The 72,089-nt window shown below is 33.4% G+C and overlaps 3 protein-coding genes and 3 pseudogenes across 3 annotated transcripts; 3 read left to right on the top strand and 3 right to left on the bottom strand.

Annotated features, from left to right (window-relative positions):
• Positions 1-320: 320 nt before the first annotated feature.
• LOC143568749 (secreted RxLR effector protein 161 pseudogene) lies at positions 321-1,052 on the top strand (annotated as a pseudogene).
• A 1,043-nt stretch (positions 1,053-2,095) lies between these two features.
• On the bottom strand, positions 2,096-7,164 carry LOC143568745 (monooxygenase 2-like; annotated as a pseudogene).
• A 7,924-nt stretch (positions 7,165-15,088) lies between these two features.
• Positions 15,089-17,978, bottom strand: LOC143568740 (uncharacterized). The gene is made up of 8 exons (XM_077054815.1): positions 17,818-17,978; positions 17,092-17,172; positions 16,905-16,993; positions 16,738-16,812; positions 16,560-16,621; positions 15,969-16,049; positions 15,485-15,877; positions 15,089-15,409 (listed from the first exon to the last, which is right to left on the bottom strand). Exons 1-8 carry the CDS (start codon positions 17,938-17,940, stop codon positions 15,321-15,323), a joined length of 993 nt encoding a protein of 330 aa, XP_076910930.1. The 5' UTR covers positions 17,941-17,978; the 3' UTR covers positions 15,089-15,320.
• A 20,417-nt stretch (positions 17,979-38,395) lies between these two features.
• Positions 38,396-38,740, top strand: LOC143568748 (E3 ubiquitin-protein ligase ATL23 pseudogene; annotated as a pseudogene).
• A 25,199-nt stretch (positions 38,741-63,939) lies between these two features.
• On the top strand, positions 63,940-67,402 carry LOC143568739 (putative nucleoredoxin 2). Its single transcript, XM_077054814.1, has 3 exons — positions 63,940-64,165; positions 65,945-66,442; positions 66,609-67,402. Exons 1-3 carry the CDS (start codon positions 64,034-64,036, stop codon positions 67,239-67,241), a joined length of 1,263 nt encoding a protein of 420 aa, XP_076910929.1. The 5' UTR covers positions 63,940-64,033; the 3' UTR covers positions 67,242-67,402.
• Positions 67,403-70,158: 2,756 nt separating this feature from the next.
• LOC143568738 (NEP1-interacting protein 2-like) lies at positions 70,159-71,827 on the bottom strand. Its single transcript, XM_077054813.1, has 5 exons — positions 71,504-71,827; positions 71,242-71,426; positions 71,054-71,125; positions 70,791-70,895; positions 70,159-70,335 (listed from the first exon to the last, which is right to left on the bottom strand). The coding sequence occupies exons 1-5, from the start codon at positions 71,625-71,627 to the stop codon at positions 70,213-70,215; spliced, it is 609 nt and encodes a 202-aa protein (XP_076910928.1). The 5' UTR covers positions 71,628-71,827; the 3' UTR covers positions 70,159-70,212.
• Positions 71,828-72,089: the final 262 nt, after the last annotated feature.

The raw sequence follows: 72,089 nt of genomic DNA, 5'->3' as shown, positions 1-72,089 counted from the left end.
CCGCTTCTTTGCAAAGACTTGGTTTCAAACAATCAAAGGCGGACCACTCACTTTTTATGTTCAAGAAAGAAGGTGTTTTTGCTGCCGCTCTCATTTATGTGGATGATGTGGTCATCACTGGAAATGACATGAACAAAATAAAAGAGACCAAAGACTTTCTTGACAAGGAATTTAGCATTAAAGATCTCGGTCCTTTAAAATTCTTCCTTAGCATTTAAGTTGCTCGAACCAAAGATGGCATGGTTCTTAGCCAAAGAAAATACACGTTGGATATTTTGGAAGACACGGGTATGTTGGTCTGTCGGCCAAGTTTATTTCCCATGGAACAAAATTTAAAGTTGGACAAACGAGAGAGTGAAAGTCGGGTAGACGCTAACCAATATAGAAAACTTGTTGGAAGGCTCCTTTATCTACAAGCAACAAGACCCGACATCACTTATTCTGTCAATGTTTTAAGCCAATTTGTTAGCGACCCTAGAGAAAGTCACCTCAAAGCCGCTAATCGTGTCCTCCGGTACCTTAAAGCAACACCAGGACAAGGTATCCTTCTCACCAAAAATGGGGGAACGAACCTCACAGCCTATTGTGACTCTGATTGGCTTGGATGTCCCATTACAAGAAGGTCAAGAACAGGGTACTTATTGCTTCTAGGGGGAGCTCCTGTATCATGGAAGTCTAAGAAACAAGCAATTGTTTCACGGTCATCTGCAGAAGCTGAGTACCGGGCTATGGCATCCATAGTAAGTGAAATCTTGTGGATACGGTGGTTACTAAGTGAACTAGAGATACCATGTACGGGTCCTACTCAACTATTTTGTGACAACCAAGCCGCAAGACACATTGCTAACAATCCTGTTTTCCATGAAAGAACTAAACATGTAGAAATGGATTGTTGTTTTGTCCGAGAAAGGGTCGAATCAAAGGAAATTCAACCAATGGAAATTAGCACAAAGGCACAAGTTGCGGACGTTTTCACCAAACCGTTAGGGACACAACGCTTTCACAACCTACTCGACAAGTTGGGCATTATCAACCTTCATGCACCAACTTGAGAGGGAGTAATGGACCAGAATATATTGTGTCCTTATTTACAATATTTTCTTTTAATGTTCCCTGATTGTAGGCATTGATTTAGCCTTTCCTTTCTTTTTATCTTTGACCCTTTTATGTATATGAGGGTCTTATTTTCTATGTATAATTACCAGAAAATGAATAATACCAATTGTGTGCCAATAATATCAAAACTTTTTATTTTTAGATATTAATAGGTTTAGTCTTAGTCACTAAAATTATCAGAATCTGAGCCTAATCGACTGTATTCATTCCAACTATTATGGATCGATTGTTTATTGTTAATTTATATTTTCCATTTATTACCAATTGCAACCATAATCAAACAATCAAGTCACGTCTGATTGAAGACGATATGGTTTGAGTTAGTTATTTAGTTTTACTCTTCTTTTGAATTGTTTTTATGACTTTATCAAGTTATAATGGTTTATTATTTGATTATATCCGTTACGAGCAAAGAAGAATTTGTTGTTTTAATTTTAGCATTGAAGTTTTTTTTAAATATTTTTGTTTTTTGTTTCATTTTCTAGGATACTTGAAACTCGGTTATCCCAACCCGAAAAAACCCGAACCAGAATTACCCGAACCCGAAAAACCCGTGAGAGATTTGGGTTGGGTTTTGGGTTAAGATTTAAAACTTTGAAACCCGAAGAACCCGACCCCGAAAAACCCGAAACCCAAAGAACACCCCTAGAATTGACCATATAAAATTATAAATTATTTGTTGTTTTCCTGGCATTAAGATAATCAATACTCTTGATCGCACACATACAATACAGAAGAGAAGCACGATTACTAAAGTTCTCTCTGGTTATTCATCAAATGGAACAACCAAAATTCAATTCCATGTGCGGAAATTCTCTGTGTTATATGATAAATCGTTGTGCGTAACTCACAAATAGATTTCTCTGATAATGATTACACGATTCATAGAATAATCCATGTTACAATTTCCACCAAGATTTTGGAAAACACTTGAACATTTTTTTTAACCTTAAATTCATTCCTAACAAATTCCAATATATTTGAACAACTGATCTTACATTTTTGGCAAACACCCGAAGCATCGCATATCATTTCCCATTTTCCAATTCATCAAAAAAGATTACCACAATCAAAATTAGTCATCTTAAGGAAAGCAGTAGGAGTGTGGCTAGAAAACCATACTTTCCTCAAAAAACTCACCAGCCTTCCTTTGCTTTGTTGCATAAACCCTACACAATATGAAACACTAATAAGACTAAAACTCCTCCATCTCCTTTCTTTCCCATATTTCTCCAAACCCTTTTTAATCCTCGCGAATTCATCATCTTCTTCACTTGGTTTCTTTAAAAACGCCTCCCCGAGGCACCTACCGAGTACCACTGAGTCTTCTATTGCTGCACACCCGCCTTGACTGATGTCAGGCGTCATGGGATGAAGTGCGTCCCCGGCTACACAAACGTTATCTTTCACTGTGTTGCCAAATAATACATTCCATGGTTGTCTAAACTTCAATGGTGAATAGATTATGTTACTTAATGTTGTTCTTTCCACCACATCTTGTGCTTCTTGAGGCAACTTGTTGATACGGCTCAATACGAATTGCTTCATTTTTATTGGGTTTACTTTCCAATCTTCTTCATCTATAACAATCATAGCGTACGGATGTTAAATATTCAAACTCAATACTTTTGGTTATAAACGGTTCGGTTAGTATGTTATAGGAAAATTTAGATCTTAGTTGCCAAAAAATTATTACTAAACTTTTTTTTGCCAACAACACAGTATTTATAAAAAATAAAAAACCGTATTGGTTGTTTAATTCTCGATTTGGTTAATTCAGTTATGTATGCACGTATACCATAATAGAATCATAACAATTAGTTAAAACCAAACCATATGTTTCTTAATAGTTTTAGTTATTAGATTTAAATGGCTTACAAGATGGAACTTCAGACGGGATGAACGTGCAAAACCAATGAAAGGTCAAGTTAGTCGGAATGATACCAAAGCGCACACCGCCTCCAAAGTGAACATGGAACATTGGACCAAAATCCGAGCCATCAGGGAGCTCCACCAAACCCCGGATAGCCGATCTTCCAACACTTACAGGTGCCCCAAGACCCAACCATTTTGCCACCACTGAGATAACTCCATCACACCCTATCAACACCTACATTGATATAACATAATGTTTATTATAAAATATATACCCCAATGGTTTGAGAAACCGGAGCGTACCTTGGTTTTAAGAATGGACCCATTGGCTAGGTGCACTAGCTTAAAGTGGCCGAGTTCATCAATGGCTGCGGCCTTTGAAGAGTACCTAATGGTGCCCGGAGGCAGCTCATTCACTATTGTCTCTAGCAAATCCTTTCTAATAACACATCGGCTTTCGTAACCCTCACTAGAATCAAAATTTAGTTAATTTATTAACTACCACTGCTAAAAAAAATCAGTTCTTTTTACCGGCCGGCACTAGAAAAACCAGTTGCTACTTCTTTCACTAGTGAAGTTTGGAATTTGGATACTATCAAGGGTAAATATGAATGTATATTAAATTATTAATACTGGACTCACAATTTTTCATCTTTATCTAGTGCTTGCTCTGAAGTAAATAGACCAGTATCAAGAGAGGCAATCTTGAATCTGCAATCACAAAAAAAAACAAAAAAATTTCAAATTCTGATTTAAATTGGCAAAAAGCCATATTATTGTAGTATTGTACTATTGTCTTATTCTTTTATTAATTTGGTTTATTGGATTTTAATAATCCCTATTGACGAGTATTGGCCGATAATAATTCCTATTCATTTTATCACTACTAGCGGTCCCAAATTTAAAAAAGCTGGCCCCCAATGGTCCCTTGTTAAAAATGACTTAACGACGTTATATTTTTTTCCGAATTTCAAACTAATGTTTTAGGGATTTTAATCGGAAGGAGGATACGAGTCAATTGATGTAAAACTTAGCTCGAAACGGCGATCCAGACGACTTGATTTTTGTTAATTGTAAGTTCAAACACCCGAATTGAAGCATTGTTTTGTCGTTTTGGAGCACCATTTCGAACGAAGTTTTACATCAATCGACTCGTATTCTCCTTCCAATCAAAAGCCCTAACACATTAGTTTGAAATTCAGAAAAAAATATAACGCCGTTAAGTCATTTTTAACGGGGGACCATTGGGGGCCAACTTTTTTAAATTTGGGACCACCAGCGATGATAAAATGAATAGGGATTATTATCGGCCAATACCAGTCAACAGGGATTATTAAAATCCAATAAACCTATTAATTTAGATGACAACTTTACCCTTTTATTTGTGTGGATTTTTTTCTAAGGGTATTTCCAATTCCTACAACATCCAATGCCCTCCAAGCATTGGTCCATAGTAAAAGCGCAAATCCGGTAATCCGCAAACTTTCAGATGACTCCTAAACCAAACTCTTCAAACCTAACCTTCAAAATCAAAATTAAAACTAGGTTAATCCAAGAAGTAGCAACTGGATTGATGTAATATATGTGGCACTATATTATTTTCTTCAATAGTTTTTTACTTTGTTTTTTTTTTTTTACTTTTTTCGGGGGTAATTACCAAAATAGGCATAATGAATAAAAAGCTTATTAAAATAGACATGAAAATCAGTCTTTACCAAAATAGACATCCAAAACCAACCATTCAGACACAAGCTCGCTGGCTAAGAAGGCTAAGAATTAGCATGTTTATAAACACATCGCGTCTAATCAAATTAAGGGGAGGATTCAAATGAAAACCACCCCTAAACTTAAAAACTATGAAAACTCTTATTGGCCAATCACATTTTTTCTTTTTTTTTTAAAAAAATTTTTGTTGTAAGGGTATTTTAGTAACTAGTCATAAATGTATTTAAGGTAATTTATTTCATTTTAATGAAAATCCCTTATTTATCTCCCTAACCAGTTTCATACTTTGAATTATTCCCAAAAGAATTATATTGAGATTTGTTTTTGGAACCTTCCTCACTGCCCACGCTGAGAAGATTGAATACGAATCAGAAAAAACGGATGACATCGGTTTTTTTTTACAAGAAGAATGCATTGATTTCCTGATGGTAAAAACAGTGAATTTTGAGTTTTGACTTTTGAATATTGAAGCCAACGATTGTTTGCCAGAAGATTGGCTAGCTTACAGGTAACCCTATACAGTTACACCATGTTATTAAAAAGACTTTTTTTAATTTTCTTTTTTTTGCATTTTAGTTATCTTTTAATTATTATTTTTTTTTGGCAGAATGTATTGGTAGTCAAGTTTCAAACATAGGAGAACTGGAGCAGAAATCAGAAAACATGTCCAAACTTATATAAACAAAAGCATTCTTAAATTGTACTTCAATCACAAATGCAAAATTTACACTGAAAGACTTTAAAATATATGCAAGTATCCTAATAAAAGCAGCATGCAACTTTACATACAAATGGTTCTCTTCTTGATGGAATTTTTCTCTGGGCTACTGCTACTTTTGATTATGTTTTGTGATGTATAATGATTTGTTATTTTTTTACATATATTGTTAAAACATGTATCTTACTCATGTAATTTGAGTTAAATTATTCCTTTCAAAAAAAAATTGAGTTAAATTATTTAATGACATATGCGTATCTTAGCTCTTTTTCTCTATCTTTTTTGTTTATTTTGAAATTACATATATGTAGCTTAACCTAAAGATAGGGATACATATATGCACTCAACCAACTAATGCATTGATGCGTACATGTAAGAGTAAAATATTTTTGTATACATTTAAGCATAAGCACAATATACACATATGTAAGTTAAAGTTCTAGGCAAACGTACATATATGTATCCATTAAAAAAAACATACATATGTGTATGTTTAATTATTATAGGGGTTTATTTGGCTTTTACATATATGTTGGTATGGAAAAGTAGCTTTGATTAGAAAATATGCACCGATAAATATTACTTTGTGAGTATATGTAAGATATTGACATACACAGTTAAAGTGCTTGAAAAACTTACATATATGTATCTTCAATTATTATAAGGTATTACTTTGCTTTTATGTATCACAATACACATATACGTATACCTAATATATTGTGTTAGGTGAACTTGCTTAAATCTCCAAGTACACATATGTAACATACTGGCCACATATATCCACAATCCAAGTACATATATGTAACATAATGGCCACATAAATTACATGTCACGTATTTCGTTTATTTTACATAATTATTTCATGTTTATGTTGATGAGTGAGTTAATTAAGGATATTACAACACTTCTTTTTTAAGTCCCGTAAGAATAGACAATTGGATTATAAGAAATGAAAAAGAAACCAAAACTAGGAAAGAGAAGGTGAAGTATATAAGAGAGAGAGGAACGGAAATCAGGAATTTTTTTTTAGTTTAAGAGAAAGGAGAGAGAAACAAAAATTATGGAAAGTTACCAATTGCTTTTGCCTAAATTACCCTTTTGTATTAAAAAAATGTCTTATACAATTCACAATATTTACAATCATGCCACTATTAATATAAACCCTTGATTAAATGTGATTAATATGTTAGTTTTCATGGTTTTCAATTATAATGTGGTTTTCAATAGAACCCTCCCCATCAAATTAATACGCATGCATGTAAAGTGCCGGCTAAATTAGCTTTCACCAAAGATTTAGCCTATGCTTCTAGACACCGGTTAAGGATCAACCTTTGTTTCTAGACGTTAGCTAAGGCTTAGCCTCCACTTTGGACGTGTATTATTTAGATTGATTGTTTTCATGGACCCAATTGTACTTCTAGCCGTCAGCTAAGATTCAGCAGATGCTTTACAAATCAATTTGTCTATTTTGTTAAAGTAGCTCAGTCAACTTGTTTGATTTGATGATTTTCTTTTTCCTTTTTTTTTTTATCTTGTAAAGAAAACTAAAACACCCTATCAATTTCTTAGTAACAGCTAGTACTATGCAAGTAAGCAACTACTTGTACAGGGTACAAGTGTGAATAATAATAATAATAATAATAATACCTGTGAAGGGATAAAGCAGTAGTGAGACCAGCTAAACCAGCACCCACAATAAGTATATCCACATCTTCTTCTTCATGATTCATCTTCACTTCCATATGGGATTGTTTGTGGAAAGATTATGTGCTATGCCATTATCTTATATAGTATTAGAAATTTAGAATACTCATGGTGAAAGTAGAAGATTAGGTAAAAGACAGAGAGAAACAATAATGGTATTAGGTAGTAGATCCGAATTAAATAAGAAGTTTGATTTTCCAAAGAAAGCTAGGAAGAAGGGTATTTTAGTCTAATACTTTAATATCAAAACTCACCTACTTTAATCTCAAAACCCACTTAAATTAATTTCAAAAACCCACTTACATAAAACCCAATTACATCTTCACTCATCTCTTACAACCACCACCACTCCACCACCCACCGCCACCACAACCGTCACCCACCGCCACCACCTCGCCGGAAAAGTCCAAAAAACACTATGAAAAATACAATGGAAAAATACACTATAAAAAAAAACACAATAAAAAACACAATTGTATGACACAATGTAAATAACACAATGGAAAAAACATAATGAAAAATACTATTGTATAACACAATTTTGTAAAACACAATTCGGTAAAACACAATTTGTAAAAAATGCACTAATTTTTTTAAAAAATTTTATATTACAATATGGTACTCATATAAAAGATAAAAAGACACTCATTATTATGGTGAATTTGTTTTTCAATAAAAACGTCGTAAAAAAAAGTTATGGTCGTTTTAAAATGATGGTGGAATTTGGCATGTGCCTTGCATGTGGAGAGAGAAAGTCAACAAATGTATTATTCTTTTTATGCTTTTTACCTTGTGTTCTCACTTGATTTTTTCCTAAGCTAATCTCGATCCTTCATATTCAAAATCAATGGACAAGATTACTTCTGATCCTTCCTACAAAAACTATACTTGCTATTATAACCTAACCCATTCTTAATTCTTAAATCCTTTATTTAACTTTTAATTAATACTTTGTGTATTTGTAGTCTACATTCTAATTCAACGTCTTATAAATTTAAGTTGAATAAAAAAATTCTTTTGAACACTTAAAAAGTCGGTTTTGAAACGTTTATGAGGAGAATGGGTATGATGTGCCGTCATCTATTCTAGGATGGAGAAGTATATATTGAGTGGAATGTTTGTCTTATACAACAAAGGAGGATGTACCATGTGAGATACGAAGCTGGAACACCGCCCCCACCTTTGTTGTTGTATGTGCAATGTCATTTTCACTTCCTCTACCCTTGTGAGTGTGTCATCCGTATTTTTTTTATGAGCAAATTGCACGTAAGTGATTTACCTAGATATTATCCATACTCCCTGGTTCTTATGGTTTATAAATTACCCATATAGTTCACGTGTCAAATATTTTATTAGGCTATATGCTCAATCATAAGACCATTTGATGACTTAAATATCATACATGTTTTGAACGTTGAAATTTTATCGTCGCATTTAATTAATCGATTAGCTATGTCATGTAGTTATTAAGAAATTATATGAATTGTTGTCAACAATCAATATTGTTTTAACCCATAAGATTTTATGCATTTTTGTCACAATGTCATAGCTTTAAAGTAAACCACAACCCTAGTATATATTCAAACAAGGTAAACTAGCAATGTTATTTATAAAAGCAAATTAGACTATTGAAACGACACGTAATTTTATATATACGTGAACAAAATCCATAGTTTGGGTCAAATCACAGTCACTGATTGCAACCATGGTTTAAAAAAACGTTGTGACGCGGTGCCTCGAGGCGGTTGCAAAACGAATTTGAGGCGGCGCCTCAGGGGATAGAAATAAACATACGCCTCTTCATGGCCGAGGCAGAAACAAACGTCCAAGACGGAAAAAAACGTCCGAGGCGTTAAAGAGCCGGGAAACCTTAACTTTTTTGTGTGTTTTAATGTTTTAGACTTTTGGTGTCAGTTTCAAACTTATGTCTTCTATTATGGTTTAGACTTCGCGTGTTTCTCATGACTAGTGAATCTGATGATGAAATTATTTTGGAAGTTCTTTGTTTGATGTTAAATATATTTTTTAATAAGATATATAATTTTTATATTCATTTTTAAGTTCCGCCTCGAGCTTACGCCTCGATAGGCTATGGGAAAACGCCTCGAGGCGCGATTCCGTACTTTTAAACCTTGATTACAACCATCGTCCTTGACTCCTTGTTAGACCATGCGTAGTAGTAAGCACATAATGGTGTTTTCTGACACGCGGCGTCCCAACCAGCAATGGTTATTTTTGCAAAAAGTGGTGTGACAAAACTATCATGCAATCATTACTCAATTATTTTATATTTTCTTTTCTAGTTCTTATTAAAATAAAATAATATTTCACTAAATAAAAATTACAATAAAATTAAAAAACTACATTAAAATACTGAAAAAACATATAAGAGATGTGTTTAAGTTTTAAGAAGACAGAATTACAAATTTTGTACTTTAAAATAAGACGAATTACGGTTCGTGCCCTTTTTTTAGTTTCCTTGCAGGCTGTGTACTTTAAACTTTTTTTTTCTACAAGTTTTGTCCTTTACGCTAACTGGGTTAGAAAAAGTCAGTTAAATCCCCTCACGTGAGGTGCATGTGAGGGCATATTGGTCTTTTTGCCTACCCTGCAACTTCTTCTTCTTCATTTTGCAGATCTTTACCTTCCCCTCCTTTCTCTCTTATTTCTCTCTCTACGCCACTACCATCACCATACCACAACCACTCCGCCCATGGATATCCTCAAACACCATCACCACCGCCACCACAGCTCCAGCTCCGACCACTCCTATGACGCAGACGCCGCCACAGCTCTGCCACCAGCCACTCCGGCCATGAATTAAGATCTACGATTTCGATTTTTCAGATCTGCGACCACCAACCACAGCTCCGTACACCGCCGCCACCAACCACTCCGGCCACCACCACAGCTCCGCCACCACCGCTCCATCTCCGTCACTTCTTATTCGCCACCACCACAGCTCCGCCACCACCGCTCCAGCTCCGACCACTCCTATGATCAGTGAATCGGAGGTTGAAGAAGAATCAGCAGAGGTTGCTCAGGTGGCCGGAATTTCTGATGGTCACCTGAACCATCACCTCCGATTTCCCCAATTTTAAGCAAGCAACAACTGAACCCTAGCGTAACCGGCCGTAACCCACCCAAATCCGTAACCCTAATCGCCGCATCATAACCCCCTCCAGCCACCCACCAGCACCAAATTCGTAACCCACCCATCATAACCCTAATCTCCGGAATTTCTAATCGCCGCATCATAACCCACCCAAATTCGTAACCCTAATCCACCCAAATCCACCACCACTACCGTAACCCACAACCGTCGCCACCACACTCCACCAACACCACCATCCTCGCGACACTTTATCTGTTGAGGTTAGTAATTAAAGGGTTTTTTTTGTGATGGTGTGGCGTTGCGTCGGTGGTGCGATGGTAATGGTGTGGTGATGGTTGTTTAGAACTAAAAAGAAGAATGTGAGGGTGAAGTTGCAAAGTTGCAGACATTAGAATTATTATATATATATATATATATATATATATATATATATATATATATATATATATTCTTTTCTTTTTTTTAAATTTAAAGACATATTAGAATTACAATTATGCCCATCATATGTCTGGCACATGTCATACTTAACTGCGTTTTTCTAACCCAGTTAGCGTAAAGGATATAACGTGTAGAAAAAAAATGTTTAAAGTACACCGCCTGCAAAGAAAGTAAGAAAATGACACGAACCGTAATTTGGCTTTTTTTAAAGGACAAAATTTGTAATTCTGTCTTTTAAGAAATTGTTGTGTTTGTTGGTTTGAAAATTGGTCAAAACAAATTGAATAAATGCATAATGGTTGGGTTTTTATAAGGTCAGAAAGAATTGTTGTAGAGAACGAGAAAAAGTTGTGTTAAAGTTTTGAGAAATTATTGTGTTCAAATAAGGGTTTGGAAATGGTTTGAAATTTTTTTAAATACCTAGTCATTGATAGACGTGCATAAATCGTTTTTTTTTTAACTTGGAACCGGGTAAGAACCGGTTTTTTAAGAACCGGGTACAAAATGGAACCGGTTCCTGTCAGGAACCGGACCCGACCCGGTAGGCAAATATCAGGAACCAGTGGAACCGGGTAGGGTAGGAACCGGGTCTGGTCTATACCCGAAAACCGGTTCCAGCGGGTTTTCCTATTTTAAATCATTTTTGACCGTTAGAAACCGGTTCCAACGGCTATTTTACCGTTTTTAGACCGTTGGAACCGGTTTTGAATGTTTATACCCACCCCCACTTACTATATATAGACATACTAGGTTTAGAACTTGTTAACCAACTCTCCTAACTTGTTTAACACTTCAATTTCTTGTTAAACCACTTACCATTACCAATGGCAACCAACGACGAAGTTGTTATGGTTATCGATACCCCGAGATGCCCCGAGGTTTGGGTACACTATGACCTGTGTGTCATGACCGACACACAGGAGATGGCGCGATGCAAATACTGCGGAGAGTTTTTGAAGGCGGCATCAAATTCCACCCTTCGAAAGCATACCAATAAGTATTGCAAGGAAAAAAAGCATTTGGATGCCAAAAAAGGAGAAGCCGGGGAGTCGTCCGGCTCTACAAGTCAAGCCCCCGCCGCCGGTAACAAAACTTGATGGTCGTAGATGGCGGGACGAAAACAACGAACAATATTTGTTATTTTTAGTTTTATGTTTAATAATGTTTGTACTTAATCGTTTTGCAATAATGTTCGTTGTGTAATGTTCTATAATTATATATATATATATATGTTTAAAAGTTAGTTTAAGTGTTTAAGACAAGTTTTTTATTTAACAAAAACAAATAACACTTTAAAAAACTTGTTACATTAATTAATTGATTCGTGTTACATAATACATAAATGATTAGAACAAATACAAAAATGTTTAGAACAATTACAAAAAATACAAATTAAAATTAGTCGAGTTCTACGACTTCGTCTTCTTCACCCGAAGATTCTTCTTCCATCTCTTGAATTGGGCGTTCAAGTGGTATTTCGTCTTCAAAGTTTGCCTTGTCTTGTATACGATCCACCGCGTCCAAATGATCCTTTAGGCAAATGCACATCTCTAAGGACTCGGGAGTGAGTTTGGTTCTTCGCATTGATAATATCCTTCCACTAAGTGAAAAAACCGATTCCGAAACAACCGTTGAAGCTTGGACGCTTAGCAAGTCACGAGACATGGCGGAAAGAATAGGAAATTCGTTTTGCTTTCCTTTCCACCATGCCAAAATGTCAAGGTTGCGAACGTCCTCGACCGTTGCACCTTCTACATAGTTTTCTCAACTATATCGGCCAAGTTCACTAGTTGGTGTGTTACCCCTTTGCCGCTTAGCCGCCGACTCACGAACCGCATTCATCATGTTTATAAGCTTGTCCTTGCATGGCTTACTTGATGTTGTTTGCCTCACAAAAGTCAACTTTGAGCTTGGACCATATATTTTGAAGTAATGGTCATAGATTTCTTGAAGGGATTTGTTGAAAGAATCCTTTGCTTCCATCGACGTCATCGGATCGATCTCGTGCGCACCCATGTTGTCATATATTTCCTCGATCAATGCCTCAACCCCGGCAACATTTATGTAGGGGTTTAAAGCGGCGGCACAAGTAAACACGGGTGGTATTCCTTCAAAATATTTTAGGAACTTCTTCTTCATTGGGTCAACAATGTGCTCGAAAAGGTCATTTTTGTTTTCAAAGTCTTTGAAATTCAAAGAGATATTGTATAATTATTGCAAAACCCAACAACTAGTAGGATAGTAAACCCCCGACAATTTAGTTGTTGCGGTTTTAAAAACATCAAGATACTCCAAGAAGTAACCGATATTATCCCAAGCACCGTTTGGAAACATATCGGCTTCGCAACAATCCACAAGCGTTCTATGAAACGCTTGTATAGTTTTTTTTGGGAAAAAGCACAAGCGAGCATATTACAAGTCGAGTTCCAACGGGTTGAAATGTCACAGTACGGCCCCAAATATTTTCTATCCACCGACTTGCAATAGTTTTTGTATTCAAGATGTCTTCTTTTTCCACTTTTGAAAATATCTTGTAACATCAACCTAAATAATCTCAAACCGCCCTCCATGGTTTCGTTGTCAAAACCATCTTGAACAACCAAATTGATAATATGGGCAACACATCGAGTATGAAAAAACTTTCCGTGGCAAAGTGGTGTATATTTTATATATAACTTGTCTACCGCTTTTGTATTGTTAGATGCGTTATAAGACGACATTGAAAATTTTTTTTTCCTCAAGTTAAAAGTGGTTATTACCTCATCCAAAATTTCAAACAATTTTTCGGCGGTATGTGGAAACGGAAAGTTTTCAAATGCGATGGTGCGTTTCATCATTTGCCAAGATACCGGATCGATCCAATGCGCGGTCACACAAAGGTACAATTCCAGTAACCCATGGGGTGCCGACCGAACATCGCTAGTTAAGTTGACACCCGTTTGTAAAGTGTCAAAAAAATCAATCAAATCTTTTTTGGCACATTCCCACAACTTTAGACAATGACGTCGAAGAGTGGTACGACTTACATGGGTGTAGCGCGGTTGAAGAGTCTCTCTAATCAAGGCCGTCAATTGAGGGTTATCGAAGTGGTTAAACGGCAAACCTTGTTGAATCACGAACTTCGCCATCCTATCGTGAACCGCTTTCACATTGTAACGAAATATTGCCCCATCTTTACCCAATTCGGCTTGGACCGTGGCGGGAACTTCTTTCAACGCCTTGCAAAATTTCTTCTCGATGTGCTTCTTTAAAGTAGAGTTCGAATCATGCTTTAAATAAGTGCCACACAATTTGCAACGAGCCTTAATGTCTCCATTAAGCAACTCAACCAAATCCCAATTCCGCCATATTTCTTCGTTGCGGTTATGAGGGAGGATCTTTGCAACTCCGACGTCATCTTCGGCACGAACCGGGTCAATAAAAACGGAGTCGGTAGCCGCCGCCTTTCTTTTGCCCTTGTTTTGGCTTGCCATAACAACTAGTTATCGAGTGGTGGTGGAATGGAAGTGAAAAAAATTGGAGTGTAAAGTGTAAACCGATAAGTTTTCTTGATGTTTTTGAGTTGGAGTGGTAAAACAAGTGATCATCCAACCCTTTATATAGTTGTCTAGCTCAAAAACCGGTTCCATTGAGAATATAGCCGTTGAAACCGGTTCCAACGGCTATATTACTAACGGAACCGGTTACAACGGCTTTTTTTTAGGAAAAAACCCGGCGGACCCGGTTATTTCGGGTAGGAACCGATATCGGGTTGGAACCGGTTCCGGTTAGAAACCGGGTAGGAACCGATTTTTTGTCAAATACATGGGTCCGGATAGGATTATCCGGGTATTATAATACCCTAACCGGGTATGGGGTACACCGGGTACGAACTAGAACCGATTTCGGGTCGGTTCCACCGGTTCGGGTCCGGAACCGGTTTTGTTGTGCACGTCTACTCATTGACATTGACTATGTTTGAAAGCCGTGCCAAAAACAACCGTTGTCTATACATCGAACTGGGCCAAACCGAGAGGAAAATTAAAGGGGGGGGGGGGTTAGTGTGGCCCTTGCTTGAACTAGTCTAAATAATTATTTCAGGTTTTTTTTGTTGGTTAATGATTATCTCGCCCGTTAATGTAATGAATAGAAAACAAAGCAAACATCATGCCATAATTAAAGGATTGCCTAATTATAAAACAATTTAAAAACTCTGATAATTGTATCAGACATGTAAAGTTGAATGATATCGATGTATATCTATGTAGTCAAACTTTCATATTTCATAATCATTGAAAACATTTATGTCTAGTTCTAATATCATTACTGTTATTTTAATATAGCTAAAGCACAGAGCTCAAGTTAACAAAATCAATCACATGGCTTAAGGTTCTACAACACAACCTAACCTAAAAACAAAATTACAAATTATTCTTTTAAACAATAAAGTAACAATAGAAAAGAAAACAAAACTCAAAACTCACTACTTAAACTTAGTCTACACCTTTAGTACAAACTGATTATCCTAAGTCAATTATCTGAAACTGAAAAAATGAAACAAAACGTAGAGATGGTGCAACCAACAACCAAACATTCACGAAAAACATTTCAAACCAACATCAACACCAAGAGAACCGCTTAGTTTTGCGCTTAATCACCGCCTTCTGCCGCCTGATTTGGCCTGTTCGATCTGAACCCACCACGACCCCTTCCACGACCACCCCTCCCGCAACCACGGCCTACACATCAAACAGAAAAAGGTCAAACCTTTGATTTCCGTTTGTTAATCGATGCACATAAATAAAAATAAATACCTCGATATTCTTGATTGTAACCTCCGTCATCTTGTTGAGTATTATCATTATATGGTTCGTTATTATAACCGCCCCTGCCACGACCACGGAAATTACGACCCCTGCCCCTGGGAGACTCGTGATTGTAACCGCCAACGTCTTGCTGGTTATCCATATTGTATCCATTGTTGTAACCGCCCCTTCCACGGCCACGAAAGTTACGACCTCTGCCCCTAGGAGATTCTTGATTGTAACCACCAACATCTTGCTGATTATCTATATATGGGGCATTGTTGTAATTTCCCCTTCCACGCCCACGGAAGCTGCGGCCTCTTCCACGGCCCCTTCCCCGAGGATAACCACCATGGCCTTCCCAACCACCATCATCATACTCATCTTGTGCGTAACCGTTTCCTGTTATCATAACTGATTACAGTTACAAACATTTATAAATGAATTTAAAACTGAAATTTAGTTGACAATAATTACAATACAATAATAATACCTGGTGCAGGTCTAGACCTCCCCACCCCTCTTCCCCTTCCTCTTCCACCACGGCCTCTGCCCCTTGCGGTTGGTGATCCCTCTGCAAAATGATTAAAACATTTAAATAAAACTATCATAGAAATAATAAGCCTGCGAAGGAACCAAAACTTCAGTGAACCTTTCATTTGGTTCAGCGAGAAGATAGTATATTTCAAAAAAAGAAACATAAAACAAGTTTCTTATGTTCATTTATGCTCATGAACATTTGTTCAATAAAATTCGTTCATCAGCATTCATTCATGTTGATTACTTTACATTTGTTTAATTTTGATTTTTTATGCATTTCATATAGTCATTTAAATTTATTAGACCCATACAAATTTGTTTAGTTTTAATAACATTTTTAGCCCCAACACTTTGTTGTTCATGGTTGCTTTTAATTGGTTTTAGATCAGTTATGTTTGTTCGTTTACTTAACTAACAAGCACGAACAAAAAAAACCCATTCGTTTACTTCGTGCTTGATAGTTAGTACATACAAAATCAAATATCCATTCAATGAGTTATAATGGGTGGTGAAAATTAACGGTATTATGAGAATATGATTATACCTCCTTCATATTCAAATTCAGCGGATACCTTGACCTGGTCAGCTGGTATGGGTGGTTGATACCTGACAAGAAATTACAATTTTACCATAATGCATCAATGATTCAATGTTGACATCATAAGCCACATATTCTTTAAATGTTACACAAACTGAGCATATATAAAGAGAATGTAACTTACCCGATAGACGATGTATTTAGCTCCACTTTAGAGAGAGTAATAGTGATCATTGAAACATGCCTCGTTGTCTCCAAACTGAAACAAAATGGATACTTAAGTCTTAACAGCAACGAAATATACCAAATAAAGATTTTTTTTTTTAAGTAAGAGTATGAAGTTAATCTTACGGGAGTAAACCCTCCTCTAGGGGTTCCCAGGTGTCGGTTATGTCGGTTGATCCAATGGATGTATTTTGATGAAGACCGACAATTCGCCTCTGCAATCAAGATATACAGTATCTCCAAACTTGATCAAAAAGTATAGTGACAAAACTAAAGAACAAAAGCATTTGATAAAATGTAAATGATGATAAACCTTTATTAATTCCACAATTGTGACAGTCTTGTTGATAGCTCTACCCATAGCTTTAAACACAATCTCTGATGAGCCTTTTTCCTATAAAGCAATAAAATAGTAAGTAGTCAAATCAAATAGTACTATAGCAAGCACTTCAATCAAAGCAAGCATTAACGATCAACAATAAAGAACGCTTATAGTTTGATACAAATTGGCTAAAAAAATCAAATTAAGTGAATGAAGAAAGGTTTTGAGGAGAATATGTGCAATTGAAGAACTTAAAAGCTGATAATAGTGCTGACGTGTATATTTAACAAATTGGCTAAAAAAATCAAATTAAGTGAATGAAGAAAGGTTTTGAGGAGAATATGTGCAATTGAAGAACTTAAAAGCTGATAATAGTGCTGACGTGTATATTTAACACAGTATTACAAAAAAAGCGACAAACTTTTAGTTTTTTATTAAGAAAAGGGAGACAAAGCTTCAAATAAGTTACAGCACAACTAAAGAAACATCCTTATTAGGTGGCACATGTCTATTTCATTCCAATAAACATCACAGTGAACTAAAACCTGTGTTGCATAACAAGATTGTAACATAAAGAATCCAACCTAATATTTTCTTACATTCATAATACGACAAGTACAAACAGAACACAATTTATAACACTTGAGAAAATATATTAATTAACTACAAAGTGAGATTAACTCATCCATTGCTATAAATTAGTAGCAAAATATGAACCTGAAGCAAAGTCATGGCATATGTGATATAGCTTCTCATTCTCCCCTGGCTAGTGATGCGTATCTCGTTCTCATTGATGGGTTGCTCTGCTCTTGGCTTCTCAACTTTCTGGTACCGATCCATCTATCAAAGTTACAAAAAAGCAAGAAATTAGTCCAAGAAATAAAAACTTGTCTTCCAAATTAATAAGCAAATACAAACACATAGCACCATTGTAACTAACTCACTTTAAAGGAAAATTGCTAAAAGAAAACAAAATATAAAATCAGAAACATCAACAAAGAAAATCAACTTTCTGGTACCGATCCATCTATAAAATTATAAAAAAACAACAAATTAGTCCAAAGAATAAAAATTTGTCCTCCAAATCAACAGGCAAACACAAACACATAACAACATTGTAATTAACTCACTTTAAAAGAAAACTGCTAAAAAACAAAATATAAAATCAGACATGTCAACAAAGCGTATCAACTTTCCGATACCGATCCATCTATCAAAGTTAAAAAAAAAAACAAGAAAGCAGTCCCCAAAATAAAAACTTGTCTTCCAAAACAATATGCAAATACAAACAGATAACAACATTGTGAATAACTCTGTTTCAATAAATCCAAAAAAAGCATACATACATGAGATGATAAGAACACAAACATAACTTAAAAGCATCTCAAAACCACAATCTCTAGACAAACAATAAACAAACCTAGAGTTTCCTCAACAAACTAACAGCTTATTATACAATAACAGTGGTAGGTACAAGCTACAGTGCAAAAAATAAACATATATTAGTGCATGCATTTAGTAATTAGTAATAATAATAATATGTACCAATACAATCAATGCATTATAATAACACTAACACACTCCATTACTCACTTCATAACATTACTATCAAATCAACTCCTCAAAATTAGGGTTTTCACATCACAACAAACAATCAAAGCTCAAAATCAACAGCTTATTATCACATCATTACAACAAAACAAGGCCAGCAATATTACACAATGAATCTAATTAATTGAAGAAATAACGGTAATCGGCGTTCGTATAACGAATACTGAAGATTAGATACAATATAATAATGATGATGATGATAATAATAATATACCTTTGATTTGTTGGATGATTTGGATAAGACAGTACAGAACAGCAGCTCTTTGAGCCTTCTTCTTCTCTCCGGCTTCAATTATCTTCGTTTAAGCCCTAGAACTGTATGGCTATGGAGTTTGGGTATTTATACCACCTGTGCCCTAAACTCCTTATCCAAACTCTTGAACCGGGTTTCCTTGGGCTGGGCTTTCGTTGTGGTTTTGGACCGTGGTCCAGTTAGTGTAGGGTTTCAGGTTTTGTTGATGACGTGTAGTTTAGTAATTTAATTTATAACATGGAGTCCATTAAAGAGATGTTTAGTTAGGGTTGGGGTGTGGGTCCAAAGTCAAAACCAGACCGAATCGGGCCAGGGTCGAAACTGAAGCCGTGTAAAATAAAAGTCGACCTACACTTAGATAACTAGCGGGATTGAAGATGGACAAGCAGTATGTTGACTTGGGTCAGGTTGTGTCTATCATTGGTTCTTTCTCGGGTTAATCGGGTCGGCCTGATACGTGTTACCCCTACTTTTAGCATTTAAAATTGAATTTTTGTTTTTTTTTTTAATATTTTACTTCTATAGCAATGTTTATAAATTGGAAATACTCTTATTAAATATTTTGATATGATTAGGGATTTAAAACTTCGGTATGTCTAACAAAATTAGAAGTTGCAATATAAAATAGAGTTTTGAACACAAGTGTTTACCAAACAGGACGTTTAACTTTCTAAGAGCACTTCCTACGGATTCCTTATTTAAACCCCCTCTATATAGGTTAGGGGATTTTCAACACCCCAAAATTACAAAGAAAAAACGCTATAGAATGATAATCAAGTTTCAAATTTGTTTCAATAAAGTTCCTCGTATTTTTGTTTTGTCTTAATTAGGATACTCAAATTTCAGTTAGGCACGTACTTTCAATTTGTATTCTAAAGCGAGAGGGGGCAACTACTATATTATTATAAGTGATATATATATATTGATAAAAAATAAAAAAATGTTGGTTTTAGTGACGTTTTAGTAATTTTTGAACATAGAATATGAATGTAAAAAAGATAATATTATAACATTTATTAAAAATTGAGTGGCTTAATTAAGCTCAAAATGAAAATTGAGTGACCTAATCGAGACATTGAAAGTTGAGTGACCTAATTAAGACAAAATAAAATATGACTGACTTAATTGGAAAAAACTTGAAACTTGATTACTATTTTACAAAGTTGTCTCAATTACAAATGCTAGCTTTCATAGTTCCAACTAGGGGTGTAAACGAGCCGAGCCGAGCCGAGCCCGAGCTCGACTAGGCTCGAGCTTGGCTCGTTTAACTTGTACAGGGCTCGAGCTCGGCTCGTTTCGAGCTCTTTTTTCAAAGCTCGAGCTCGGGTTGTGAGTAGATTTTCAAGCTCGGCATGTGCTCGGCTCGTTTACTATATGTCAATTATTTTTTTATATAATTATAATAATTTTTATATGTTTTTTTTCTATTATAAATTTATGTATGAAACAATATGTATTATTTAGTTATTTTTAATTATTTTTCATAACATTATATATATTAATTAATAATTATTAAATATATATTTTAAAAAATTATATAATTGGCAAGCTCATTTAGGCTCGCAAGCCGACTCGAGCTCGATAAGTGAAGCTCGGGCTCGGGCTCATTTATTAAACGAGCTTACTTTTAATTAGGCTTGAGTTCGGGCTCAGGCTCGATTAAGCTCGGCTCGATTGAGCTTTTTAACGAGCCGATCTCGAGCAACTCGCGAAAAGCTCGGCTCGTTTGCACCCTTAGTTCCAACGTCGTGTCATTCTAGGTTTCTGGAACCTCACTTTGGATATCAATGGTTCATCACTCATCAATCATCCTCTCCTTCTCATCAGATTCCATCCACGAGTATTCTTTAAAATAAGAAAAAGAAAAAAGAAAAAAAAAAACCAATGTGAAGCTCTGATGACTGAAGTCCTCAATCTTCGAATCCTTTCCGGTCTCGTCTGAAAATCATTCACAATAACTTTTAAAAACAAACTGAACTGAAGTTCAAATCCGAACTGGAAATCAAATAACAAGTTTTACTTTAAAAAAAATAACAATAGTAATACATTTATTTAATATTAGATTTGGTTAGACTAAATTGGCCTGGTGTATTATTTGAATTACGCTAAAAGACAAAACTTAAATAACTACTATTTGACATCGACTTATTCAAATCACATCGAATTTAGAATTCTAAAACCAAACCCTCAATCAATTTCAACGAAAAACAAAATATGTAATTAGTCATTTTTAACGGTTTCATGTTAATTTATTATTAAGTTTAATTAATTTAAAGCCGAATTAAGAGGGTTAGCCCATATCTTCTCGACATCAATTCTTCTCCTCGCGTTTTTTTCTATCCTAGCAAATCAACACCCCAAAATTACAAATGTCAGCTTTCATAGTTCCACCATTGTCTCATTTTAGGTTCCCGAAACCTCACTTTGGAAGTCAATGGTTCATCACTCATCATCAATCATCCTCTCCTTCTCATCTGATTCCATCCAGGGGCGGACCCACATAGTGTGGATCGGGGTCCCGGGACACCAATGTTTTTTAAAAAATATATTAGAAGCGGTATATTAAATTTTTTGAGGACCCCATAAGATTTAATACTTGGAACCCATACTATTAATGTTGATGTGGTCTGGTGGAAAGTCCCTTGTTTTATCTTTGAAAGGTCATGGGTTCAAGTCTTACAAGGCTCAGTTTTTGGTTTTTTGTGTTAATTTTTAGTGTTAATCAATCATTTGATTGCTAATGTTGCAATGATAACTTTGGAAACATTCAAACACCTCTAAATACATATCATTGTTTTCAACTTTATGCATGATTTTCTTTAGAAACATTCAAACACTTTAAAATATCAGTTTTATTTTTCACTAGTTTAAGTTAATGGTTTTCAACACATGCTTATGAAAGGGTGGATCTAGGTTCTATCTCAAAAATGTTTAAGAAAGGGAAAACAAAGTGTTTATGTGTCAACCCGACCCATTTTGACCCGTTCAGGTAGTGATGATTGAAAAGAAAGTTTTATTATGATATTGTTTTTTATTATGTTCTTCGCCTCGACCCGACCTGAACAACGACCGACCCGAAAAATTTGAACACCGAAAATATGGGACCCCATTGGCAAAAAATCCTGGGTCCGCCACTGATTCCATCCACAAGCTTTAACAAAAAAAAAAGCCCAATATGAAGCTCTGATGATTGAAGTCCTCAATCTTCGTATCCTTCCCAGTCTCGTCTGAATATGGTTCACATTAACTTTTAAAAACAAACCAAATTGAAGTTCAAATCCGAACTGTAAACCAAATAACTAGTTTTACTTTTAAAAAAAGAAAAATAATACATTTATTTAATATTGGATTTGGTTAGACTAAATTGGCCTGGTGTATTATTTAAATTACGTTGACAGATAAAACTTAAATAACTACTATTTAACATCGGCTTATTTGAATCACATCGAGTTTAGAATCTAAAACTCAAACCTCAATTGATTTCAACTAAAAACAAAATACGTAATTAGTCATTTTTAACGGTTTCATGTTAATTTATTTTTCAGATTAATCAATTTAATTTGAAACCGAATTAAGATGGTTAGCACATGTCTTCATTATCATTTATCAATATCATCGCCATATGCCAAAGCATAAAAGTGTCATTTTGAAGCTCACGCAAACCACTACGGTCTTGTCTCGTTAATGGGTACCAATATCTGTCATGGCATATAAATATCGTTATCGTTTGCAATGGTGTACGTCATGCAACAACAAAAGTACAACCACGTAACCATAGTACGTGTACAAGCAAATGTTGCTTTCAAACAAAGCACTATTATTGGGCTGTTGATTATATTTATATTACACTTTTATAGAATAGCAGACTACTCAAATAGCATGCACTAAAATAATTATTTATTTATTTATTCGAAAGCACAAGTACTGAAAAATATACTTTATTAACAAAAACTAAAAAGTAATTAAATTAGTTTAAGAAAGGCTAAAATTCCCCCAGTTTCCCCTGAGGAAATAAAATCCAATTATGTTCCTTAAATTGAGTAATTCTCAAAATGTTCCCTCTTAAACAGGTCGTGAAGAGTCGTCATCATCATCGTACTCAGTATATCCCACCAATAGCAATGCTATGGTAGGGTCTGAGGAGGGTAAGATGTAGACAGTCTTACCTCTATCCCATAGGGATATAGAGACTGCTTCCGGTGAGACCCCCGGCTCGATAGTAGTTTTGCATCAAGCCTTGGACATAAGGCACATAGCACTCAATCATCGGGACACCGGCTGATTGGTGCATGTGCCCTTGTCTTTTGGCTATCAACGCCACCACATGATGCCTGATTAACCTTCCGCCACTTTTAACGTTATTTTCATGAGATTAGTAAAATAATGTCAAAATTAGTGCAATTTTACTTTTGCCCACCTGAGGGTTCACACATATATACATTATATGCGCACACCGCAAGCAGGGCGTTCGTGAAGAGTAGTTTGATTAACCAAATTATGCATGAATAGTAGTTTGATGATCAAACCATATGTCCGGGCTCTTTTAAAACCTAAACAGCGACTGAATTTTCAATTGTGCGTGCCTACTCATTTGAAACCGCGCATTCATATTTTACAAGTTTAATTTTGAATTTTATAACATTATAACTTATATTTGGTTTCTCTTTTGTAACTTTTAGTATATAAAGCTTTATATAATTTTAATTATACCTTTGAGACATTATTTATATCTACACATTGACAAATGTTACTGGGTTTTTGGAATTTCAGAATTCTATAAAACTTTATACATTAAAAGAATTAAAGAAAAAACAAAATATGAGTAAAATTAGTTATAACAATATACATGTCAAAATAAAGATTTAATGGTTTTCATTTACACTCTTTCAGTGCAAGCAAGAAACTAGCAACCGTTAAAAAGTAAGTTTATGATGAGAAGTTGATCCAAGAGTTAACAGACTTTTATATGGACCAGCTTGGTAGAGGTAAACAAGGTCAAAGAGCCCGAAACTTAAAATGGACGTAACTTGGGTAGGGGCCATTACCTATCTACGGAAAGGTCTTGACAAGCCAGACCTTGTTGCGAATCTGTTGGCCGGCTGTCAGCCCAAAATCCATCATTTAAAACTTGGATTTCATCCAAGAAGACTTTTTGTTCAAAATTTGCAGCATTTTAAACCTTCCATAAATAAGTGGACGTGCTTTCTAGCTGTCACCGGTAATTTAGGTTGTCATTTACTATTTTTATTAAATCCTATTGTCTTTTTGTAATTTTGAAATTTTGGCATGACTAGCAAACTAAGAAGTCCATATATAAAGGGACTACTGTAATGTTTTATTCGTTCATAAATTCAATAAAAACATTTTTTTCTTAAGAGTTACTTCCACTTTGCATTGGTTGACAATAAATAAAATTGGTTATAATAATATGACACAATAACTCAACAAGATGCAAATTAAAGGATTATTAGTGTTATTTTATTATATTCCTAATTGTAATTTTACGGTCACCACTCTTTTGCTTCTCTTGCGAATCATAAGTATTACTGCTACATATGTCTACTTAAATTTGACGTTGTGCAGCCCTTGTATAAAAGGTGCTACATGTCTCTACTTCCAACACTCCGGATGGTGAGGAGTGAACTATGGGCAGAGAGAATATTGTCGAACCGAATTTTGTTTGGGTTACAATGGTATGGGAGTCACATGTTGATTCTCATCGTACTTAAATAGGCCACCCAAACAATAAAAAGTGAGGGAATATTAATAGAAAGAAGTGTTGTGCAACAACAATAATGCATTGCTACAGTGACATAAAAATCGCACATTATTATGTTTTAGAGAAAATTACCGTTTGATTCCTTGTGGTCTTTAAGCGGAGTCACGTTGAGTCCCTGTAAAGAAAAATGACCTGTTTGAATCCCCAACAATCAAAACCTGAACTGTTTGAGTCCCTCCGTTAGAATGGCGTTAGTTTTTCCATCCAAAAACGTTTTAAATTACTACTATACCCCTGCCTTAATATAAGTTCTGAATAAATAAACATATGAACCCTAATTCATCTTTCTATCCTTCGTTGTTTCTTCTTCTTCATCGCTGCTTCAATTGGAACCCTAAGTGGCTTCAATTGTAGCCCTAACGTTGTGTTTCCAAGTTTAAATTAATGAGAGAAGAGAAAAGAAGGGAAATTAAGTTAGAAAATAAAGGAAAGAAAAGAAAATGATATCGTGTTCCCGAGTTTAATGAAAAGAAGAGAAAAGGAAAGAATATTAATCATTTTATGTGTTCCCGAGTAGAAAGAAATAGAAAAGAAAGTTGCAGTTTTACCAATTTTGTGGGTTATCTCTTCTCTCCTCTCATCTTTCCAATTTGGAAAGAAATATAAATACACTAAAAACCTCTTCTCCTCATTTCTCTTCTTTTCATTAAAAAAACTCTGGAACACCAATTTTGTTTATTTCTCTCCAAATCTTTCTCTCCTCTCTTGAAATTAAACTCTGGAACACAGCGTAAATACTAGTTTCTTCTTCTTCTTCTTCAATTCGATAGGTTTTCAAAGTAGTTAACGTCTTCGATTGGAGTCAAAATGTCGCAGTTCACATCCTCATCCTCTTCATCGGTGAATCAAGGTCTCATGCTACTGGTTCATCAGATTTGGTTTGCTCTTGTGGTGCAAATACGTGCTATCGTATATCCTAGACGGATGCTAACCCCGGTCGTCGATTCCTTTGCTGTGTAAGTATTTTTAATGCTCCAATCTTTGAAATTAGTTGTTTTAGCTTGATTGAATGAAATTAATTGTTATATCAGTTTGTATAGAGGTTAATTTTGAATGAAGTGAGTTTGTTAGCGTTAGAATTAGGGGTGTCCAAAAAGCCGAACCCGATTAAGCTAATTAGGGTCGGGCTAAATAGGGTAAAAAATTATTATTTGGGTTAACCCGATTAATCAGCTATTTTAACCTTTAATGTTATATAACTAGCCATTTAATAATATGCATAAACAAATGGTTTGATTGAATTGGCAGTTTCAGCTCCGTTTGTTCGTTTAAGTATAATCAAACAAACAACTGAACACAAACAGAAGCATTTAAAAGTTGATTTTCCTCATACAAACCAATGTCAATAGTAATTCAGATGAATAAACAAAAAGTTAAAATTTATCCCATTCTAGATTTACAATCAAAATTGAGAGTGTTTGGGTAACAATATAATAAGAATAAGAATAATAATAAGATAATAAACTCCTGACCTTTTTAACCAAAGTTGGAAAATCCTTTTCTTTTTGACTTCAATCTACTTAACATGAAGCTTTTAAAGCGTCACAAAAAATTGTATTATTATTTTCTTCTCTTCTTCTACTTGCCAAAAAATTGTGTTAACGTTCATTAATAATATACATAAACAAACTTTTAGTGATATGATATCGAACAAGTGATTGGAGGGTAGGGTGGAGTGGTGTAGGGGTGTTAAACGGGTTGTGTTTGTGGATTGTCGGTCTAAGACACGTAACCGAACACGACTCACATACTTGTCGGTTGATGAACGTGACCTGAATCCGAAGTGTAAGACACGTAAATCTAAACACGGCCCACTTGTGAGTTGATCCGTACACGACCCGTTTGACCGGAAGTTTTTTATCTATTTATTTCACTTATTATTAATATTTTGAATCTACATTTCACAACCAAAAAGTTACAACTTTATATAAAAATTAGACATGTAACCAATTTAATTTGGCATAAACACATTATAAAAAACTTGAATTAAACAGGGCAAATCTGTGAACCTGCTATATTGACTCAAACTTAGGACAATGCAAATGGTGTTGGTTTCTTTGTTGTGCACGTCTCATTTTAATATTAGACTAAACAGATTATTGTTTGTTAGGCTATTTTCATTAATACTATTATACCCTTAGGTTTGGTGCTAATATTGTAATATATCATTTTATCGAGCATGGTTGATTATTGTTGTTCGTTACAGAAGGGTTCTTGTGGATGGTTAAAATGGGCAGACACTCTTACTTGTCCCGGTTGTGAAAGGATCCCCGCATTGGTCAAGAGTATGAAGAAGAAGAAAGACGAGTATGCAAGAACCAAAGCCAAGGAAGTCACAAAATTGAAGATTGTTTTAGGTATTAGTTGGATGTTTTTCCTTACTTATGTTTGTACTTTTTGAGTTCTTGTGTTGTATTTGTATTGTAAACATGTAATGGTTGAGTGCAATTTATTAATCCAATCAATTTATTATGCATTGTCGCGGATCTTGTTTGGTTTTCTCGTTATTTATTATGCATTGTCGCAGATCTTGTGTTCTTGATGTTTCTTTTTCACTTGTTAATGTTGATCACTCTATGCAAAATGAAAATAATATTCTTAGCCTAAACACACGGATAAGATATAATTTAGTAACACACCAAAAGATAACAACAAAAGGTTATCATACCATTACACAATTTGGGTAGAAAGTTATCATACCATTACACAATTTGTAACGCCCAAAAGACAATACCAAAACACTTAAAAGTCATTACCAAAATACAAAAAAATCAACACCATCATTCGCATTGTTCACTTGAAGTTGTTGTCCCACCTTACTGGTGCATCTTCTACAATTATGACCAGAATCACCACACTTGCCGCATTTTACCGTGCCTCCTTGTTTTGTCATTTTACCTCCCTTAGAAAGCACCAGCTGCTTTCAAGAACATGTTTTTAAACACATCTCCTCGCCATTGCTTCTTCATGTTCTCGTGGATGTGTCTAATGCAAAACCGATGCTCAGCCCTAGGGAACACCATTTCTAATGCTGGAATTAAGCCCTAAAACAACAAACAAAATTTACAGCAAATAAAATAGCAATTAACACAGCTAAAAACAGCAATAACAACAGCATTAACAGCTTAAAAACAGCAATAACAGCATTCACAGCCTAAAAAAACAGCAATTAACAGCATTTTCAGCATCAACGGCAACAAAACAGCTTAAAAACAGTAATAACAGCCTAAAAACAGTAAGTAACAGCATTTCAGCATCAACAGCAACAAAACAGCAATAACAACCTAAAAAAACATTAATTAACAACATTTCAGCATCAACAGCAGCTTAAAAAACAGCAATTAACCGCATTAACTGAATACCTTTTGACGGTCACTAATAAAAGTGAAGTTAACATCGGTGGGCAAATCAAGAGTATCTCTAAGGCACTCTAAGAACCATGTCCATGAGTTTAGAGTTTCAGCTTCCACGAGTGCACAAGCAACCGGATAAATACACCTGCTACCGTCAATACTTGGAAATAGGCCTTTCATAAAACATCCATCTAGCCCCAAAAATTCTTTTCCCAACATCTGAAAACCTTTCTTTGTAGCACCGTAACATATATAAACCCTCCTGAATTGCCTAGTAGGGTTTCTAGGGTCATGATATGGTTCCACATCTATTTTGACATGGCTACCAGGGTTGGCTTTTACTAGTTGTTCAAGGTAGGTTTTTAGCACACCCGTAAGCTCTACCCGGAAATTGAGAAAACTTGCCTCTATGGTAAATATTAAATGTAAACATGTTATTATCATCTGTAATTAAAAGAAAAAAATCAAACTTTGTTTATAATTTGAACTAAAAATACAAATATTAAATGTACAAATATTAAATGATTTTCGGGTATCAAAAGAGATGATTATAGTAGGAACTTCTATTGACGTTAAATTAAAAGAAAACGACTTCTAACACTTAACCGTATTTGAACTTAACTGATTTTCAGGTACCAAAAGAGATGATTATAATAGGAACTTCTATTGACATTAAATTGAATGGATAGGCGTTGAGAACTGAGAATGGATAGGTGTTGACATTAAACAGTTAAACTTATATTATTATTAAAAGAAAGAAATCAAACTTCGTTTAAAATTTGAAGAGATCTCTAATTTGAACTAATAATACCAATATAAAATGTAAACATCAAACTTACATTATTATTATTACGGTCAATTTTATAAATATCATATGTAATCCAAATATTACAGTAATAATTATTATGAATGTAGATTTTATTATTGGTTCAAAAGAGTGAACTTACGATAAGCGGCGACAGAAAATTCCTCGTCGGGAAGACGTATCCTCCACACTCCACGGTTCATCGAAGAAGATGGAGTCGAGCGCGGACGAAGACCAACGAAGATGAAGATGACGGTTCAGACTCACGTATCCTCCACACTCCACCGTTTATTGCTATTCACCTATCACGGACGAAGACCGAAGAAGAAGATGACGGTTCTGTTCATGGCCTGCAAGTTGACGGCATGTAATATGAGGGTGAAGAGTGAAGATAGGCAGGCTGTAATATGTATGTTATGGTAAGTTAGGGTAAAAATGATAGAATAAGAAAATTTACAAAAATACCCTTCAATTTAAAGTATTAATAACGTCCGTTAAGTTGCAGGGACTCAAACAGTTTAGGTTTTAAACGTCAGGGATTCAAACAGGTCATTTTTTTAACAGGGGCTCAACGTGACTCCGCTTAAAGACCACAGGGACTCAAACGGTAATTTTCTCTGTGTTTTATAACTTTTGTTCAAGTGAAAGATATTAAGGTTATTAGGAATTTCTTGCTTAAATACTAAAGTGATTTGGGCACAATGGTATGGATAAGAGCATGTCCGTTTAATGCATGTTTATTTTTTAAAGCACACCTGCTTTCTGTCAGAGATAATTGACAACGTATAATGTATGTTTGTAATTTTCCGTTAGTGATACTTGTTTTTCTAATAGCGATAAACCACTAATAGCTTCCCTAATATATATTATCTAGTAGGTTCTTCTGGCCAATTTAGAAACGTAGGTTGTTGGAAGACAGAGGAGATTAATAATCAAGTCTATGGGACAAGACAAGTGAAAATATGGCCCGGCATGGAAATTGAAGCTTAAGTTTTCATGGTGATAAGAGTACATGTAATTTAAAACTCCTCAAATCTATCCCGGCCATTTGTCTTTGATACATCACCCACACTCAACAATCAATTATATAGCCCATGTATTTTTCAAATCATTGGGTTGATGAAGGCTACATTATGAAAATAGAGACCATAGTTTGACATTTAGCTAGGTGTGGTAGCTAGAAGCCACAAATGTAAGGTGTGGATTGGGTTAAGAACCTCTAGAAAGAGGATGACATGACTAATTTTTTTTTTCCATGTAAGGTATGGAGCCCACTTAAGGGGAAATAAATGACTCGTTAAATAGATGTAATGGCCTTTAACTCTTTAAATGTAATTTTACGAAACAATTAAACGATTTTGTAGTCAACTCAAATAGTCAAACATATATGAAAAAGGCAAGTAAACGAGACTACCAGAGAAAAATATTCTTCTGAGTTTGCAATAAGTTTTTTGTGTTTGATATTGTACGTTTATGGGGGTAATTATTATTAGTGTAAAAACGAGTTGTGCTTCGATCATGTGCAAGAATGTGGTAAAAATCTATACTTTACATTATTCTAAAAATGTTTGAACCCAAGTTTTTTGTATATCTCAGTTAACTATTAATACAACATATTTGTGACTTGGTGTATAAATAAGCTAAGTTGTTTGTGAACCACTCTAGGTTGAATTGCTAAAAGTTTGAAACGAAACAAACTTAAATGTGCTCTAGCCTAATTTAATCTAGAAATAAACTAGTTCGTGCTTCACATAAAAGCTTAAATTGACCCACAACCCTAATTAAGCTTACTAGCTATATAGATATATAATATTTGTTTTACAACACACACAGACACACATATTATATATATATGTATATGTATAATGCTAATATATGCAAATTTATGAGAAATAATAACTAAATATATTTCGTTATATGTATAAAGTATTAAGTATATATGTATAAGAATAAAACAATTATAAATATTTAATAGATAATAAATGTGCCAAGTCTAAGCCAAACGCAAGTATGACAAATTATTATATCAAGAAATGAGGTTAAAGCTTGGCTCGACTCGTTTACATCTTCAATATTTTTTCGCCGTAACCTTATATATCATGTCTTCTTTTTGTATTTATTCAACGTGGAGTGTACCATGTTTCAAGCATAAAAATAAATTTCATTGACTTTTATAAAAGTGTTTTTAGTTTTATTGTAAAAATTAAAGATAATACGAGTTGTAATGAAATTGTTTGCATTTGTAATTGTTATCGACCTAGAGGAGTCATGGAGGCAACAAAAAAAATACAAGGACAGAGAATTACATATTAAGTAAGGTTGAGGGACCAACATTAAATTTTGATGAATTATTACAGAAACATCGACGAAGAAAACAATAAAAGGAATAGTAGAAAAAGGTTAATGGTGGGTGTCCAAGAATATATATTTTGGAAAACAAGCAACTTTATCACCCATTTATTAAAAAGGTGAATGCTTTTCTTGAAGGAGAAAACAGCATAACTTGTTAAAGATAACTTCCATTTGAATCGTTGTTTTTTTGTGAATTTGTTGATTAAAGTTTCGGAATTTAAAGGTACGTTTAGTGACTTTAGTCGATTGTAATAAACGAAAACAAGTCTTGAGGTATAAACGAGGTTCCAAAGATGATACATTATTTACTAGATTGCTTATGCATCATTGTGTATCAATCACTAACATTAACCATAACCTATGGTTTGGACCTCTTGCCACCTGATAAAGCACGGTGTGCACAATATGATGTTAGTCATCACGTGACGTGAAATTAGAAACAATGTCGAGTCAGAGGTCAACTCTTTGTCGATGAGGCCTAACCCTCATGTCGACGCTAATAATACCCGTATTTTGGACCGGGCATTACAACAATGCCTTTTGCAACACAAAGATTGTCATTTTATTGTGCTAGCTTTTATTTTTTGAATATATATATATATATATATGTATGTATGTATGTATGTATGTATGTATGTAGGTTTAAGTTTTGAAGAGAAGTCATTTTAGTGTGAGAAATGCGAGAAGTTATTTCAACCAATCAAAAATTTTCTTTTAATTTTTTCTTTTAATTAAATCTAGGGGTATAATGGTAAGAATTAAAATTATTATATTTGGTAACTATTAAATGTTTAGAAGTTTCATTTCTTAATTATTACACCTTTATTAGTTTTTTATTTATTAATTAAATTAAAAACATTTATAATGTTTTTTGTTTTAATCGTAGACATCATTCTCATATCTTTAATTTTTTATATTTTTCTAATTCTTTATTTTTAATTAAATTTAAAAAACACCAAGACTCTTTTGATCTCCTCATCCTACATTCAAATTGAGCCCCTTAAAAAAGATCAATCAAAAATTTATCATAGAAAAATCAAACGTTCTGCTATAACTTTCGTTTTTGAAACATATAAACTTTTGTTGGTCATTCAAAAAGATAAATAAAAATCGTAAGCATTCAAATCACTTTTTATTCATACACAACAATTTATAGATACTACACAACAATTTATGGTACATACAACTTGCATATGTACCTACACAAAGTTTATATATCACAAACAAAATATTATCTTTAATTACTACGCACCAATTACGTACACTACATAAACAAAAATTATCTTTCATTCCTACACAACAGTTTATGTACCTTACACAGATTTTTATATCATAAACAACGTACATGTATGAAGCCTACATACAAAATAAGTAACCCTACATATAAATACTAAATGTGTAGGCTTTGTTCATACTATGATTTAAATATTTAATCTCATTCTTTATAATTCAAAACCTACACAACATCATATACTCACACAAAATTATTTTATAAAAGTTACTCATACATATTATCAAAATAAGTCCTACACTTGAAATTACAACCATACGATATAGTTTTTTCATACACAATAAAACAATTGTTCCTACATTATAATGAAAAAATCTTAATAGTGTGATAGAAAAATAAAAACTAATATGATTAACCGTGCATTTCCTTTGTTTCTACTCTCTAATAATTGTTGCTATATTTAGAATAATTAATATTGAGTGGCCATGCAGGGCACGAGATGTAATTAATACATGTTAAGTTTCATTTTAGGCCTGTAGATAATAAAATACCAATATATCTTTTTAACATTAAATACATTAAAAACGGAATGTCAATATTACTAGATTGACATTTTGAATGTAGTCCATTGATCAAACATAATCAAGGTTTGTAAATAACTTATCGCACTTCTTACAATAAAATGACTTCTCTGCATGTATATATATATATATTGTTTTCTGTTTTTTTGTTACTTAGATTAATTTTTAAATGTGAGGCATTAAAATAAACACTGTTTTTTTTAGCTACGCGTACAGTTTTGTAATGTATTCTTTCTTCCTTTCCAAGTATTTTGTTCCTAATTCTAAACGTTACCATCTTACGTAAAACACTTTCAATTGGCACGATTTTATAAGAATTTAAATTAATATATGAATATAAAGAAAAATAACGTACGAATTTTTGTTTGAAGGTAAAGTGGGAATATTGGAAAAGCAAATCCAACGAACGGCGCGTAGCATACAAAACTTAAAATAACTAAAGTGCTTAAATTGCACTTAATTTTCTGCCGGTTTTTAATTGTAAATATTTGCCTCTTTGGGGAAAAAGTTAACGGGGGAGTCAACACCATTGTCTTTGTAATTTATGGTTAAAATACGATTTATTCCATTTAAATCACCTCCCAATTTAAAAGTTATTTAGAAGCTATATATAAATATACATGAATTATGTGACTGATCATCTTTGTTGAATCACATAATATTAAGAAAGATTAAAAAACAAGCATTCACATAAATAATTAAAGGCATATTTGAATTAAATTAAGGAGTGCATTATTTATTTATAAATTATATAAATACAAAGGTGTAAGTAGGAAATATCACTTTGAATGGTTAAAAAGTATTTTTCTAAAAGCCCCAAATCATGGCTTTTCAAAATGGCTTTTTAGAAAAACCAATAAGTATTTTTCAAACTCAATTCCAAACATGCTCTTACTATTCAGTCTAATATATAATATACAACATTTATATCCAATTAATGTACTGTAGTGGTAGGGAGCTTGGGTTTCTCAATGGAGACTCAAGTTCAATTCCCACTTACAACACTTTGGGGGATATGGGTGTCGCTCTATAAAGAAAGATTGAGATCTTTGTGATTTTCAGTTCGATCTCGAGGGCATCTGGGTTTTACCACCAGTGTTTCGGGCGGTGAGTTTACCCCGGAACTGGAGATAACTTGGAGGCGCTTAAGGGCTCCGTACGGCTGTGTTGGGCTAGCGAGCGGTGGCCTTTTGCCATTGGGTCACCCCGTACGGAATATCTAGGCATTCTATATTTGTTGGCCGTTAAAAAAAATATATAACATACCACATTTCATAGAAAAAGAAAAAAAAGAAAAGAAAAGAAATCGTATAGTTAATTGCTCATCTCTATGTAATCATGTTAATATAATATGTAATTGTATATTTTTATTTATAATTTTAGAAGTATATTATAATTATGAAAAGTGATAACCAAAAAGAGGTCTTAAAACACATTGATTGTTTTACGAGCATACGATTGTTTTACGAGCAAAAAGACACACATTGTATGCTCTACACATATTCTACTTCTAAAATCATTATATATACACCTCGCATAATCTGAACCTACAACCACTTAGTTTATTTTATAGGTCCAATATCACAAGGAACGATTAGTACACATATATATTAAAAGTTTAAATTACATTGGTGTAAAAAATATATATTTAAAATAAAAATTGTTTTTCTTTTGATTTTATGAACATTGCTACAATTTTTAGTTATCAAATTAAATTATAATATATTAAAATAGGATATTTCTATATTTTAACTTAAATTATTAGTTCTTGTTATTTTATTACAACTAAATAAAATTTATAAAGCTGACAGAACAACAAAAATAGAAAATAAAAATCTACTTATAAATTTATAATTATATTACATAGATCAAAGGCAAAACTTGCTTTGTAATTAACCAAAAACAAAATATAATGTACAATAAACAACATCATTTATAATGTCCCTAAAGTTGGATTTATGTTTTGGCCCCCAAAACTTGTTTTGGCGGACGATGTTTATAATATTATGCTGGGCAAAACCTCTCTAAACATTAACCTCTTTAATTTTTATAATAATTTTTGGGCAAAGCCCTTTACCAAAAAAAAAAAAAAAAGGTTGGATTTATGCGCAACTTATAATAAAGCCCCTAAATGGCTAAATCAATACATTTGTCGTGCCTTAAATTTAAATTTTGTAACGTAAAAAAAGTTTAATAATGGTCGTAAGAATAATAGAGAAAACATATTTATCATTTTTATTTTTATTAAAATTGTGACCATTCTAAAAATCGTGAGGATAGAAGTCATGTGATGAGAAAAAAGTATAGATTTAGAAAAAAATGTCAGTCTAAGACAAATACATCTAAAGATATTATAGACCTATTTCATCTATTTCTAGTTATATTTTTTATTTGAATTAAATTATATATATATATATAGGGCTGTTATGCATATAACTTAAATACGAAACCTATCAAAAGTTCAAAACGACGTAGTTTTGATTAAACCTTAAAATAAATTTTAATCATAATAATGTCACTTCATCAATTTCGTTGGGTGACCTAATTAATTCACATATATCATTGTGATAATCGTATTCCGGAATGAAACATCATTGATTGAAATCAAATAATGGATTTGAAAAAACGATGAAAAAACAGTGATGATCAATTTGGTGAGCGTGCAGCATATGAACTTTGAGAACAATCAGAATCCAAGTAGAAAAATTTATTCACAGTTCATTATTTAAATATTTAATTATTAACTAGCAGGTATTGATTTTAATATAAATTGTATACAAATTGATATTCTGATATTGAATAGCCATGTTCTTCATAATCCAAAAAAAGAAAACATAAAACTCATTCCCAGTTCTTAGATAAATAATTAATTGATTTTGGTTCGTAATCCAAATCGGAACATGAAATGCATTCCCAATTCATATTTAGGTGACTTGCAAAACTGATGGAATAAATGAGAATTATTAGGATAAGAATTTATTTTTAATTAGAGTCAGTCAAAACTACGTTGTTTTGATGGGTTTCGCATCTAAATTATATGCATAACAGTCTCATATTCACTTTTTCATATATATATATATATACACACACACATACACACACACACACACATATATATATATATATATATATATATATATACTAGATTTTATCCCCCGTATTACGAGGGTTGTTTTACATTTTCATTTTCAATATTTATATGTCTATTTGGATTTTAATTTTATTTATTGTAAGAAAGTTGATAATTAATATACTTGAGGCTTAATGATAAAATGGTTTTACAAATAGATGATATGTTATAATCCGGTTTAAAAGCTATCTGGGTTTGGTGATACTCATTACCCGTTTATTTTCTTTATTATAAAATTATTTTTTAATTATAAATAATATATTTTTTAATAAAATAGGATATTAATTTTTAAGGGAGAAGGTTCATGTGCATTTTAGTCTTAACATAAGAAGGTAAGAAATAATAGCAATTTATAAAAAAATGAGAACGTAAGACACAATATCAACTACAATACCAATCTACATAAACAATTATTTGTAATAACAAAGAAAAAAACCTAAAACAAATACTTATAACGTCTCATAATCGAAAATTAGCAAATACGAACAAAACATAACATAAAACACTTATAAAAATAAAACTAATAATAATAACAAATTGGTTCTCACTGTTTTCATGTTAAGAATAAAATGTATTTGATCATGTTTCTAATTTTTAGTATATCCCTGTTTTATAGGATTTTCATATCAACATTTTATGAAATTAATTTTTAATATAATGAGATGTTATAACCCGTTTAAGAGCTATCTGGGTTTGGTGAGACCTTTACCCGTGAATTCGGGTCAAATGTGTGAGAAGCCTTCATTTGCAAATAAAGCAATCTGATGACTTGAGAGAATGGTTGTTTCACACTTTTTATTTTTTAATATTTATTTTTGGGATTTTAATTTTCTTTATTGTAAGAAAGTTAATAATATACTTAGCGTTTGATGATGAAAGAGTTTCATAAATAAATGATATGTTATAACTCGTTTAAAAGTTATCTGGATTTGGTGACCCATGACCTGCTTATGTTTTTTACTATAAAATCGTTTATTAATTATAAATAATATCTTTTTCTTTTTAAATTGGATATTAAATTTTAGTATATCCCTATTTTATAGGATTTTCACATCAAATAATTGGTAAGATTAATTTTTAATTTAATGAGATGTTATAACTCGTTTAAGAGCTATCTGGTTTTGGTAAGACCCATACCCATGAATTTGGGTTAAATCAATGAGAGACCTCCATTTAAAAATTAAGCAATCTGGTGGTTTTTATAAAAGGGGGGAGCGACCATATCGCGACACATAGAATTTTAGGGTTTTGGTTTATATATACTATAGATATAAATGAATTAAATTAACTCATCAATAATTAAATCAGTCAAAATATTTATTTAATATACATTTTTAAGTAAAAAGTATATTAATTATTAGGTGGGAGTCAAATATTAAGTAAAATATAGCGGAAGACATAAGCGGAGTAAATTCGACCATTAATTAAATATAATAAATGGCCTAAATGTAGCTGTGTAGTAAAATTCTAAAGCTCAAAATAGTAAAAAAGAAAAAAGACGACATAAATGTCGACTTTTATATAGTTTTATCATTTTCTAAATAATCATAACTTCTTTACACTTCATTATTAGTTTCATAAAATCAAGTATTTTATAACCTTTAATTTAAATATATATTATAAAAGTAAAAACAATAAAATTGTTTCAAAAAGTGTGTTGTGTACTTGTGTTGTAACTGAACATTTTGCATAATTATGAAAAAATAAGGTTACGTGATTATTCTTGTATTTTTACGAGTATACCTGTGAGTGATTTCGCAGTAATTTTATACTTAAGTTGCGTAATTACCCTTATTTTATACACTCCATAACAAAAATCAATTTCATATCAAACATACTTTTTAAAAAAGAAAAATAATAACACATATTTTTTATATAATAAATTTGTTTTTTTGTTTTTTTAAGAAATTAAAAAATAAAAAAAAAAATCTGCTGACAAAATTAAACCACTCTTCCAATCATTCTCTTGGCACTTCCCCAGATGTATACTCCACAGTTTATGCTGAGATGTCACCTGTCCTTTACTGTTTAATTATTTAACCTTTAACCCACTTTCCCATCAAACTTACCGTGGGCCATGGTGCGCACATCACCCCTCAAACCCCATATAAAACCCACCAATCTTCCAACCCACCACTCGCCCAAACCCACCATGATACGCTCCGTCATCCTAGCCCTCTTTCTACCGTGCGCCGGCATGATGGGCATCCTTATTATTTACATTTGCTTGCTATGCTACGCTGGCTGGTACCAACAGCAATCCGCTGCTCCGGTTAATAAGCCTCCAGCCGAACCCGGGTTGTCGAAAACCCAACTGGACAAGCTGCCGGTTGTGAACGGTGAAGATTTGGTTATGGATATGGAATGTGCGGTTTGTTTAGACGATATCGAACCGGAACAACCTGCCCGCTTGTTACCCGGGTGTAACCACGGGTTTCATTTGCAATGTGCGGATACTTGGCTGTCAAAGAACCCAGTCTGCCCAGTTTGCCGAAACAAACTGGACGCCGGGTTCTTTGCTCCGCCTGAAGCAAACCCGTGCTGAATATTTCAGATACAGGATAATATTGATGGTACGAGAGGCTGGAAAGGTGTTACAACATCAAATCTTTTGATCAAGTCTACAAAATTTTGATGCTATTGCTATGTTTCTTTGTGGGATTATTATTCTTATTATTATTATTTTGTTCATGTAGTAGTAGTGATTATTAATTTATTATGATTTGTTATTCAATTAATTATTATTTAAAATTTGTTTGTTATCAAAAATAAAAATTGGGTGTTTTTTATTTCGATTTTGATTTTGAGTAGCTTGTTGCCCGTTTGCCTTCTGTTTGTATTGATGTAATAAAAAACTTACAATTATCTTTGAAAGAAAAAAAGGATTTTGAGTAAAACAGAATAATGGAGTGTGGAGGTTGGTTGCAGACTTGCAGTGCCGAAGCGTAGACGAAAACGTCGGTGGTCGGAATCATTACGTATAAAATTTTTCATAAACATTGGGTCCGACCTCAAAATTTTTGAGAAAAACTGGTAAATTTATACTACGTATAAAAATATTTGGACGAAAATAAGTAAATTTATACTACTGAGCAAAATATTAGTTTATTATTATTAAAAGTGAAAAAACTGGATGGTGTTGATTTCAAGTTTGTGTAAAACAGAGCAACAGAAGCAGGTTGTATGGAAATTGAATAAGGTGGAGGTAATTACGTGAGATTAACGCGCCACTAGTGATTAATTAGGGTTTTAATTACTAATTAGTATTAACACGTTTGTAAATTTGTTGGAAGATAGCGGTCACTTGACTGGCAAAGGCATTAACTTCAAGGAAAATATCTAAGTGTGGCGTTTTAAGAAAGTTTATTATTTGAATTTATTTTTGTGGTTTTAATTTGATCATAATTAATGTCTTAGTTGGGTCATGTGAAGTCTGTGGGAATGGTTGGTTATAATTTATAGACTCTATATGTTTATATTTATTTATAATTTTATATTGTTTGCATAAAAATTATTTTTGTTAATAAAGTTAGGAGTAAGAAACGAAGAAGTGTCACAAGTTTCTATTTTTTTTTTGAATGTTTAAGCTTGTCTTCTACTATTTACATAAACCGTCATTGCCAGGGATCGAACCCTGGACCTCTCACCCAAAAGCCTAAGCCTTTACCATCCCACCAAAGTGGAGATGACACAAGTTTCTATTTATTTGTTCATGGGTAAGCTTTCACATCAGTCAGTGACCACTGAATTGGTGTTAGAGAATCTCATACGTGTAATCATAAAAACCATTTAGAGCCATGTAATATTTGCAAGAAGTGTAAATGGATTCGGGTCGATGGGTTAACATTTTTTCTAGTTGGCAGTCGAACTCTTTAACTGAACACAAACTATGTATTTATTCGTGTCGTGCTAGGACTTAGAAATTAGTACACCTGAGTTATGTATCAAGCCTTCGAAAATTTTAAATAACAAATTATTTTAAGAATTAATTAAGTAATTTGTATCATTTAGTTTAAAAACTACATTTAAGTTTGTAAACTTTAGAAAATTTTAACTATTTGGGTTTTTTTTTACGTTTTATATATTTTTTAAGAAAATTTTAACATTTTACAATTACTTTAAAAGTTTGCAAACTTTAGAAGTTCTTAAAAAGTAATTTACAAATGATATAAAATAATTATAAATAGCTACAAACATATGCATTTATAAAAATATAAAACCTATTTTGCAGTTTATTAAAAAAAACAAAAAAAAAATTAAAAATAAAAAAATAAGTGAGGAAGAAACTTTGCTTGGATGGCCTTGACGGCGCATAAGAACACGTACGTCCGTAGCAAACGTCCACCTCGCACGTTCGTAGCACGTGCATTAAAGATGGTTTATTAATTAGTTACTTATAACCATTACCAAACAACACCATTGGTAGTATATATGTTTGGTGCATAGTTTTCATATACTTTTGAGAACCTAATTTTGTTTTTTTAATAAAAAAAAGCTACCATTGAAAGAAAATTCGATGACTAAGTTAATGCTAAATTTTAAAGGTTAAAAGTACTTCAAGTAGCATTCAAGCATGAACATGGAGCTTTAGAGAGTAATATTGCATAATTACAAATTCACAACCCTAATCAGTAATCACATACCGAAAAACAATTACAGATATATTTTCTATTACATTTTATATTCATTGATTATTTTAGTCAATACTTTATACAATCAATAGTTATAGCTCGCTGACTACACACCAGTAAACGTCACTCTAACGACTTATTTTTGAAGTAAGATAATATGAGAGTGACGTAAAGAATCGTGCTTCAGTATTAGTAGATATTGTTCTGCTCAAATGTTGGAGAGTATTGTTGAACTAGTAAAGCATATATAACTTGTCTCGAGGGTCATACAATGTTGGTTAATAATGTCATATCTAATTATGGTGAAACATGATAAGTCAGTGAATTAGAATGACATATATACATACATGTGAAAAAAGTAAAGACAGAATATAAGAGAGGTTGTGCGGTTTACGTTGAATAAAGACGTGGGTGTTGAGAGTAGGGGATGATAATAAAGAGGGTATCGATTGGGGGTTAAAAGGTTTGGAATTGTTGCAAATAGCTGTAATGGGTGGATGGGTGTGGGGCTTCAAAAAGGGTTATTATTATAGTTAATGGCTTCGGCCTGTGTATGTAGTATATGTATATGTACGTGTGAGGATGACATTTGATATAAGGTTTTAAAGGAAGTATTGAGTCTCTTTTTCTTGATTCAAATAGTACATTTCTCTCATGCTTTTTAGCATTTTCTAAGAGCCTTTGCTTAAAAGAAAAAGGTTAAGGGAAAAATTTCAAACTAACTGCTTTTTTGAAAAAATTTAAAATGATCATCCCCATCTCATATTCAAGATGAGATTCAACGTCTAATGAGAACCTGATATGTGGCCTCAAAAATTTGAGCTCAATTTCATCGTGACGATGAGATTTGAGATCAATCTCATTGTGACAATGAGATCTGAAGCTACGTGTCAGATTTTCGTTGGATGTTGAATCTCATAGTGAAGATGAGATTGGGGCGGGTCTTACTTGGAAATTGACAAAAAGGATATATCATTTTTGGAATATCTCTCATCAGTTGGGTTATTTTTGGAATTTTCCAAAAAGGTTAATGCTAGTTTTATTATTTTATTAATTTAATATCTAAAATGATTTTGAAAGCAGTAACAAAAAATTTAATAAACTAGCTGGGCTAGCCCAGTTGGCCAAGCAAAGGATGGGAAGACATGGGGAGACCCGGGTTCGATCCCTGATGCCAACCGGATTTTCCCTGATGCATAAAGCCTGTCGTGCCTTCGGGCGGGGTGATCGGGGGTTTTATTGGGAATGCCAAATGATCCTTAGGTTCCAGCATGGGTCCCGATAATGTCAACATAGTCTGGACCAAAGGGTGATGGGGTCGTGAATGCGGTCGCGTTATCACTTAACTGAGAAAGTCGTCGTTCAAAAAAAAAAGAAAAAATTTAATAAGTTATTCGTGTAAATACTGATTAGAAACAAAAAGATTATATTTCTTTTCATTTTAATAAGTTACTAGGATAGTATTCGTGTTACACACGGATGTAACACGGATGGAACATATATAAAACATAATATATATGTAAAATCATATAAATTTAATGAAATGCAAATGTCGTATTTATATATAAATAATAATTTTACATGAGATAAAAGACATCATAACTTATTTTCATTCAAATACAAAAACATACCAAAACTAACAAAGATAAATGAGATCAATGAAAAGTTAAAACATTTTATAACTTATATCATGAGTACAATACGCAAACAAAGGAAATTTGTCTCTAAATAAAAAAAAAAGTCTCCAAATCTTAAAACATAACAATAAAAACATATCATTATCTTTATTTATTAATCAACAAAGGGTAATCAAAACCATTCTTTTTGAAACCTTCTTTAACTTAGGAGTTACAAGTTTAGCACCATATGTCATTTTGTCATCAACTCCATCTTTAATAACGCCACTAAACACATTTGTCTTCTCTTCCACATTTTATGTTTTACACTTAATTGCCGATGTGCTAGATTCATCATCAACGTCAAACACATTCATAAGTTTCCTCTTCAGTTTATCATCAAATAATGTAATTGATTACTTCTTCAAATTATTTTGATCCTCAAATTCAAATTATGATTAGCATTTATTGACTAATAAAGGAATGATATATTTTCATTGTTAAGTTTTAATATTTGAAGAATTTTATTTTTTCTATTTTTTTTATTTGGGGACTAATATCATTTGTTTGTTTAATAGTACTCAAAGTTATTGACCCGTGGACATCATGGGTGAAAATATAAACAATGTTAATTAAACACACAGGGACCGGGGGTAAGATTATTGTTAGTGAATAAAAACATTAGGATTAAAATTAATTGATTAATTATGTGAAAATTATAAGTATGGAAAGTGGATGACATGGAACATTAGGTGGACACCGTAGAAAAATGACAAGTTGACAAATTGGTTTTGCGTTAGTATATTAGTTAGATTAGATTCAAAATTTAAAACTGAAGGAAGCAATAATTTAAATAAAATGAAATGTCAAACCGTGTTAATGAGTAAAATGAAATTGGAAACAATAATTAAAATAAAAATAAAATGTCAAACCATGTTAATGTAAATGTGTATATATATCTTAAATATGTAAACGGATATTCTAGTAAGATTTAAAAGTAACTATAATAATTTTATGATCTTTTCATTAATTATATTTAATTGTTAACAAATTTAACCTGTGGTGTAGTGTAAGCTCAACTATACTTAAAGTTATGAATTCAAATTTAAAATGGTGTTTAAAGTTTTAAAATCCATAATACATAAAATGACTTTTTTACCAAAATTTCATTAAAAATAATATTCAATTAAAATGAATATATTGTAATTGTGATATCTAAATAGGAGATACTAAAAAATATAAACTCAAAACAGAAGGAACTACTAATTTAAATAAAAATGCATTGTCAAACCGAGATTTTAGCAAGATCATTTTGTTAATCATAATTAGTCAGTGTTTTAAAAACCGGTTCAAACCGGCCGGTTGAACCGGATTTCGCACAGCAGGCCGGTATTTTGAGTCCGGTATTTTTGACCGTTTTGCTAGAACATCATACCGGTGGTTTTTTCTGAAATACCGGTTTTTACCGGCAAACCGGTTTTATGTCCAAGAAATTTTTGATATTTGCTGCCCATATATTATCAAAATTAGTTTTAACCTAACAATTAATATTCAAACGTGTAAGCTTTATGACTTTTTTTTTAAAAAAATTGAGTGATTTTGTGTTATTTTTTTTAATATGGATTGACTTTTAGATTATTTTTTGTTATGAAATCATTTACTTTTGGGTTATTTTTGGAGTTAAAGTTGTATAAATAGGAAATTATAAGGTAAACTATTCAACCGGTTGAACCTCCTGGTATAACCCGGTTTAACCGGTTGTACCATTTTTTAGCCCAATCCGGTACGTGTAAAAAACCGGTTTTTAAAACATTGTAATTAGTTGTTATCAAATTTAACCTATTCCTTCTTGTAATAAAGTCAAAGTAAATGTTAAGTTATGAATTCAAAACTTTAAATGTTAAGTTTGACCAATGTTTGTATTACATGTTTGTTTAAATGTTAATTAACAGTAGGATTAAAATTAATTGATTAATTATGTGGAAATTATAAGTATAGAAAGTGGATGACATGAAACATTAGGTGGACACCTTAGGAGAAGGACAAGTGAACAAATTGTTTTGCTTTAATATATTAGTTAGATTTGTGTAAACATGTTGCATAATTTTATAATAGCTTTGCTTTAGTTTGATGAACCTTTGAACATATTTTATGGTGCTACACGATAAATTTGAGGAAGTGTTGGACTTTTAACATTAGAAGCATATTTCTTATATAACTAAAAATTCATTTAGGTTTTGACGACATGACATCAAGTGTCAACCAATAGTACTAACGGGTGGGATTTACCGTTTTTGCAAATTAAGTTTTAACCGAGTTTATCGAGTTCCTAAATTCTTCGATGTTGTACTGAACATTATGTAGAAGTACACAACGAATTTAGATACAATTCATGGTATTAAATTTCAAAAATACCTGCTCTTTGTATGTTGTAGAAGAATCTATAATATATATAAAAGAAAGCTTTTAAAAGCTCTCTGGTTACTCCCTAAATTCTTTAAAGTCATCAGATGTTTTATTTTTAAATAAATGTTTTTCATGCATTTGATCCGAATTCATGGGTATGAGTCTCACCAAACCCAAATAGCTCTTAAACGGGTTATAACATCCCATTAAATTAAAAAATAATCTCACCAAATATTTGATGTGAAAATCCTATAAAATAGGGATATACTAAAAATTAATATATGATTTTTTAAAGATATTATTTATAATTAAGAAACAACTTTATAGTAGTCTCAGGTCTCACCAAACCGAGATAACTTTTAAACCGGGTTATAACATCTCATTTATTCGTGAAACTCTTTTATCATCAAATCCTAAGTATATTATTAAATTCCTTACATTAAATAAAATTAGAATTCAAGAAAATATATAAATATTATAAACGAATAATGTAAAACAACGGTCATGGGTCACCAAATTCAGATAGCTTTTAAACGGATTATAACATTTCATTTATTTGTTAAGCCCTTTAATCATCAAACTCTAAGTATATTAATAAATTTCTTACAATAAAGAAAATTAAAATCTAAAAAATAAATATTAAAAAAGAAAAATGTAAAACAACCCCCGTAATACGGGGGATAAAACCTAGTATAAAAATATTTAATTCTATTAAGTGCATGATTAAGTAAGTTGATCATATTAAACAAAAAGTAAAGCATTCAAAACCATGTAGTTATAAAAAAAGTTATCTAATTTAACAACTCACAAAGATATTTCAAAATATCAACAAGTAATCATTCATTCATTCCACAAACATAAAAGGAGTTCAATGACTCGAGTACTTTTCCACTAAATAAGTGAAATAAAATACTAAACCTAGTGTTATTAAAATAAACAAAAAACAGATGTATTTTGTTTTTGAATTGGAATAAGAATGATGATGGGTTCTTGAATCTCCATGAATAATGTTTGACTGATGTTGCACCCTACATCTCCACTTCCAAAACCAATTGATGGAATCAGCCGGGCGACTTATGACCGATGACAGTGCCTACTAAAATATATAATTGAAAAGCGTTATTGCACTTTATATTTTATAAATGCATCATATTTTATTTTTTGTTAAAAAATCAGACATTTTTTGCCATTCCCAAGAGTAATGTTCTTCAAGAATGGTAAAATATAAGGAATCACTAGCGAGGTAACCGCGCGTGATGCAACGGAAAACAACTTAAAAGCTGTTGACGGGCGGAGCCAAGCCAAACCAAGGCTAGCTCGAACTTCACTTCAAGTTGACTCAGCTAGTCTCCTATTAAACTTGAGCTGGTTCACTCGACTCGATTTGGCTCGACATTGCAACTTATTTGTCATGCGGGCCAAACATATAGCTTATTATTGCCAAGAGGTTGAAAACAAAATTTTACTTCGCCAAAGGGTTGAGTATGTAAGTTACACAATTTATTAATTCTTGCAAATGCTTAAAGTTGCTTTTGTAGTGTAGATGAACTCCCCACTTTTGTTTCTCCATCACGCAGGACAAATAAACAATAAATAATGTTTTAACTTTAAACAAAAAAATAATTTTTGTAAGTCTTATGCAATTCACAATGTCTTTTAACACTTGTAACTAGTTAAACTTTTAATTTTTATGTAATATTATTTTTTCGTCATCACACAAGAACCTAAAGTACACACAATTCCTCAGATTTTAAAACGTTGTACATTGTTTCTAGAGAAAGAAGCTTGTGTGATGTGGTGGGGAATCGATAGGTCAGACAATCTCGACCCATCATCCAAAAATTAGGTTGATATGGGTCAATATAAAACAATTTAATCGGTGCTTGATCACGAGTCAAATTCGTTTTCAGTGCCTTGCAATGCTTTTCTAAGTGACTTCTCAAAGTGGAGTTGGAGTCGACTTTGAGAAAAGTAAGACAATTCTTGCGTCAAGCCTTTTGAACACCGTTCGACAACTCACATAATCGCATTTTGACTAACTTCGCGATTTATATTTGTTGGTAAATGGTAAGATCCTCACCACTCTTGGTTAGGTTGAGGAAGCACAACACCAAGGATACTTTGAGCACTAGAGGTTGCCTTCCGAAGTTATCGGTTAATGGATTCTCACCAATTGGACTTGGCTGATTAGTTATAGGTGTTGGGCCAGTGTCAGTTAACCATCAAAAGTAGACCTAAAATAATAATATGGGCCTGAGGGCCTTTGACAATGACAATAGACAAAATCCAATCAACTTTAAAAGTTCAAATATATACTTATTTACCTCATATAAATATAAATTTTAGAAACATTGTTTTAAAACCATCTTATTAACAGGTCGGTTCGCTTAATTATGGGGAAAGGTTTTACAAGATGGTAACTGAACCGAATTAGCTGGTTGGTTTTGTATCAGTTCAGTTATTTAATTTTGATAATTCAGTTATCATGTGTGTTGTTGCTATAGCTTGATCAAAGCATCCAAGGTAAGAGTTTATCTAAGACGCTTGGGTATATACTTAAATTTGTAATAGGGTTTCATTTGGTTTCACTCTAATTCACACACAAGCAGAAATTTAGTTCACTTCAACACGGATCAGTCAACTCGGGTTCACACATATATGAAAAGTTGTACCCCTAAACGAGTTTTAAGAGTTAGAGCCACACAGTTTTCTTTGGACAAACAAATTAAAGAAATTATGTACAGAGAGTTTTATCCTATATACCAAGTAGATCCTCACACCAACTCTCATCTTTAAACACATAAAAGGGAGTTTAACACACTTGAATATGAAAAAAACTTTAAAGGATGGCGTAATTGTTATCACGATATATAAGTGGCATACTGGCATCGCTTAAGCTTTATTCGTTTATATGTTTTATTTATAGCTTTTTTTTTTATTAAAACAACATATGCAAGTAATACACGGGAAACTCAACTCAACCTATTTCAGGGCCTCAATTTTGTGCAACGGCCATCCTCTTTTTCACAATTATTTTGGGTCTAAAAGAGCTTTATGAGGGGACAAGCTCTGTCACTATTTTCTTGACAATCCCATATGATACATATCTAGTGTCATTAATAGGATTTCTGGATGAACAATATGCTTGCTTAGATTAAGATATGTGACAAATGTAACATCTAAACAGAATTATAGCAAATGGATCCCATATAATATGCAACATTTTAACATGCCCAAACTAGTGTCCTTTGCAATTTCTAATGTAGCGTTTTCTAATGAGCTTATGCAGTACCATAGGCGGATCTACCATACGATGAGGGGTATCATGGGTCCTCAACTTTATTGACGAAGTACAAAATTAGTACAAGTTATTTTTTCTTCTCTGTTTTATGTATTTAGATATCCCTTTAGCATATATTAGGATACCCTAGGCCCTTTTCTTTTTTGGGTCTCCCTAAAGTTTCTTCTTCATCCACCATTGGTAACTTTCTAATACGCACCAATCCTAAAATGGGCCGAAGCTAATGAGAAAATGGTGGTGTATTATTTTGATATTCTGGGCCCTTTAAAATACGGGGTCTAAGGCAAGGGCTTTCTAATAAATAAAATCGGCACTGACTTAGAAATCACCTTTAATCTTTTTATCAAGCTACATATTAAAGTTATATTCCGTCGAATAATTTGGATTCGTTTTAATCTTAAAAGGTCATAACGTGAAGGATTTTTTAACCCATAAAGTATCTAACGTTCGTTTTAATTCTTACATTCTGGCCACTCTAATTCATGTGTGAACAAGTCTCTTGAGCCTACACATTTCATTTACCGCAATCAAAATCGTCTTTGTAAGTTATATATGGTTGGCAGTTGTGTAAATCCGAGAATCATTTAAAACCAAGTAGTATTCTATATCGTTGATGTTGTTTGCTTGTTTATTCATTTAATACCCTACATTTGAAGGAAAAAGAAAAGGAAAATGGATGTATTATGATGTGTGGATATCATTTCTTAGGATTATAAGATGTATAATGATTATGTTCAAAAGTTTATGCAAAACACTTAAAATTTTTCTATTTAAATTGAAGAAAATAAGTTAAGAGACCCATCCTTTTAGCCGTACATAGACAAAATAATATTTTGTCCATAAAAATAAAAAGTAAGCAATGATAATGACAAACGCCACCTCAATATTTTGCATGCTATAACTATTAATTTAATGCAACTCCTATGTACACGTATACACATATAACACGATATTTATGGTTCGAAAAATAGTTGCTTCACCACGATTCCATAAACACTTCGCAAATCATGGTCTATTTTATAAAGAATAGGAGTAAAACAAAACACGCGTAAAATTAATATACCAAGAAAACAAATATGCAAAATCAGTTAGGGTCCGTTTGTGTTTTCTTGTTCTCTAAGTCGCATTTAGATATTAATTAAGTTTGTTCACTATTCAGTCTGGCTAACTTGATTCATTAATATGTGTTCTAGTTGTTCCAATTATCGTGTGATTCACTTCTCAAACCTTAAATATCAACTAACTTGCTTTAACTTTTAAGGTTAAAACAATAATTTTGAAAATAATAGAGCAGACTTTCATTCAAAATAAATGAAACACTATGGCTTATTAATCACACGAGAATATTTTTTTACTTAAAGTACGTAACATTTTTCGTAGGCATATGCCATAAAATGTAATGTTTTTGTTATGGGCTAATTGGTGCTTCTCATTATCCAGTTCAGTGAGTTTATTTTGGGTTCTGGACCTGGCCCATGTCTTCGTTTGAGTCCATTAGTATGTTAGTATGTTTGTTTTCTTAGTTATCTATTTTCAGTTATGAATTTGTACGAGTCTTTGTGTTGACCTAGTTTGTAGGAGAACATGGAGACTAGTGGTAGATGTTATGAGTTAGTGGAGTCAGTTATCTTTTGTACTGCTATTTAATAGCTTTGATGTTGAATTAATGAAGCACCAGAAATTTTGAGTCTATTGTATGATACCTCCTTACAAGTGGTATCAGAGCGCAAACACTGGGAGAGAGAGATAGAGAGATAGAGAGCGTAGTGAGAGACAAGAGAATCCGCCTCCATGGCTGAAGAGAAGACAATTTTTCAAGCCCCAACGGTTTCAAAATTTGATGGTGACTATGACCATTGGAGCATGGTGATGGAAACGTTGCTGAGATCAAAAGAGTACTGGATGGTGATTGAACCAGGGTTTGAGGAACCTGAAGAGGGAGAACAAATCAATGCAGTGCAGCGCACACAACTAGATGCGATGAGATTGAAAGATTTGAAGGCCAAGAATTACTTGTTTCAATCATTTGACAAGCAAATTCTAAAGACAATGACTAAAAAGGAGTCCGTAAAACAGATTTGGGATGCCATGAAGGGTAAATATCAAGGGAACGCTAAGGTTAAACGGGCTCAACTGCAGAGACTACGTAAGGTGTTCGAGACACTCGAGATGAGGGAAGGAGAAGGTGTTACCGAATACCTTGGTCGTGTGATGACCACAGCCAACGAAATGAAGAATTTCGGGGAAGATATGACGGATGTGAAGATAGTGGGGAAGGTAATGAGATCCCTTACTGAAAGCTATAACTTCAGTGTTTGTTCAATAGAAGAATCAAGGGACATTAACGATCTTTCCGTAGACGAATTACAAAGCTCCCTCCTCGTCCATGAACAAACATTCTCACGCAAAACCCCCGATGATCAAGTGCAGAAAATAGAACTTGATTCATTCGGTGGACGTGGACGTGGACGAGGGAGGAACTACTTCAACAGAGGACGGGGACGTGGCCGTGGTAGATCAAGACCGGAGTATGATAAGACATCGGTGGAGTGTTATCCTTGCCATCAATTAGGACACTTCGCCTACGAATGTACTAAAGATGAGAAAGCAGTCAATTATGTCGAGTTTGACGAAGGAGAATACTTATTATTAATGACCAATGCTGTTGTACGTGAAGAGCAGAGATCCGGAATTTGGTTCCTCGACTCGGCATGCTCCAATCATATGACTGGAGCCCGTGAATGGTTTGTGAGGCTGGATGAGAACTTCTCTAACACCGTGAAGTTAGGAAATGACCAACGTCTTAATGTGAAGGGAATTGGTGATGTAAAGTTGGAAGTAGATGGTATGACCCAAGTTATCACTAAGGTATACTATGTTCTAGAGCTCACTTTAAGTCTTATCAGCCTTGGTCAACTACAAGAGAAGGATGTTACTGTGGTCATAAACGAGGTGAATGCAAACTCTACCATCCTCAAAAGGGTACGATCATCACTTCAAAAATGACGAAAAATAGAATGTTCCTTGTGAAAGCAACCATGAAGCTAGATGTTGAGAGATGTTTCAAACAGAAAAGGAGAATCTAAAGCAACTTTGGCACAGGAGGTTGGGCCATGTGAATAACAAGAGTTTAAGGATGATGCAATTCAATCATATGGTAGACGGAATGCCCTCGATCGCCAAATCAAGTAAAGTTTGTGAAGTATGTAGCCTGGGAAAACAGAAAAGAGAAGATATGCCAAAGAAAAGCTCGTGGAGGGCCTCTCAAAGACTTGAACTTATTCACACTGATTTGTGTGGACCCATTCATCCAATCTCTCCAAGTGGGAAAATGTATGTTATGGTTCTTATAGATGACTTTTCAAGAAAGGGTTGGGTGTACTTCCTTGAAAAGAAAAATGAAAGTTTGGAACATTTTAAGAAATTCAAGCTAATGGTTGAAAATGAAACTGAGCGAAAGATAAAATGTTTGAGGAGTGACCGTGGGGGAGAATTCACCTCAAAACAATTTCATGATTTTTGTGAAGTTCATGGGATAAAAAGGCAACTCACATCCGCATACACACCCTAACAAAATGGGGTGGCGGAACGTCGTAACCGAACCTTAATGGATATGGTTAGGTGTCTGTTAATTGAGAAGAGTATGCCTAGCTATTTTTGGACTGAGGCCACTGGTTAGGCATGCCACATCTTAAATAGATGTACAACTACTTCTCTGATTAACATTTTCCCTGAAGAGAGGTGGTCTGGGAGAAAACCCAATGTTAATTACTTGAAAATTTTTGGGTGTATTGGTTATGTGAAAATTCCTTCTCAATTGAGGACCAAGTTGGATGATAAGAGCATAAAGTGTCTTTTCTTGGGAATTAGCAAAGAATCAAAAGCTTTTCGTATGTACGATCTAAAAGACAAGAAAATCATAGTGAGCAAGGATGTTATTTTTGAAGAAAGTGAAAGCTGGAATTGGGGGGTTGAAGTGTGACATCTGCCCCGATCCGACCCGACCCAGGTACCCGTTTCTCTGATCTGATCTCTTTCTGTTATGATTTAATATTTATTTATACTTATATTTTACTTTTTAATAATAATAATATTTTCCTTCCCGCCTCTTCCTCTCTCTTTCTTTCCGCCGTCCCGTCCCTCTTCTTCTCTCTTTCCGCCTTCTTTTCCCTCTTGTCGCCGTCCCGCCCTTAAGCCTTGAACCCCTGTCCTTTGTTCCTTCCCGCCTAAGGTTGTCTGCGCAGCTCCACGCGCCAGACTCCTTACAAGGAAGCCTGCGTGAAGACCACCTGTTACTGCGATACGCGAGACGAACTGTCCCCGCAGCGCGCTAAGGATTTTAGTTCTTCCCGCGGCGCGCTATGGCTACCGTTCTTCCCGCGACGCGCTAAGGAATATAGTTCTTCTCGCGACGCGCTTAGAATTGAAGTTCTTCCCGCGGCGCGCTTAGAAATGTAGTTCTTCCCGCGACGCGTTAAGGTTGGTTCTGTCTGCCTTCGCGCTCGCGCACTCTTGACCTTCTGTGTCTGCCTTCGCGCTCAAGCTTTCTCGCGCTATGTCTTGAGTCTTTTCTTCTGTTTAATCCAGCCGTTTACTTTTGTGTTGTCTTATCTTCTGTGCTGTTGACCTGACCTATCTTATGTCTGAAAAGCCACTTTTGGCGCGGCATGCGCACCAACCCCATTGGTTGACAGAAAAAGTGACTGACATTATCTTTTGAGATATGCTTTTCCATGCTTGACCAGTACCTTTATCTGACCCGCCCATGCCTGTTTACTGTTACATGTCAGCTTTTCCTTTGCCCCCTGCAACTGCCATATCTTTTGATATCTTTTGCTTTTGGAATCTTTTACTTTTGGAGATCTTTTTCCCTTTTCTAGGGATTGTGTTCCCTAGGGTTTCCCTATAAATAATAATGTTAATTTCCTAACACTACACACACAAAGCACTTAAACTCTCCTGTTCTCTCTTGCTCCTTGCCGTTGTTCTTCCTCTGCCGTCTCCTCTCTCTTTGCCTTCGTCTTCTATCCTGTTCTGCCCTGCTTTTCCGGTAATATATATATTATATATAATAATTTCCTTATTAATTATGCTAACTTATATCAAGACTTAAAACAAATCATTAAAACAATAATCTTATTTATAGGTTAACTTGTGCTTGTTTAAAGTTGGTTCTTGCTTTATCTTACACCGCATCGTTTATCAAGTGAGTAATCTCGTACCTAATCCCTTTTTATTTTAATGTTTTGGGATGTTCATGTGTTCGTACAAACTTAGAGTCTTAATCTGTTTATGAACTTTAGTCGCGCAGTATTCCATGTGTTGAGGACGTAGACTTGGCTGTTTATTTGTATGTGTGGATCATTAACCGTCTTGTCGGTCTATTCCGCAGTTCTCATGGTACCATTAGATGAACACGGGAGAACTATCGTTTATGATTTTCTCTTTTGTTTACACTTGCACAGTCTTTCTTGTTTGTGAGCTCAATTGTGAGCACTGGCAGTCTATGAGTATGAATCTTAGAGTTGGTCCCGATCGGATTACACCCTTGTTGAAAACCAGACATACACATGTTGCGCGCAGATTTATTGTTATCTATGTATTGTATTAAACTTGATTTCTCACCAACACGCAAGTGTTTGACGTTTATTTTAACACATGTTCAGGTTTGCAGTAGCTGTTTTGGAGCTTGTGGACACGTAGGAAGTTTTCTTTATTTTGGACCTAGATTAAAATGTATCAAGACAAGTTATTGTTGTTCGAATATTATGATTTATAATATATTGATTTATGATGATTTATGTTATCTTGTCTACTTTGCGCGTGCGCGAATGAATATATTTATTAAATATTGACACCAATAGTGTCATGAGTAATGAAACAATATGTGGCGCCCCGATGTATAATCCGCCTTTGGTCGGGGTGTTACATGAAGTGACTGGTCAACATGACTTTATTGTCCATGATGGTGATGGGTCAGATGATAAAGAAAGTGTGCATGAAGAGGTATAAAGTGATGGGACTGACCATACTTTACACAATGGTCCCATCTCTCAAAATAATAATACAAATGGCAACACCAATGAAGAAACCGAAGAAGTTGGCTGTGATATAGCCCAACCGAATACTCCACAACCCTCTGACTATCAAAATAACACTATAATCCAAGGTGAAAGGGCAGAAACTTCAAGAAGAAATACAAAAGCGCCTGGATGGATGAATGATTACGTGAGTGGGGAAGGAATATTCGAAGATGAAGTGGACCTTGCCATGTTTAGTTCACTCGAAGACCCCTTTGAGTTCGAAGAAGCTGTGAAAGAAAGAAAATGGGTGGCTGCCATGGAAACTGAAATGAAATCTATAATGAAAAATGAAATGTGGGAGCTGGTAGATCCTCCCAAAGGAGTGAAGGCTATCGGGGTAAAGTGGGTATACAAAACCAAGTTAAATGAGAAAGGTGAGGTGGATAAACACAAAGCTAGGTTGGTTGTGAAGGGATATTCTCAAAAGAAAGGTGTTGATTACGACGAAATCTATGCTCCGGTGGCTCGTTGGGATACCGTAAAAAGTATCTTAGCATTGGCAGCATAGAAAGGTTGGGTCATCTATCAGTTAGATGTTAAGTGTGCCTTTCTAAATGGCAAATTGAAAGAATCCGTTTACATACAACAGCCACAGGGTTTTGTGAAGAAAGGGGAAGAACACAAGGTGTGCAAACTGAAAAGAGCTCTATATGGTCTGAAACAAGCGCCCCGGGCTTGGTTCAATCGCATCGAAAGTTATTTTTTGAAGACCGGATTCGTTAAATGTCATTATGACCACACACTTTTCATCAAGAAGATGGAAAAAGGGGTAGTGATTATTAGTCTATACGTTGATGACTTGATTTATACGGGAAATAATGAAGTGTTGTGTGAAGAATTCAAGAATTCCATGATGAATGAGTTTGAAATGACAGACTTGGGAAAAATGAAATACTTTCTCGGTGTTGAAGTACATCAGAAGAAGAATGGGATTAGTGTATGTCAACAGAAGTATGCAAAAGACATACTAAACAGGTTTAATATGTGGAATGTTAACGGAGTGAAAAATCCAATTGTTTCTGGAACAAATGTGACCAAAGAAGGAGTAGGGGGGAAAGTAAATAGGTCCGAGTACAAGAGTTTGGTAGGGAGTTTAATGTATCTCACTGTCACAGGCCTGATTTAATGTACTCGATTAGCTTTATATCCCGGTTTATGTGTGAACCCCATGAAGAGCATCTCATGCTGGTAAAAAGGATATTAAGGTATGTGAAGGAGACTTTCAGTTTTGGTTTGTTTTATAAAGGTTCAAAGGGAGGAGGATTGCAAGTATTCACTGATAGTGACTATGCTAGAGATATTGAAGATAGAAAAAGTATATCGGGGTATGCATGTATGTTAAGTAATGCGGCAATATGTTGGAGTTCCAAGAAGCAAGACATTGTCACTCTTTCATCAACAGAAGCTGAGTATGTGGCTACAACAATCTGTGCTTGTCACTGTTTATGGTTGAAAGGTTTACTAGAAGAAATCAGTGAAGAACCAATGGGAACTATTGACATTCTGTGTGACAACAACTTAACTATTAAACTTTCAAAGAATCCTGTGATGCTTAGGAGAACCAAACACATTGATGTTCGTTATCATTATTTGAGAAATCTGGTGAATGAAGGTAAAATTCAATTGAAATTTTGTTCCACTGTGAATCAAGTGGCAGACTTGATGACCAAACCTGTTAAGCTGGAAGTGTTTGAAAAGATGCGTAGGCTGCTGGGAGTTCAAGAAATTGAAGATTAAATTGAAGTGGGAGCCCAACTTCGGTTTAGGGAAGGATATGTTATGGGCTTATTGGTGCTTCACATTATCTAGTTCAGTGAGTTTATTTTGGGTTCTTGACCTGGCCCATGTCTTCGTTTGAGTCAATTAGTATGTTAGTATGTTTGTTTTCTTAGTTATATATTTTCAGTTATGAATTTGTACGAGTCTTTGTGTTAGACCTAGTTTGTAGGAGAACATGGAGACTAGTGGTAGATGTTATGAGTTAGTGGAGTCAGTTATCTTTTGTATTGCTATTTAATAGCTTTGATGTTGAATTAATGAAGCACCAGAAATTTTGAGTCTATTGTATGATACATCTTTACAATTTTGTTATATTTATAGGTTATAAATCCTATTTCACCATTATCTTTCAAAGTTTCAGTAACCAATGTTTTAAAAATCGGTATTTTATTCGTACCGGATTGGACTAAAAATGGTATAATCCCGGTTCAACAGGGTTGTATAATTTATCTTATAATTTTTTATAAATGCAACTTTAACTCAAAAAAACCAAAAAAAATCATAATTTCATAATAAAATATAATTCAAAAGTTAATCCATATTAAAAAAAAACAAAATAAAAACACTTGATTTTCAAACAAAGTTCTTTTAAAATACGGTTCGCAATAGATTTATGGCATCGGAGTGTTGTATGCATCGAGTTCACGACGCTTAAAAGATGAAATTCACTCTCACCATCATCATCATCAACAAGAGTATAAGTACTTTCATTTCCTACAATAATAAACAAGATTTAGTTACATAAAATCATAATACAAAAATCACATGAAATAAGTAACATATACAAAAAAATGGGTCTGAATTTTAAAACATAAAAAATCATGTGGGCTTTTAAACCGGTTTTCTATGAAACCGGACGGTTTGATGCTACATAAATCCGCTTAAATATACCGTGTATAAAATACCAGGCTGCTCATCGAAATCCGGTTAAACCGGCCAGTTTAAACCAATTTTTAAAACACTATCAGTAACCATTACTATAAATGTAAGTTTTATTATTATTACTATATATTATTATTATTTTAAGCAGCTTAGATGTATTAAATAAAAAGTCCGATAAGAAATTGGACACAAAAGAAGTTTACGTCTAAATGAGTGTGTTTTTTTAGCCACTCATCAAAAGTAAGTCTTGTTAGGATTTTATAAAATTTGATAAATGATATAAACAATTTTAGTTTGCGAAATAAAAAAAGTACATATAATTGAAATAAGAGGTCAATTTTATTGTTAATCTATTTCTAATAAAGTACAAACATTTGGGCTTTGGAGTGTGATTGCTAGGATATCATCTAGGAGCCATGTATCACGTCGTACACTCGTACTCCACGGAAGATTTAATGAAATACGATGAAAAGGCACCAAAAGACATAATCATTGTGATATAATATATATTAGAAATATATTGATTTCATATGTGTGTATATATATATATATGTTATCAGAGAACAAAATTTATTAGGTCAGGTTAGATGTTTTTTTTTGAAGTAAAATACTAGCAAGTTCTTATGTTTTAGTTGTAAATTTGTTGGTGCAAAGGTGCATACTTCAAGTCAATTTGAATACACTACTTGTATGTAACAAAATAGAAGTTATTTAGTGCAAGGTTATGTGGTATTTAAATGTAAAAATTGCGATATTCAGAAGAATTATTTTTTAATAATTTAAATTTAGAAATATAAAAGGTGGTTTTTTCTCCCCTTACGAAAACAACTTTTGGGTGGTAGGCATCACTCTTCACCTTGGTTATTGCTGCAACGAGAAGCATCTTAGCATATCACTAATCTCGACATATAACATGAAACAGTTGTCTACAACTCCACACATCCTGGACACATAAAGGTGCTGTTTGTTTTTTTAGAAGTAAAATGTCTGCAGTCTGCAGACCACATCTGCAGACATCTGTATCAGAAGAGGTGGACCAAACCTCTGCACTTTGCAAGAAAAAGACTGTTTGTTTTTTAACGTCTGCAACCTGTTAAAACTTTCAATATAAGCTCTATACAAAAAACACAAATTATCCAGCAACAAGTAAAAATATATAAATCCAAATTTTATATCTCTAAACAAGCAAATTATAAAACTTACATTAACAAATTTCCACGTGAATGTTTTTTCCTCAAAAGTTTCTTCAATTGTTTTCGAAAGTAGATAGTTCATACATAATGAATGAAACGAGCCAAAACTCGAGCTTAAAACAACTCACAAGCCGATGACATAAACCTAAACTTTCTACAAACCTTTTTAACTAAAAACTTTCTATAGACTTTTTATAATCCTTAACTTTCTTCAACCCTTTTCAACTAAAAACTAATAATACTTCGAACAATTATGCAAAATTATAATTGAACAAAAAAAAAACTAATCAATTAACAACTCAATTGAACAAATCAATTAACAAGAATTCAATTAACAAAAAATTTAATAACTTAATTGATATCTGATGGAAATAATGAGTTTTGAAGAGGTTGAAAGACTATGGTCCAAGTCTGCACCAAGAAGAGGGCGCGCAGACGTTTTTTAATGAAATGTCCTCGAAAAAACAAACAGTCTGCAGAGGGCGATGTCTGTGCGCTGCAGACAAAAAAGGCCAGGAAGATCTTTTATAAAAAAACAAACACCACCAAAGTGATAAAACCACAAACAAGTATTTTTAATTGCACAATCAAACAAATTTTTTTTTCCTTTTCTTGATAATATGTTGTAACCTTTTCTAAATAAATATGGGTATTTAAAAATTATATCATGATAAACAGTAATGTTCACCATACCAAAAATTTATTATCGAACATGTCACATATCTTATGTATGTATTAAACTCAGAGGAATTTATGTAAAAACTTATAAAATTTTTATATTAATTTGTAAAATTTTTCAAAAGGAAATATAACCAATTTTCTTATTATTAATTTACTATTTTGTTTTAAATCTGTAAGTTGATCACACGTTACATATTAAAACATTGTTTTCTTAATCATCGATCATCCTCACCATCTCAACCTCTATCCCCGTTTCCATTGCCATTATATGCACCATTTATGTTGATACAACAAGGATATGGTTGGTTAAGGTTTGAGGATCTCCTCGGCTTTGAGCTTCTAAGGTACATGTTAAGAACAACAAAATTGTTTGCCTCACTACGGGAGGGGAAGTAGGTAGACCCCATCGGTAACATAGCAGTCATGTCAGTATTGTCTCACGTTTACATGAGTCGACGGAAACCTAGGTGCGACTCCAAGTTTATCGAAATATTGGAGATTGTTAGACAATATTGATGTCGTTTGAGTTGGGTGAACCAAAGTATGCATACCAAAACCATAAAATTCTAGCATCAGAGCATGATCATTGGGTATTGATGATTTAATGATCACCTCTAATATAATCGCCTTCTAGATAGGTCATATACATTCCCCAAACCCAATATGTACGATGCTGCCGAGCATCCTAAAAAGCGAAGTTTTTCTTCATGTCCGTTGTACAAAAGTGAAATGTCGTGACTTGTCGGTTTAAGCAAAAACTCATTACTACATAAAATCGCCATGACACTACAAAAATACTTAAAGCATTCATGCTAAGTCCTTTCAACCATACTTAATCGCCGATGTGCATTTTGTAACATCATCAATTCATCAATAAAGCGTAGTAAAATCCCACTAATAGCAATGTTATTGGTAGGGTCTGGATTTTCTAGCTCCCTGAAACTCATTTTCAAACTCCCATCTCCCCTAAAACCATTCAAATCTGGCTTCTATATCTCCAACAACTTTTAAAAACAATATAAATTCAACATCTGAAACCTTAGTTGAAACACAACTTTATCATATACTGAGTTATCGACAGAATAATCTTCCGAACCTATTAATTTTTTTATGCTTCTGTGTCTTCAAATTTGGTTTCGTCGACAATATATGTGAAATGTTGATGACTACTTGAGACGCCCTTGGTAAAGCCGAACTCGTCCGAGGTTAAAGAACTATATTATTATCCGTTTTAAAAGAAGAATTTTTGTAGCTAGAGTAGAAGAAATGGAAGTATGAGAAATTCATATTTTGGTATAAAAAGTATGAATGGGGATGAACCATTTATATTGGGTAAATTAATTTAATTTGGAGAATATCAGTACCGAATCAGTGTTGTTGAGCTTACCAATCAAGCCGAACCTCCATGAAGGAGGGTGCCCCGAGCAGCCTAAGAAGCTAGGAATTTCGTACAAGTTAGAGATTAAAGAACATCAATCTAACCAAGACAAATGACATAGAAAAAGGTGTGTCTCCCTGTTTTTTTTTTCGAACTGTACGTAACTTTTATAAACACAAACACAGACAACGACAACCCACACGCGGCTGCCTCCACAAGCCAGAAGCAGCCACAGACAACAACGAATTACATGAGATCAAAATTGCACCAATTCGACCAAGCTAGAGATCTAAACTTAGACCTATACTTATACCAAAGATAGCCACTAGCCTTTATATCTCCTATAATTTCAAACAAATTTATCTCCTTTACTTCAAACACCTTTTCGTTTTTCGCCTTCCAAAGTCTCCAAAGAGTAATTATGATTATCCCATGGAACACCTCCTTTTTATTAGCTCTAATATTGATAGACTTGTGAAGCTCTAAAAAATCTCTTACGAAAAAGGTCTCTTTTAAACGCTAAATTATTTTAAGCTTTTCAAATCATCTAACTGACACCAAATACACAATGACAAGTAATCAGTAGATAACACAAAAAGAACATTTTACGAATTTGTCTTCACGTGAAAGAAAAAGGAAGAAAATTATTGAAAAGTATAAAAATAAAAGTCTAAATTCATGTACAGATCATTTATAGATTTCAGATTGTTTAGTCGGAAATAAATGAAGTGAGACAGGTGTCTAAATTCATGTACAGATCATTTATGGTAATTGTTATCGTTAGGCCCACGCTTCTAAACGGATGTCTTTGGGGACAACACGCATCCCCCCTTCCTCACCAAACAACAAACTACTTTTTTCATTCGACATGTCAAGATCTAGGTTAAACTGTCATTAGAATAACATGTTATGTTTCACTTTATGTTGGGTATTTATCTTTATAAACTTATAATATATAAATGAGTGTTTATTTCAAATTAAATTTTTTACTTTTAAACTAAGTGGTAGACCAGAAAATTGATCATAAACCTAACCAATCTTACATTATCTAAACTGATCCTAATGAAAAAAGGAAAATTTGTGCCAGTGTGTGATGGCTTATTTTAAACTTTCATTACGTTTGTAAATATACTTGTGATTTTGTGGGACTTTACATGACCTCGTTTTAAATTTGTGCGTGGGTTGTGATATCGCTGAACCGCTGAAAAGCATGAACTAAAAGCCAACATGAGACTAGTTCGCATTGAAGTTACAACTAGTAAAACATACGAATTAACAATCAACAACCGGAAACAACAGATGACATAAAAGAAAATGTTTATAAAAGTATTATCCTCATCCCACATTTTTATTGTAAAAAAGTAACGTCTAAAAAGTTATTTTAAAAGATTATTCCCAATCCAATAATAGGTAAACCTTTTTAAATCAGGTTTTGTTTCAAAATACTAACAATAATTTATTTAAACCTTTCAAATTTAAAAGTTCTTTTTTAAAGCATAAAACCGTCCTGACAAGTGTCACTTTATTAACCAAACTCCTGACCGAATCAGATTATAGCTTATGTCTGACTCGAAGGTGTGGCTTTGAGTTTGATTGTTTGAAGATGCTATTCTGGATTGTGGGTCATGTACGTCCCATTAGGTGGACTACATTATGCAGACCCCTTATGGCCGGTATATTGGTATTGAGATAGCGATAAGCTCAATACCAAATTGAAAATCATTAAAAATAGATACCGGTATCGAAAATATGCGGGCAAAAATTCGATAAAATATTGATACCGTACCTATCCTAAAACCTCAAAATGTTCCTACTAAATTTCAAAATAGTAACCACAAATTTCCTTATTTGAATCTTCAGATGTAGAGCTAAACATCTCATTTCTCTATTCTAGAGCTCTTATACTATGATACGACTTTCATTGATTTCTTTTTAGTCACTAAAGCCACTTGTCTAACGTAAATGTCTACCCTTTATCGTTGTCGCTAGGGGTGCAAACGAGTTGAGCTGCTCGCGAGCTACTCGAGATCGGCTCGTTAAAAAGCTCGATCGAGCCCGAGCCTTAAAAATAAGCTCGTTTAATAAACGAGCCCGAGCCCGAGCTTCACTTATCGAGCTCGAGCCGGCTCGCGAGCCTAAACGAGCTGTCATTTATATAATTTTTTTAAATATATATATAATAATTATTAATTAATATATATAATGTTATAAAAAATAAATACAAATAACTAAATAATATATATTAATTTATGTATAAAATCATAATAGAAAAAAATATATAAAAATAATTATAATTTATATAAAAAATAATTGATAAATAGTAAACGAGCCGAGCTCGACCCTCAAAATTTGCTCACGAGCCGAGCTCGAACTTTGAAAATAGAGCTTGAAACGAGCCGAGCTCGAGCTCGAGCTTTGTATAAGTTAAACGAGCCGAGCTCGAGCCTAGTCGAGCTCGGGCTCGGCTCGGCTCGTTTGCACCCCTAGTTATCGCCTTGTCGGTTAATTGAAAACTGTAATAATTTTCCTTTGTAATCGCCAATCCAAACATGTGCGAAAATAGTTAAACTTTGGATACCAAAAATTACTCCATTTATTACATGACTTCGATTTCAAAATAAACTGTATAAATATATTAAAAAAGCAAAAATAGTTAAGAAATATCAAACAAAGTGATAAATGAACTATTACTACAAATATTCACTGTTTTGGTAATTATAATAAAGATATAGTATTTTATTTTATTTTTCTAAATGTAAAATTTGAACAAGGGTAGTGAAGGAATTTAACTTGAATTCAGTATGATCCTCGATGGAATCTTATAACCATGGAAGAGAGAGAGAGAGAGAGAGAGAGCGAGAGCTACGTGTAAGGGAGCAATCAATTGCAGGTTTTGTTTTTCTTCTCTTTTAAATCATGGGCCATACTGCCGTAGCTTTACACTTTCTAAATATTTACTCTCTTTCTTTCTTTTTGTTTTTAATAAAGTATGAAAATTAAGACTAAAACTATACTAAATATTAAATAATATTAATTTAATTTTCACCCCCCAATATAATGAGAAAATAGACTTTTTAGATGTTGAATAAAATTCTTTACAAGAAATTCTTTAAAATCTTGTCTCGTTAAATGAAAATATATAATATCAATAGTACCAGTAATAGCCAATAGCTAGCGATGAAGTGGTAAAAAAAAAAAGACTTGGTGTTTTATACGACTCAGGTTCAATTCTTATCCTCAGCATTTAGTTTCAAAGGCACCAGAGTGATGATGGGAGACTAGACGAGCAAGCGACTTTCATTAGTTGGATCCTTAAACTGAACGAGTTTTATCTCACCGTACTGTCGTGCCTTCAGGAAAATGTTTACGGGCGTTGGCCTTAGATGAGGGTTTTTTCTGGATCTAAAGCCTCGTATTCCGATATGATGAATTTAGCTAGTAGCGTCCATTTGAAGAATTCGTTAACCATTCAGAAAAAAAAAACTAGTAGTAGTAATAATAATAATAATAATAATAATAATAATAATAATAATAATAATAATTCTTTTGTGTGACTCAGATGAACTATAATATTTTAAAGTTAAGACTTTTGATATAAAAATATAATTAGAACCGGTAAAAAGAAAAAAAAAGATCTCACGATATTATAAAGAAATAAATGAAAGAATTAAAAATGTTATATTATTCTCTACTATAAAAATGCTCACAAATTAAATCTTGATTTATATTTTTCTCTTGATTATTATATGTGAATGATATAACCGTACGGCCGCACTAGAATATAACCAAACCTATCTCCACAGCTCCTTGGAGTTGTATTGTATGTCTGGTTTCCTTAAAGTTATTGTTCTAGAGTGAGAAAGTAGTCTAAGAGAGAGAGTGACAAAGATGACTCAACAACTGTCTTCGATGAACACAACGTCGGAGCAGCAGACCACGACCGCCGTCAACCGCCACAAATATTTGTCTCTCTTTGCCACCGATCACAGAGACTATCTTCTCTCTCCTACCGGAGCTCAGGTTCTCTCTCTCTCTCTCTAGAATTTATGACGCATGACAATAATAATATAGTTCAGCTAAACATATTCAAATTAATCACATACAAACATATATATAAGTTTTAATAAAGTTTATTGTTAGATCTAGGTTTGGACTATATAATTAAAATAAAAACCAGATTATATTATATGTGATGGATTGTGGAAAAATTTAATTAAATACTTGATTATAATTTTGATACTGCTGGTTTAAGTTAGACCATAACGTACAAATGGTTAAAGCTAGTTCCATGGTTACATAAGAAACGGCATCTTATTTTGAGTGGTTTTTGGCGACATCGTATGTACTTTAGTGTTGTGTTGTAGAAGCAACAATCTATCCTCTTGTTGAAATTACTTTTAAAGGCCACCTGTCCCTATTTAATTCCATTGCAAAGTATATTTACAACCGTTACACAAAGGAATTGAATTACTTTTAATATTTTTCTAACAATCAACACTCATATCCCATTAAAGGGTACTGACAAAATTTCTTCTTTCATAACTCGAACCTTTAACCTCCATGAAGGAAATCAACACTCGTATCTTTATAAGAGGCACTGACAAAATTTCTTCTTTCTTAACTCGAATCTTTAACCTTCTATGAACGAAATCTTAAGGGAAAACTCTATAACTACCTCACCAAAGTGATGATGGCAAGTGAACTTGGGTTTTAGTGTTTTATATTTCTAAATATTAACTTATTTGATGTATTTTGTCATAAAAACTATTATATTATCTATAAAAAAATAGTAGGTGAAGTTTTTATGTAGTAACTAACTATATATTTTTTTTCTAAAGTTGGAGTTGTATTAATTAAGACATAACAATATATCAACCTAAGTTTCATAATTGATTTATTAAGTCACTTTTTAATCTGTTGGACACTTTTTTATAGCAATAGGACAATACCAAAACTTGTAGTAATACATAAGGTGACACTTTCTTAGTGTGATTTTAAATCAGGAAATTTTTGTAAAGTGACTATATGAGACATTAATAAAACGTGCTTGCTATATTTTGATGCCTTATAATACTCGAAGTTGTATATATTTAGCTATATATCAATCATGGGATAGGCCGGAGTTATAATAACTTATATATATATATATATATATATATATACATGAGTTGTGTAAAACTTTCTTCTATGTTGTACACTTGTTGCACCTTCACTTAAAACTTATTAGATCACTATACTTTTTTTAAACTATAAAAAAGTCTCTTGATTTGATGTTTTATGAGGGTATGAAAATTTACGAGGTGTCTTTAGCAACATAAGACATATGTAAACACTCAAGAATACCATATGTCCGCTAAGATCAAAGAAGTACACAAGGCATGCTTTGTTATACCTTTGTAAAACACTATAGACCTCCATCAACCTACCATAGGAATATGAGTTGTAAACAGCATAAGAGGAATCCATAAATGTAAGGTGCCTCTCACTTTCAATCTCCATTTTCTTTCTTCAGAAGTGGGGCTGTCCACCTTTGCATTATTTCCACCCTCAAAACCTCATAGAATGTTACACATGGGGCTTCATATATGCAGATATTTTCTTGTTTCTTAGTTAAATTTCCACAACAAGATTGCCCCACTCAAAGTTGGACCATGATCTATATTCCCCTACACACTGTACTCAAAAGATTTTATTTGTCGTCCGTAGCCACGACAATATAATGATATAAGCTTAGTTTTTCATTTTGTACAACTTTAGTATATTATGTACGTGTGGATTATATTATTTGATGTGTTTCAGATAAAGATTTCGGAACTTGAAGATAAAACCGTGGGTATTTACTTTTCCGCAAATTGGTACCCACAATGTCAAACATTTACTAAACTCTTAATTCAAGTGTACAACCAAATACAAGCTAAAAAGGAATCAAACTTTGAGATTATCTTTGTATCATCTGATGAAGACTTGAATGCATTCAACAACTTCTATCAGTCATACATGCCATGGCTCGCGATTCCATTTTCTGATTTAGAAACTAAAAAGGCATTGAACAAAAGATTTGATGTTGAGGGGATTCCATGCTTGATCATTTTACAACCCCATGATGATGATGATGCGAGTGTGTTGCATGATGGAGTTGAGTTGATTTATCGTTATGGTGTTGATGTGTATCCGTTTACTAATGCGAGATTGGATGAGTTGTTGAGGCAAGAGAGGGAGAAACATGAACGACAAACTTTGGCGAATTTGCTCACGAATCATGATAGAGATTTTGTTTTGGCTCCTTCATCAAACAAGGTTAGCGTATATTGTTTTTTCACAAGTTTTATTCAAAATAACCTCATTTTCGTACGTAATTTGGTTTTCAATAAATTTATATTAATTTATGAATTTGAATATAAGTATACTTCCATTTTTTTATTTTTCAAGTTGATGGAAAAATTCATACATAACATTGATACAGGTATCTCTTTCCTCCTTAATGGGCAAGACTATTGGGCTTTACTTTTCGGCCCAATGGTGTCTCCCAAGTCACAAATTCACTCCCAAGTTGATTTCCATATACCAAAAGATAAAACAAAATATAACCCAACAAGAGTTTAGTGAAGAACAAGAAGACTTTGAAATCATCTATGTCTCGAGTGATCAAAATGAGCTAGAATTTAACACATCATTTAGCGTAATGCCATGGCTAGCCCTCCCGTTTGGTGACCCGACCAGTAAAAACCTAACCAAGTACTTTGACATAAGAGGTATTCCCACTTTGATCATTCTAGGACCAGATGGTAAAACCGTTACAAAGAACGGTAGAAGTTTGATCAACTTGTATGAAGAGGAAGCGTACCCCTTTACTGAGGCTCGAGTCAAGCTATTAGAAAAGCAGATGGATGAGGATGCTAAAATTCTCCCGAGTGTGGAGCTACATTCGGGCCACCGCCATGAACTCATGTTGGTGTCTCAAGGGAACGGCGGAGGGCCGTTTATTTGTTGTGATTGTGACGAGCAAGGCTTGGGTTGGGCTTACCAATGCATTGATTGTGGTTATGAAGTGCACACCAAGTGTATTAGGCCAGTGGTTCCGGTCTCTAGTGCTTAGGCTAGAGATTGAGTTTGGTGAGTTTAATCATTAATGATTGCCTTAGAGTGGCATTTGAAAACCTTATAACAATTGTTTAATATTTGCTTACCTAAAGGTAGGTTATGGGTTGATTGTAGATTTTGGAATGACTAATTGTGTATAATAATCTTGAATTATTGTCCTCATTTTGTGCTTTCCCATTATTTGTTCCAAATACCGATTAGATAAAAGGGCACCATGTTTCTTTTGGTATGTATGCTTTTCTAAAGGTTTGCTTATTAATATAGTTAGGACTTAAGAGCATTACTTGTGGTAATGCATCAACTTATATAATCTTTTACTTGTTATAATAATAATAATAATAATAATAATAATAATTTAATATTTAGGGGCTGGGGTAGCTATTGTATATAATAAATAATAATAATAATAATTTAATATTTAGGGGCTGGGGTAGCTATTCAATGATTGTATTATGAGGTTGTCTCTGACTCAGTTAGCATCAAAGTATGTTTGATTTACTAAAAAGAAACATCTGAATCAGTTATGAAACCCTTAATTGGTTAGATGTATAAACATGCTAATTAAATGAAGCATTTGAATCGGTCATTCCTCTTAATAGTTCATGCTAATTAAATGAAGCATTTGAATCGGTCATTCCTCTTAATAGCTCATATGATTTGTTTCAAATGGTTAGGATGAAATGTACAAAAGTATGTTCAAACTATGTTTACCTTTCATTTTAGTTAATATTAATGATATTGAGTATATAATCCTCTGATAAAATAAAGACTTATAGTTGGTTTTCAAGTCAACTTTCTAGATGGTAGGTTACGCATACGTAGCATGACATCGTTAGTTGCCCGATATAGAATATCTTTAGGATATTACACAAAATATTATTAAATATATTAGCTTTATTAAAGATATCCATTTGTTGGCTAATTTTGAGGTATTATTATATCATTAAAAGCATGAAGTATGATTAAGAATTTATAAAGTGCCACGTCTCTTTTAAGATAGTGTTGCAATCAAACATAAGAAAGAAAGGAAACTACGACATTAAAGAAGATAAGGCACCCAATCTAGCTATATAGTTGTTAAATGATGCGTGATTTTTTATCCATCGCCTCTCCAAGACGCCACGCTAGTTATTCCCACAAGAAGTAAATATTAAATAATTAATAATATATATAGAGTTCGGGTCTTTTTTGATTCGAAAATAACAAGTCATAAAACTTGATTTGAACCAAAGGACTTCTAGTCCAATGGTATCTTGATGGTGGGATAAGACTTAGTGACCATAAGGTTTTGGGCTCGAATCTCACAGGAGAGGGTTTTTCTCAGATATTGAGTTTCCTCCTGAATTGGTGGCTTGGTGGTGGATATGATCGCGTGGTACAACTGGTGGCACGATGATACTCCAGTGGTCCGTAAGTGATCCAAATTAGTCGTTAAAAAAATTGATTTGAAAATAACAACTAGAATGATATAAATTCAATTTGGTTTAAACATATATTTTCGATTTCAATTCAAATATCCTTGTTTATTTAAAGGAAACTATTTAAAATAGTCTTAAGTTTAATCAATTTTTATTTTAAATAGGCATCAACATTATGTTTTTCAAAAATAAAATACAAAAATATTCAATCGGTGGCTGACAACTAAGCTTGTTCGTTAAAGAAGGCTTAAGTGTAGCCAACAAATTAATAGCAACACAAAAAAACCAAAAGAAAAAAGAAACATTTGTGTCTAGTTTCCTACACAATATTCAACTAACCATTTATGTGTTGTGTCAACTGGCTGCAAAAGAGCCGACTGATGTACTTCTCGACTACAGAGGAGCCGGCTCTGCTATGGCTAGGAGATAATCTGATTACCAACTTTTCGGCTACACTTACAAGAGTCACCCAACCACGGCTAGGAGAGAGTCAGATTATCAAATTTTCGGCTCCGAAAGGGCCGAATCTGTTCCAGCTCCTCTTTAGTCGACTAAAGTGTTTGCCGGCTCTCCTATAGCCCAGTTAGTCCACATGTAAGATATTGATTGGAAATTATGTAGAGCCAAGTGTTTTTTTTCTTCTCCTGTTAAGTACAAGGGTGCATCGTTTGCCGAACGAGCTTAATTGTCAACCTCCAGTTGGGTCATTTTGAATTTGCTTAGTTCTAAAAATCAAAAAGTTATTGTCTATGTTAAGAAGAATTTTGGAGATTATTCTTTTATCTTAATACGATAATATATTCTTATAGGAATTTGTTTGCTCACTTGAAAGCATTATTTGGCTTGAGTCGCTATATCATTTTTGTTTAATACTAATTTGCTATTTCTCAATAAACTCAAAATAATTACAGTAAAGTGACAGACAAACAGGCAACAAGCTGCGTCACAACCCCCTTTTGAATAGTAAAGCGAATCCTTAAACGAAACTTTGGGACTTAGGAGCCGAAATAGTACCATGTACAACTCGTTGAACCTTGATAAAAAAATTCACAGCCTTCGGGGCTAGAAACCCAAATGTCTCGAAAACAAAAGGAAAAAACACATGTTGATTCTCTAAACAAACTTTCTCATGTTTGACAACTTCGTCCGATTCGACCTTCAACACAGCCTGACCCACAACAAACCCATTCTCAAAACTAATATCGGAGATGAGCACAAAAAAGACCGAGATTCCTCCTTGGGTTTGGATAATTACCACATATTTGAAAACCATTCATTTTTTTCATTAAACAAAATAAACCTTATCATTATCATATATATACTCTATCAATCAATATCACCATTCCGTCACGAAACATCCATATATATATACATGTGTTTTTTTAACAAGACGTCAAAAGCTCCAACGACAAACCACATGGCGCACGTGCCCTTTTGTAACGCGCATGAACCATATATAAACAAAAATTAATCAAACAATTACATGCATGTATCAAGAAAAAAAGGTATAAATTAAAATGAATTAATTGAATTTTGTTTGTTAACTTTTCATATGGTTGTTCTGCATACGGGACATGAATTGTGGGTAAGAAGCCAATGGGATATGCATTCTGGATGAAACTTGTGCTCACACTTTGGATATATTCCAGCTGAGTTGCCAACCTCAAAATCCTGTTACAAATATCCGATTCAAAACGGGTTTTAGAAATATTTCAAAATACTCTTTTTTACATTTTTTTGTATCTAGCAAATACCACTTTTATTAATTTAACTACGAGTGTAGACAACTAGACAAGTACAAAAACCCTGAACTACTTAAGATCGAATTGCTAAAAATTTGAATCAAGTTAGACTTAAACAATGTCAATTCTGTATTGGAGCATGCTTATGACATAATAAATGAGTTCAAGCCCGAAATTCATATATTAAGCATTATTTATATTATTATTGTTTGTATATTAAGTAAGAATATGCCTTGTAAATGTATATAAAGAAAATATTTAAATAGTTAATAAATAATAAACAAGTCAAGTCGAGTCATGGCTTGAAAAACTAAGAACATACCAAACTAACTCGACTCATTTATACCACCACATTAATACATTTATATAAGATACGTAACGTACCTGAAGACAAATTGAGCAACAAGTTGCGTTTCCAGAAGAATCAAGGACGTCTTGGTTTGAAATTTCAATCTTTGCAAGCTTAACAAGTTTTTCACAACTTGAAACCTGGTCACACCAAATTAAACCTTCAATGGTCAATTATGGAATGTGTGCTTTAAATGCACCAATCAAATAAGATATTTTTGTTCATTTATTGTTTTAATTCAGTATGGTCTTTAAATATATATATTCTTTTGGACAGCAATTGGTCTTTAAATAATCACCTTGGTAATTAGAAATATATGATCGTGGTCTCGTAGAAGTTTTGACTCCAAATCACCTGCTACGATTTCAATCTGCAACAACATTTCCATCGAGTTTTTATTAAATTTTGTGTGATTAACAACTGTAAAAAAATGTATTAAAAATGCATATAAATAAAATAAAATTAATACATGCATAATTTAATTACCAGATGAAGGAAGCAAGCATGTTCATCATCAAGATCAGGATGCATGAAATAATCAAAGGTAACCTTAATGATTTTATGTGACAAAATTACCCCTGACGCCGCGCCCCTAATTACGTCCCGTAAGAAGTTTAATTTGTTCTTGGACCCAATCAAAGCTCCTCCTATTGCTCCAATGGTGCCCCCAACTACACCCACCACATATTATATCAACATTGAGAAAGAGTAAAAATTAAGGTAATCATTAATACATACGGATACTGACCTACACCAAAGTGGAAGATGAAGATTAGAAGGACTAGGTGGAAGAACATATGAGAAAGTATGGAGGTGAAAAGTTCTCTCAACCTGTCACCACAATGGTATCTATTTTGTAAAGATGAAATCATTGTATGGTTGTTCTAAAAGCTTATCTTTAAATTGGAATTTGATGTTTTTCATTATATATATGGATGGAGAAAGGGATGTCTGTCTTGGAAAGAGGAAATTAAGAAGAGAACAAGAAACTTCAAGTTATGATACATTCTGGTCAAAGTTGAACATTCTTAGCATTTTGTGGACTAGGTAGTTTATGCAAGTTGCATTTACTATTTAAACTTTTGAAATATTCTTCTAAGATGATTGTTTGAGGGTGACAGGACAAATATGACAACTTTTTAAAATATGTTTCGATAAAGAAACGTATATGTTATGTTTTGATATATAAGTTGATAAATTTTATTAATAACATGTTTTGATCTAACTAACGGTATCTAGATATCTTTGTTAACAAGAGTTAGACCATCACTGATGCAAAACGCTAAATGCATTAAAAACCATGTTAGTCAGCTATTACATTAGTTTTTCACAAA

Source organism: Bidens hawaiensis, unplaced genomic scaffold, assembly GCF_021521415.1.
Source record: "Bidens hawaiensis isolate Kalapana, Puna unplaced genomic scaffold, B.hawaiensis_p1.1 tig00024225_1, whole genome shotgun sequence".
Taxonomy (NCBI): domain Eukaryota; kingdom Viridiplantae; phylum Streptophyta; class Magnoliopsida; order Asterales; family Asteraceae; genus Bidens; species Bidens hawaiensis.
This window is presented reverse-complemented; position numbering and strand designations above follow the sequence as displayed.

Excerpts from the sequence above, each read along its gene's own strand:
- LOC143568740 (XM_077054815.1), bottom strand. The coding sequence starts at position 17,940 with ATGGATCGGTACCAGAAAGTTGAGAAGCCAAGAGCAGAGCAACCCATC. Across the intron at positions 16,622-16,737 it reads CTAAATACATCGTCTATCGG|GTATCAACCACCCATACCAG; the intron begins GTAAGTTACATT and ends ATTTCTTGTCAG. Across the intron at positions 16,050-16,559 it reads TGAATTTGAATATGAAGGAG|AGGGATCACCAACCGCAAGG; the intron begins GTATAATCATAT and ends ATCATTTTGCAG.
- LOC143568739 (XM_077054814.1), top strand. The coding sequence starts at position 64,034 with ATGACTCAACAACTGTCTTCGATGAACACAACGTCGGAGCAGCAGACC. Across the intron at positions 64,166-65,944 it reads TCTCTCCTACCGGAGCTCAG|ATAAAGATTTCGGAACTTGA; the intron begins GTTCTCTCTCTC and ends GATGTGTTTCAG. Across the intron at positions 66,443-66,608 it reads TGGCTCCTTCATCAAACAAG|GTATCTCTTTCCTCCTTAAT; the intron begins GTTAGCGTATAT and ends ACATTGATACAG.
- LOC143568738 (XM_077054813.1), bottom strand. The coding sequence starts at position 71,627 with ATGATTTCATCTTTACAAAATAGATACCATTGTGGTGACAGGTTGAGA. Across the intron at positions 71,126-71,241 it reads ATGCTTGCTTCCTTCATCTG|ATTGAAATCGTAGCAGGTGA; the intron begins GTAATTAAATTA and ends ATGTTGTTGCAG. Across the intron at positions 70,336-70,790 it reads GTTGCTCAATTTGTCTTCAG|GATTTTGAGGTTGGCAACTC; the intron begins GTACGTTACGTA and ends TATTTGTAACAG.